The following is a 67,803-nucleotide window of genomic DNA, read 5'->3' as shown; positions in this document are numbered from 1 at the left end:
AACATATCCATTTTTTCGTTGGACATGCGCATGTACCATCTGTGTAAATTGAACATCTGTGTGCCTAGTTTGATCTCGTCCTCCTCAGTGACAAGAGGTTTTCCAAGCTTGAATGGAATGGCAACAACTTCAGCAATTAGGATATCTGCCGTCCCTATTGCCTGATCAAGCGTGAATCCAGTTTCGCGAAGAAATTCCGCCTCTTGTTCATTTGGTTGCTTCCCCACCGGGAGGGGCTCTAGTTGCTTGTGTACTGAGCCTAGCTGAGGAACAGTCTTTCCACATTTCTTTTTTTTCTCTGCTGCTGTGCCTTTATCAGCGTGCGATCAAAGTCCGAGGGTAGTTGTTTCTGTCCTGGTGGGTTGTTCAAGCATGAGTAGACCTTGACTGCTATTTCTCGATCTACCGGTACCCTCTTCTCTTGGACTTTAGATTTGAAATGTTCTTTGACCTCGCGATCCACTTCCTCGTCAAGTTCCTCTTGGGTCAGCTCATAAGCTAATTTCTTCTTAGGGCCTATCTTCTTTTAAACCCTTTTCTGCTTCTTGTTTGTGGGTCCAGGCAGTGGGAGGGATGTTGTCTTTTTCTTTCCTTTTCCTTCCGGTGGCGGAGGAGTTGGAGTACTACCAGCCCTCTGCTCAGGTGAGGGAGTTGGATCGCGATCAACATTACCATAGTCAAGCGGAGATGGTGCTGAGGGAGGCAGATCCACGGGAGCCTTGTTGTTCGCAGTCAGTTTGATGTCGGCCTTGCGCCATAGAACAATCCCTTGTAGTGTGTCTGCCAACGTATTCTCTCCATCACCTCCAACAAAATCGAGCTCGAGATTCTCATTAATATGGGTCGGTTCAACTATCTGCTCAACTGTGACGGAGGCGTAGCCAGGGGGTATCGGCATTCCTTGAATTGTACTAGCAGGATTCAGGGGTAGGGCAGACCCGTGTGCTACCTGAATAGATATATTCTTTACTCGCACATGGAGCTCGCATGTTGTTGGGATGGTGATATCATCGACTGGGTACCTCTGCTGCTCTGGTGGTGGTGCCTCAGCTTGTACATTGGGCACCGCTGTGGATGCACAACTGATGCGTCGCTGGTCGGCCAGGCTTATCACGACATCCTGCGCCTGTGGGGCACCGATGGTCCTTTGGCTCAGAGCATGCTGCACTGCCTCATTGACCTTTGCGTCCGTCTGAGATTCCAGTGACGCAACTTTTTTTTATTCATCTCTTCTTGTATAGCACGGATTTTTCGTCCTGTTCAACCTTGCTCCTTCGATGAGTCTTATATGAGCTATCTCAGGCCCAAGCAACTTTCCATGGGACCACGCCGATGCCGCGGGCTCATCCAGGGTGTTCAGGATTCTTTAACGCCCTGGTCAGCTCATCGTTCTCTCTTTGAGGCTGGAATGTTCCTTGTTTTGCCTCATCTATTGCTATGACCAGATCGCGGGCCACTTCTTCCATATTCCCAGGGACGACCAAAGTTCCATCCGTTGGGTTAAGTGACACACCGTTAGAAAATAACCACCACTTCGATCTATCCGGCCATTCCCAAGTCGCCAGCCGGATGCCTCTATCCATAAGGTCTTGCTCCGTCTTCTGCTATTTCTTTACCGCCTTCCTGTACCCATCTGCCCCAAGGTGGTGGCTGTACTTTTTGTTTCTCGCATTCCTTTTGGCTTGTGCATATTTTTCTTGTGCTTCCTCAGATAGCTTATACTATTTAAAGTCCTCCCAATTAGGTTTAACTTGAGAAAAATTGTTCCAGTCCGGTTCCTTATCCTTCTTGATGTAATTGGAGAACAACTTTTTCTTGAATGTTGCTAATGCAAGGGCCATCTTCTTCAAGGCACACTGCTTCACAAGTTCTTCATTGACTCCTTCCGGGAATGTGAACATATCCTTCAGTTATGTCCACATCATTTCCTTCTGGTGTGGAGGCACGGTGTAGGAATATGGGGTAGCAAAAACAAAAATTTTCTACCGCATAAACCAGGATTACTGCAGTTATAGATCACGGGATTACCACTAGACGCGCGGTTGCGGAAATTCTGTAGCGCGTCGGCGTAGTGCAGATAGAAGCCGGCAGTGCAGTTGCGTGAACCTCCTCACGAACAGCTCATCCTTGTGAGCAAGCGCAGCACCTCCACGAAGTCCACACGTACGGGAAGAAGCTTCGCACTCCAGATTGCTAGATCCGCGAGAACGAACTAGGGCTAAATGCACGAGGAGGAGGAACAGGGAGGGGGCGCTACTATAATGCGTCGTTACTGTGCATGGTACTGTTCATCTATGTGAATAGTAGAAAGGGTTAGGGGTTTTAGGCTCCCCCTCCTCTGTTTATATAGCCCCTTAGGTGGGCTGCCTTGGGCCCCACCTTGGGTGCCCCCTTTTGTACCTAAATGGCCCATTAGTGCACCTAAGTCCAGTCTAATTCGGATCTCATCCTTATCAGGCTTCTTTCCCTTAAGTGTGTGACCCTATGGGCTCACATGCGAATAGATATGGCCCGTGTACTCTTACTCGGCCCAATAGTAGATAGTGGCCTCTACCAAGACATGTCAACTCCTATACGCACACAAAGATCATATCAGACGAGCCGCCACAATATCATATACATGTTGTTCCCTTTGGCTCATGATATTTGGTCTAGCTTAAAGCCGACCACTCTTTCTCGATCCTGTGATTCGGAATCCATGGTTAACTCTTAACCCCGGCATGGCCATGCATTTTCTGATCCGAATCACTTGAGGGGCCCAGAGATATCTCTCTCTTGTAGAGAAGGGCAAATCCCATTTTGACCGACTATGTCTCACAACATGCTTCTTGACAAATCCGAAAGCCACCTTTATGACTACCCTGTTACGGTGCAGCGTTTGATGGCTCCTAAGTAAGTTGGTTCACATCTTGAGTACATACGACGATATCAGGTCTTAGGACACAGCGTACATATTGTGTAATGAGAAGTCATCATTTCGTGTTGGGTCAGTTCAGTCTCATGTCTCACATGAGCCCACATTATTAGTTTGACATCCCCATGTCCATGACTTGTGAAATGTAGTCAATCAACTAATACATGTGCTAGTCTAATATTTATGTGTGTCCTCACATGAACTCCGACTAGGAACATTTTAGAATATTCATACAAGTATAGAGTTTCACAAATACTCCACATAAGCATTAATCAATACAAGTTGTCATCCATGAATATTCAAGGTACACTTTATTAACCAAGAATACAAGGAAACATGATTGCCTCTAGGGCATATTTACAACAGTCTCTCACTTGCACTAGAGTCAATCCAGAATGTATCTAATACCCATTGCTCTTGTGTGCCTCTCATGCTTGGGCTGTGGAAGGGGTTTTGTCAACGGATTTGAAATGTTCAGGTCCGTGTGTATTTTGCATATCTTGATCTCACCCCGATCGATGAACTCTCGAATGAGATAAAATCGCCGCATAACGTGTTTGCTCTTCTGGTGATTCCTTGGCTCCTTGGCTTGCGCAATGGCTCCACTGTTGTCACAGTAGAGACCCAGCGGGCTAGAGCCATTAGGAAACACACCAAGCTCAATAAGGAACTTCCTTATCCAAACACCTTCCTTCGCGGCTTCCGAAGCTGCGATGTACTCGGCCTCTGTCGTAGAATCGGCCACTGTCTCCTGCTTGGAACTCTTCCAGCTAACAGCACCACCATTTATTGTGAACACATAACCTGATTGGGACTTTGAATCATCTTTGTCAGTTTGGAAGCTAGCGTCGGTGTAACCCATTACAACGACCTCTTCCTGAAATCCATAGACCAAAAACGCATTCTTAGTTCTTCTTAAGTACTTAAGAATGTTCTTCACAGCTGTCCAGTGACTCTCACCCGGATCAGACTGGTATCTGCTCGTAACACTTAGAGCATAAGAAACATCTGGCGTGTACTTATCATTGCATACATGAAAGATCCAATTGCTGAGGCATATGGAACTTTGCTCATGCCCTCTCGCTCATCAGTCGTCGTAGGACACTGAGTCTTTCTAAGATGTATGCCATGTGACATAGGCAAGAACCCTTTCTTTGCCTCTTTCATGTTGAACCGCTTCAACACTTTGTCAATGTAAGTATCTTGGCTTAATCCTATAAGCCTCTTTGATCTATCTCTATAGATCTTGATGCCCAATATGTATGCTGCTTCTCCTAAATCCTTCATCAAAAAACTATTTTTCAATGAAATCTTTACGGACTCAAGCATAGGAATATTATTTCCAATAAGCAGTATGTCATCTACATACAATATTAGAAATGCAACATAGCTCCCACTTTCCTTCTTATAAACACAAGCTTCTTCTTCATTTTTAATGAAGCCAAACCCTTTGACTACTTCATCAAAACGAATATTCCAACTCCGAGATGCTTGCTTTAATCCATAAATGGATTTTTGAAGCTTGCATATCTTTACAGCATTGGTTGGATCGACAAAACCATCATTCTGCATCATATACACGTCCTCAGTCAGATTTCCATTAAGGAAAGCTGTTTTGACATCCATATGCCATATTTCATAATCGAAATATGCAACAATAGCTAGAATAATCCGAACAGATTTAAGCATCGCCACGAGCGAAAAAGTCTCATCGTAGTCAACTCCTTGAACTTGTCAAAAACCTTTTACGACAAGTCGAGCTTTATAGATGTGAACATTTCCATCTATATTTCTCTTCTTCTTATAGATCCATTTGCACTCGATGGTTCTCACACCATCAGGCGGGTCTATCAAGTTCCAAACTTGATTTTCCTTCATGGATTCTATTTTGGATTTCATGGCATCTTGCCATTTCTCAGAGTCAGGGTCTGCCATCACCTCTGCATATGTTGCAGGCTCATCATTGTGCATATGTTGCAGGCTCATCATTGTCTAACAATAATAATTCCCGCGCTGCGCGGAGCCTTGCTGACCTTCGTGGTTGCGGAGGTGCTTTTGTTGCCATAGGCATCTCAACTTGTTCAGCTACATTGGCATCACTTGTAGAGTCTTGTCCTATTGGCTCATCTCGAACTTCTTCGAGTTGCACCGTTCTTCCACTTTTCTCTCCTTTGAGAAACTCTTTCTCTAGGAAAACTCCGTTCTGAGCGACAAACACTTTGCCCTCAGATTGATTGTAGAAGTAATACCCTAAGGTCTCCTTTGGGTATCCCACGAATATGCACTTATCCGATTTGGGTGCAAGCTTGTCAGACTGGAGTCATTTGACATATGCTTCACAACTCCAAATCTTTAGAAAAGACAAACTGGGAATCTTGCCAGTCCATATCTCATATGGTGTCTTATCTACAGATTTTGATGGCACCCTATTTAATGTGAAAGCTGTTGTTTCTAGAGCGTAACCCCAAAACGATAACGGTAGGTCTGACTGGCTCATCATTAATCGAACCATGTCCAACAGAGTTCGATTACGTCGCTCAGACACACCGTTTCTCTGAGGTGTTCCAGGCGGCGTAAGTTTTGGAACAATTCCACAACTCTTTAGATGATTGCTAAACTCGTGGCTCAGATATTCACCTCCACGATCATATCGTAAAGCTTTAATTTTCTTGCCACACTAATTTTCAACTTCACTATGAAATTCTTTGAATTTTTCAAAAGTTTCAGACTTATGCTTCATCAAGTAGACATAGCCATATCTACTCAAGTCATCAGTGAAAGTTATGAAGTTGGAATCCACCTCTAGCAATCGAGCTCATTGGTCCACATACATCAGTATGTATGAGTTCCAGGAAGTCCGATGCTCTCTCTAGAAAACTTGTGAATGGCGTCTTGGTCAACTTGCCTAGCAAACAAGCTTCGCATATCTCGTATGACTCAAAATCAAACGAAGTTAGAAGTCCATCCGAATGGAGCTTCTTCATGCGTTTCTCGCTTATATGACCGAGACGACAATGCCACATGTAGGTAGGATTCAAATCAGCAAGCCGAGGCCTTTTAGCATTACTATTACAGATAGGTGAATCATCAAGATTAAAAACAAATAGCCCATTCACAATGGACGCAAAAGCCACAAACATATTATTCTTAGAGATAGCACAACCATTGTTTTCACTCGCAAAAGAATAACCATCCTTCATCAAACATGAAGGGGACAGAATGTTTCGACTCAAACTAGGAACAAAATAACAATTACTAAGCTCCAAGACAAATCCTGACGGTAGGTGAAGTTGCATCGTCCTGACGGCCACAACAGCAACTCTTGCATTATTGCCGACGCGGAAGTCAACTTCTCCTCTTTCAACGCTTCTACTCTTTGTCATTCCCTGCATCGAATTGCATATATGAGCAACCGATCCGGTATCAAATACCCAGGAATTAACATAAGAGTCGGCGAGAAATATTTCTGTAATATGAACAACAAGCGTACCCGAGGTGGAAGAACGGTTCTTCAACGAGGTGAGGTACAACTTGCAATTCCTCTTCCAGTGTCCCTTCTCATGACAATGAAAGCACTCATTATCTGTAGCTGATCCAGGTTTAGCCTTGGGTGCAGGGTTTGGCTTAGGGTTCGCAACCTTAGCCTTGCCCTTCTTCTTCCAAGAAGAACCTTTCTTCTTGAATGCAGGCTTGTTCTGGACAGCAATCACATGGCTGCCGCTTGTGCTCTTCTTGATGTCACTCTCTGCTGTCTTGAGCATTCCACAGTTCAGTCAGGCCCTTTTCAGCCCCATGCATATGGTAGTTCGAGATGAAGTTCCCATAACTTGGCGGTAAAGAGGCGAGAATGAAATCAGTGGCCAACTCTTGGCCAAGTGGGAAGCCCAGCTTCTCCAACCTCTGTGTGTAACCAACCATCTTGATTACATGCGGACCCACTGCAACTCCTTCTGCCAGCTTGCTCTCGACAAAGGCCTTGGACACATTGAACCTTTTAGTCCTGGCCTGAGTTTGAAACATGTCCTGAAGCGCCACGATCATATCATGTGCCTCATGGTTTGTCTCGAACTGCATCTGTATGTCAGGTTCCATGCAAGAGAGCATAAGGCAACTTATTTCAAGGTTGTTGTCACAAGCCTTTCTGTAAGCAATCTTTTTCTCAGCAGGTGCATCATCAGCATGCTCTTCTGATAATAGGGTATCTAGAACATCTTCCTTTTTCTCTGCCCTGAGAACAATTCTCAGGTTGCGGATCTAATCCGCATAGTTAGTCCCATTCAGTTTGTCCTTCGCAAGGACCAAATGCAATGAAAAGGATTGGGTGTTATTGCGGACCATGATCTACAACAAAATAATAATGCAAAATACTAAGACAAATGTATTCATGATGGAGTAAATGATATTAAGCAATTAACAGAATTTACTCCCACTAAAATCAATATCCCTCTATTGATTCTTAGCGATTCAAGACCCACAACTATCAAGTCAACTAGTGAGCTTTAGCATCACCGCTAGAAGACTAGATAGATCGATACGCAACTCTTTGCTAATCATATCACATATGACTCTTGTTGTTGGGTGACATCTCCATGTCTCACTCCCAACCTTTATGCCCCTAGGTCCTTAACCGTTAAGATGACCTTGTCAAGCTAACCAACCCTTTATGCGTGCATGTATCCGATACAGCCTATCTAGTTAAGGAAAACCAGTGGCGCCCTAATTTCATAGACCCACCACCAATCGTACAAGACATGTGACAGTACAAGGTTTAGTTGGTAGGGCATGATAGCTCGAAATTTGTGAGGGATCGTTCTACTTCTACTCTGACTCACGTAGTAGTAAAATGTCAAGAACGGCAAGCACATAATTGTGAATCAGTATGACCCTTGTTTTTCTGGTGATCTCCATCTCCATAGAACTTGTTCGCCATGTAGATCTCCATCTTCATAGAACTTGTTCACCATGTTGATCTCCATCTCCATCTCCATGTACATGTGCATCATCCTTCATGTGATGAAAACTCCAAGAACTAGAACTTGCTATTATACCTGATATCTAGTAAATAAAATTACATTCACGACTTGGATCATCACAGGTTGGCACGCATGCCATTACATCAAATGCAACAATTAATATGGCTCCAGCCAAATTGTCATAATCATGACACGCAGGTCATGAAACAATTACACACATGCATCACATACACATAGGGGCCATACCGATCACAAAACCTGCAAAATAGAGTTATGCGATTCCGACGTCCGAACTTAAAACGCCGAAAACTCTATCTTCTATGCCGAATTTCGCAAATCTAAATTTCGCGAAAATAGAGAGCCTGTTCTGAACCAAGTCTAACTTTTTCTATAGATACAAATCGATATAGAATTTGCCTAAATCCGAGTTCGTATGTAAAAGTTATGACTGTTTTACTGTAAAACACGCTTTTGCAACAAAACGGAATTCACAGAAGATCCAATCTACTGCCCTATGCATCTCATGCATCTGGCTTATGCCCTAAGTTTCGATTCGACCAATCACATTGATTTCCAACCGCAGCGACCGGGTTTATGTGCATCACTTAACTCTGATGGCAGAAAACCGACCGGTAGGAGTATGTCGTTGCACAACCTTCGCAGCTAGTTTACAAAACTAGGTCATAGATCGATCTGAACTACGCATATCTCCATATGCACATATCCGAATCTATAATGAGACAGCACTGGCTTTGATACCATTGTAGGAATATGGGGTAGCAAAAACAAAAATTTTCTACCGCATAAACCAGGATTACTGTAGTTATAGATCACGGGATTACCACTAGACGCGCGGTTGCGGAACTTCTGTAGCGCGTCGGCGTAGTGCAGATGGAAGCCGGCAGTGCAGTTGCGTGAACCTCCTCACGAACGGCTCGTCCTTGTGTAGCAAGCGCAGCACTTCCACGAAGTCCACACATACGGGAAGAAGCTTCGCACTCCAGATTACTAGATCCGCGAGAACGAACTAGGGCTAGATGCACGAGGAGGAGGAATAGGGAGGGGGCACTGTTCACGACACTGTTCATCCGTGTGAATATTAGAAAGGTTTAGGTGTTTTAGGCGCCCCCTACTCTATTTATATAGCCCCTTAGGTGGGCTGCCTTGGGCCCCACCTTGGGTGCCCCCTTTTGAGCCTAAATGGCCCATTAGTGCACCTAAGCCCAGTCTAATTCGGATCTCATCCTTATCAGGCTTCTTTCCCTTAAGTGTGTGACCCTATGGGCTCACATGCGAATAGATATGGCCCGAGTACTCTTGCTCGGCCCAATAGTAGACAGTGGCCTCTAGCAAGACATGTCAACTCCTATACGCACACAAATATCATATCAGACGAGCCGCCACAATATCATATACATGCTGTTCCCTTTGCCTCACGATATTTGGTCTAGCTTAAAGCCGACCACTCTTTCTCGATCCTGTGATTCGGAATCCTTGGTTAACTCTTAACCCCAGCATGGCCATGCATTTTCTGATCCGAATCACTCGATGGGCCCAGAGATATCTCTCTCTTGTAGAGAGGGGCAAATCCAATCTTGACCAACTATGTCTCACAGCATGCTTCTTGACAGACCTGAAAGCCACCTTTAAGACTACCCTGTTACGGTGCAGCGTTTGATGGCTCCTAAGTAAGTCGGTTCACATCTTGAGTACATACGACGATCTCAGGTCTTAGGACACAGCGTACATATTGTGTAATGAGAAGTCATCATCTCGTGTTGGGTCAGTTCAGTCTCATGTCTCACATGAGCCCACATTATTAGTTTGACATCCTCATGTCCATGACTTGTGAAACGTAGTCAATCAACTAATACATGTGCTAGTCTAATATTCATGTGTGTCCTCACATGAACTCCGACTAGGAACATTTTAGAATATTCATGCAAGTATAGAGTTTCACAAATACTTCACATAAGCATTAATCAATACAAGTTGTCATCCATGAATATTCAAGGTAGACTTTATTAACCATGAATACAAGAAAATATGATTGCCTCTAGGGCATATTTCCAACACACAGCGTGTTGTTGTTCTTCTGGATTGCTAGATTTCCAGAGTCTTGTGGTGATCGGAATTCTCGTCCGGACAACAACCCCACATTGTGCGACAAACTTTGTGCTAGCAATCTCTGGAGCACATGGACAGCCCTCTACGTCCATTTCTATGACAACCTGTCTTCCCTCAAGTTTTTTGGTCGAACGGTGTCTCCCTTTCGACTTCGATGTAGAGCACAACTAAATGTAACAAAAGATATATTAATCTCAAATCTAATATAGTTGATTCACCATGCATAATTAAGATACGTACTGCAACGGGCTGCTGAGGGGGCATCGGGGTAAAGTCATCATCCCCGTCACTGCCATCTCCGGACATATTCAGGAACGAATCGGCTGTGCGGGCCTCTTCGGGACCGAATTGTTCAGTGGCGTTGACCCTAGTATCTTCGTTTATTGCATCCATCATGTATCTTGCGGCGGCCTCCTCATCGTAGTGGTCCATCCTTAACTGAAACTAACCCTAAGTGTTAGTGTTAGTGTTAGTGTGTTAGTGTGTGTGTGTGTGTGTGTGTGTGTGTGGGTGAGTGTTACCAACTCAATTGAAAAAATAAAATTATATGAAATTTAATAGTACAAAATATTTCAAATTTAATAGTACAAAGTATTTTTACATGTAATTCTTGAGGACAATTAAAATACACTTACAAAATGATAACGAGCTAAGGAATAATTAACTCAACTAGAAATGGTAATTTATAATCTAGAAATACACTTACAAAAGTATTTGTACATGTAATTTTTTAGGACAATTAAAATACACTTACAAAATGATAATGTGCTTAGGAATAATTAACTCAACTACAAATGATAATTTATAATCTAGAAATACACTTACAAAAGAATTGTAATATATCTAGAAATACACTTACAAAAGAATTGTAATATATCTAGAAATACACTTACAAAAGAATTCTTGAGGACAATTAAAACAAACTAAATATCTAGTTTAAATATCTAAAAATGGTAATTTATAATCTAGTTTATCTAAAAATTATATTAAATTTACTAAACCCTAAAGAATTGTAATATTTCTAAAATACTAAAAAAGTAAATAAACTAAATTCTAGATAATATATCAAAAAGTAACTAAAAACAATTGGCTAAGTAAATTCACAATTCACTATTTAAAAAAGAATTGAAACAAAAAAAAGGCTCGGGGTACGCCGGCGGCCAAGCAGGGGGCGGCCGGCGGCGACGCACCACGTTGCGGAGGCGTTGAGGCGGAGGTGGTGGCCCGGTGGCGCGCAGAGAAGGGGGAGACGGTGCGTGTATGTCGAGGCGGAGGCGGTGTGGCACGGTGGCCGTGCGGCGGCGCGCAGGGGAGGAGGCGGCGGCGTCAAGGCAGGTGGTGGCGCGGGGGAAGGGCGGCGGCGGGCCGGGGGCGCGCTCGAGGTCGGCGCGGCGTGGAGGCGGCCGGGGCACTCGAGGTCGGCGCGGCGTGGAGGCCCATGCCGGGGGCGCGGGGGCGTCGAGGCGGGGCCGGCGTCGACGGCGGGGGCGTCGAGGGTAGCGGCGTCGAGACGGCGCAGCGGTGGACGACCAGGCGCGGAGGGGGCGGCGGAAGATCGGGCGTGGAGGGCGCGGGGTGCGTCGCGGAGGTCGACGATCGGGCACTGGAGAGGAAGCAGAGTGGGAGGAAGAAGAATAGGGCTATATACCCTGACCCTTAGGTACCAGGTGAAAACATCACCCGGTACCTTTGCGGACCCTAAGGCACCGGTTGTAAACACAACCGGTACCTTAGGCTCTGCAACGGTACCGGTTAGGTATACGCCCGGTACCTTTGCGGACCCTAAGGCACCGGTTGTAAACACAACCGGTACCTTTGGCTCTGCAAAGGTACCGGTTAGGTATACGCCCGGTACCCTAGGTCCCCAACGGGCGGAAAACTAAAAGGCCTAAGGTACCGGTTAAAGAACACCAACCGGTACCTAAGGCCGAAAAATCTGTTGTCTTTAGATCTTTTGGCGCCCGTTTTATCGGATTCACATAGTAGCTCAATGGTAACACTACACACTTTGCAAGCCGCGGCCAGGGTTCGAATCCTGCCGCGCAACCTTTTTTTGCGAAAAGGACCCTTTGGTACCAGGTGAAGGTTTCAACCAGTACCTTAGGCCTCCTTTTCTTAATAGTTCACTAATAAATCAGTTAATTGTTTAGAAAATCATTTAGTTGCCCAATAAATATATTAACTGCGTAGTAAACCATTTAATCATCTAATAAATTAGATAATTGAGTAATAAATCTGATAATTGCCTAGTAAATCATTTAATCGTCTAATAAATTAGATAATTCATAATAAATCTGATAATTGCATAATTAATTATTTAATCATCTAATAAATTAGATAATTCATAATAAATCTGATAATTATCTAGAAAATTATTTAATGGCCTAATAAATTAGATAATTCAATAATACATCTGATTAATGCCTAATAAATTTGTTAATTGCTCAATAAACCTATTAAATATCTAATAAATCATTTAATTGCCTAATAAATCTGATAATGGCTAGAAAATTATTTAATTTCCCAATAATTATATTATTTGGCGTATTTATCATTTGATCATCTAATAAATTAGTTAATTTGATAATAAATCTGATAAATTTCTACAAAATTATTTAATTGCCCAATAAATCTGATAATGTTCATGGAAACTATTACCAGAGATAATCATTCAACTAATGGAATATTAACGATGGTTCGCTTTACAATTGTTCCTTCATTGTGATCATGACGTGCGTAGGGAGCCTCCTCTTGGGCTAAAAGAATACTTGTGTCAACCTCCACTGCGAACGGAGTCATGTCTTCGACCTTGTTGTATTCTTCTTCATCTGTGACATCGTCGACTCCCACAATTTTTCTTTTGCCTGCCAGAACTATGTGGCGCTTTGGCTCATCTCCCGCACCTACAAAACTTGATTTACTTCTAGACTTGTTCTTTTTTGGTTTGCTAGACATGTCCTGCACATAGAAAACTTGGGTGACATCCTTAGCTAGGACGAATGGTTCGTCTCGATAGCTAAGCGCTTTGAGGTCTACTATTGTCATTCCGTACTCATCGATATTAACACATTTTCCTGCCAGCTTAACCCATTGGCACTGAAATAGAGGGATCTTCAGCGGTCCATAGTCGAGTTCCCAGATCTCCTCAATGTAACCAAAATATGAGTTTGTTTGTCCACTAGAGTCTGTGGCATCTATACGGACACCCCTATTTTGATTGGTGCTCTTGTCATCTTGGGCTCTTGTGTAAAATGTGTATCCATTAATTTCATATCCTTGGTACATCAAGATTGAATTTGACGGACCCCTAGCCAGCCAAGTTAGCTGCTCATGAATTTCATCGTTGGCCATGACTTCCTTCTGCAACCAGGTGGCGAACGTATCGTTATGATGGTTTGTAATCCATGTCTCAGACTTCGAAGGGTACATGCTTCAGACCATTTGCATGTGCTCCTCCATGTACGGAGCCACCAAGGCTAATTGTTGCAGAACTGTGAGATGTGTTTTGCTCAACATGGCATGATTGGTGGCATTTACTGATTTTCTTCCAAGTGTGCCCTTTTCAATCAGTCGACACTCGTGCCGTGATACTAGAACCCCAATTGGGCAGAGTTCATCCACATAGTCAACACAAAACTCAATGACCTCCTCTGTGACATAACCCTTCGCAATGCTTCCTTTGGGACGAGTCCGATTACGAACGTATTTCTTTAGGACTGCAAAATATCATTCAAAATGGAACACATTATGAAGGAAAACAGGACCAAAAATACCAATCTCCTTGACCAGGTGAACTAGAAGATGTGTCATAATATTAAAGAATGATGGAGAAAATATCATCTCAAGACTAACTAAATTTTAGACAACATCCTCTTGTAGCCTGATTAGACTCGATGGATCTATTGCCTTCTGAGAAATTGCATTGAGAAACATGCAAAACTTTATGATAGTTGCTCGAACATTAGCTGGTAGAATACCTCTTAGTGCAACTGGAATTAATTGTGTCATCAACACGTGACAGTCATGGGATTTTACGTGAGTGAATTTCTTCTCCTCCAGGTTTAGTAGCCTCTTTATGTTCGAAGAGTAGCCTGATAGAACCTTGATACTGTTTAAACAATCGAACATACTTTGCTTCTCTTCCTTGCTAAGAGTGTAGCACGCAGGACCGAGGTAATGACGTCCTTTATCCCTTTTTTTCTGGATGTAGGGCGGCCCGTTGTTTCAATCGTTGAAGATCTTGCTGCGCTTCGAGTGTATCCTTAGGCTTACCGTAGACACCAAGAAAGCCTAAAAGGTTCACACAAAGATTTTTTGTTAGGTGCATCACATCAATTGCGTGGCGGACCTCTAAGACTTCCCAATAAGGTAAATCCCAAAAAATACTCTTCTTTTTCCACATAGGTGCGCGTCCGTCATCACTCTGCACTGATCTGCTGCCAAGTCCTTTTCCAAATACTACTTTTACATCTTTAATCATTTAAAACACTATTTTCTCACAACGGTGCCTAGGCGTATGATGATCTACCTTTCCACCGTAGTGATCATGCCTCCTCCTTAATGGGTGCTTGATTGGAAGAAATCGATGATGACCCATATAGACTATCTTCCTACAGTGCTTCAGATACATGCTGTCAGTTTCTTCTAAACAATGGGCGCATGTCCTATAACCCTTATTAGACTGTCCGGACAGGTTGCTTAGTGCGGGCCAATCATTGGTTGTTATGAAAAGCAATGCACATAGGTTAAAATGTTCCTCTGCGTGCGCATCACACATAGCAACCCCCTCATCTTTCCACAACAATAGAAGATCGTCAACCAGTGGTTTCAGATACACATCAATATCATTACCAGGTTGCTTGGGGCCGTGAATAAGCACCGGCATCATAATGAACTTCCTCTTCATACACAACTAAGGAGGAAGGTTGTATATACAGAGTGTCACAGGCCAGGTACTATGGCCACTGCTCTGCTCACCGAAAGGATTCATGCCATCCGCATTTAAGCCAAATATTATATTCCTTACATCATTTGCAAATATTGGGAATGTTCTGTCCACCTTTCTTCACGGCGACCCATCAGCGGGGTGTCTCAACATATTGTATTGCTTACGTTCTTCTTTGTGCCATCGCATCAATTTTGCATTTGTTTTGTTCATGAACAAATGTTTTAGATGTGGTATTGGAGGGAAATACCACATCACCTTTGCAGGCACCCTCTTCTTGATACGTATCCCGTCAATGTCGCCTGGATCATCTCGAGGGATCTTATACCGACATGTGTTGCATGCAGGGCACGAATCCAAATTTTCATATTCACCACGATATGAGATGCAGTCATTAGGACAAGTATATATCTTATGTGCTTCTAATCCTAAAGGACAAACAACTTTTTTGCCTCGTATGTTGTTTCGGACAAGGTGTTACCCACAGGGAGTAAGTATTTTATAAGTTTCAGCAACTCCTCGAATCCCTTGTCAGACAAACTATTTGATGCCTTCCATTGCAACAATTCCAGTGTGGTACCCAACTTTTTGTGGCCTTGTTTGCAATCTGGGTACAATAATGTTCTGTAGTCCTCCAACATACGCTTTCGATCTCTCGATTCCTTTTCTGTTTCGCAAACTTCCTCAGCTTCACACAACATCTGACCCAGATCATCTTCTACAATGTGTCCTTCAGTAACTTCTTCAGGCTCACCCATTGCAGTGTCATCAAAAAGGCACCGTAATTGGCTGCAAAGTCCGGAATCCTGTCCTCTTCTTCTTCATTATTATCCAGCATAATTCCTCTTTCTCCATGCTTGGTCCAAACATAGTAGTTCGGCATGAAACCACTCTTGATGATGAGTAATCCCTCTCATTCTTACAGAATTTGCATGGGCAACGAACGAAACCGCCATACTTGTGTTTCTCGGCCGCTTCTATGAACTCATGCACGCCATCCATGAACTCCTTTGAACGCAGGTCGACCATGTACATCCATTGCCGACTTATCTGGGTTCACAATTCATTTATATACATCATAGATTGCCATAATAATTCATTCATAATATCAAATTTATTAGTCAATTTTTATAAATAGATTTATTGAGCAATTAACAAATTTATTAGGCATTAATCAGATTTATTATTGAATTAACTAATTTATTAGGAAATTAACTGATTTATTAGTCAATTATTTAAATTTATTAGACAATTATTTTAATTATTAGGCTATTAACTAATTTTCTAGGCAAATATCAGATTTATTATGAATTATCAGCCAATTAATAGATTTATAAGAGAACAAAAAATATTATTACAACATGTACAACTATAAACTAAATAACTACATCTAAATAGAACTATAAACTAATTTCAAGAATAATTAATATAACAACTATAAACTAAATAACTACATCTAACAATTAATTTCTAAATCATGGAGGAAAAAATACTAACCTTTTAAAAAATTGCAAAAATTCCCCTCCCCTCCCCTCACTTGGCTGCCATGAACAGTGAGTTCACAGCAGTTTGGAGGGGGGAGGGGGGCTATTTATAGGCACGGATAAAGGCACCGGTTGGTGCTAATGACCCTGTGCCAAATCTAGCGCATGGGCACCGGGTCATACTATCAACCGGTGTCTAAAGAAGGAGCAACTTCCGGCACCGGTCGTGGCATCATCCGGTGCCTTTACCTGCACCATAGGCACCGGGTGATGCCAAGAGCCGGTGCTTTCGACGCCGTCGTTATTTGGTACCGGTTGGGGGCACCACCCGGTGCCTATGCTCTAGTATTGCCACCGGGTCGTGTCATGACATGGTACCAATATCCCTCCTTTGCGCCCAGTCCAGGCCAAAGGTACCAACTGTTGTTGCAGCCGGTCGGCCCGTTTTCCGGTAGTGTTTGTTTAAGGATCAAAGCATGCATTATTAATTGATTATTCGATCGTGCTCTTGCAAAGCTAGCTTGCTTAGTGCTACTACTTGGAAATAATCAGATGAAGAAGCCGGTCTGGCCGACTGCATGCAGGGATGAAGGTTCGGCGCCACGAACGATGGACGACGACCCAGAAAGGCGCGCGAGCATGCGCCATGGAATCCGTCGGAGCTGCTAGCTCCAGTCAGTCATGTCATGCTGTCGCCAACAAGCTACTATACACCGTACGTCTCGATGACTCGATCGACTTGCTCCCCAAACGTGCGCCACGCGAACTCTGGTTATTAGGCGCGCATGCAGAGCCCACCAGCGCGTCATGGCTATTGGCTGATGACCGTCCGGCACGTTCGTACAACTAACTCTTCCATTCGCGGATTCACCCACCGTGTCTATCCATCGGCCGGCCATCGCCTTGGAAAAGTTGGGGGAAAGTAGGTACAGGTACAGGCATTAGGTATCCGTCTTGAAATTGAAATCCCCCACATTGGTACAATCGACGAGCTCAGAATCCACAAGACAATTTTTTCACAGATGACGAAAGGGCCCATTCAATTCTGATGTGCATGCAAAGCTCTCGGGGGGTCCTGACAGAGAAAATTCGTTCGTTCACTTAAATTTTTTGTTTACTTTGAATTCAATCCGACACCGTGGGTGCGTAGTACTTATTAATTGTCCGGAAAGCTACTAGTGCCCGCGCAGTCCGTCAACACAGAAAATTCCTGCGTTGGAATGTTCCTCGATCCATCGACGACTGGAAAAGTGATCGAGCCGGTCTGAAGACGGTTAAGCTCCATGTAATGGATCCACGTCGTTGGTCATTTAGTGTGCATAAACACGCTGCATGCATGTGGACTTCTGAACGGTTAAGTAGGAGTTAGCGAAATTGCCCCGGGCGCGCGCGGTTGAAAGTCTCGGCGGCAAATCGAACGGTATATGTACTGTATGTGTCTTCAAATCCCCATCGATAATCGAGCTCAGAATAATCAACGGCTGTGTTTAGTTGCAAAAATATGTGAAAAGTATTTGCGACTACCTGTCCCGTCTTCCAAGGCTCGCGTCTCACTGGCTTTCCGCTTGGCATCCCCCCGATCCGACGCCCTATATAAAGGGATCCCCGCCCTCCATGGATGGAGCACAGGATCTGGCTGCTGGCGAGGTGTGTGACGACTATACTCCGCAGCAGATCTCTGATCAGCTTGTGCTAGCCAAAGGCACCAAGTTTCTTCACAAGTAGTGTGCTCGATCTCTTCCAGTTCCTGCTGTCTTCTTCTTCATCTCCCCAAGCGCGGCGCCCAGGCAAGGTATAACTAACTATGCTTACTACTACTAGCATATACTGTATATATATGATATAAATACCATGCCGCATGCATATATGATAATACTTAATAATTTGAGCTCGACCATAGTCCATGCTCGGTCTTTCCGTTGCTTCTTCCAGCACGGCCGTCTGCCTTTGATCTTGCGTGTTGACGTGGATGAGTAGTCAACAGCGATGGCGATCGTCCAAGTCTTTCTTTACTCCTCAAAATCCTCATCAGGAACAACACAAACCGAAACAGCATGCTCTTTCCATACGTACCTAGTGACCGTGTTTTGCCTTTAGATCCGTTTCTGGTGCGATGCAGGGGAAGTATGCACACGCTAATTTTGTGGCGTATTGGGATTTTAAAATCCTCCAAAAGTAGCTAGACACGATGTTGGTTGAACTTTGGTACATGAAATATACGATTTGACTAATTGGTGGTCAAAAGTTATAAACTTTGCACAAATCTGATCGGAAGCACGATGTACTGTATATATAAAATACAAAGAAACAAAATGAAATTAACCACTGATGACGTGTGCAAACATATACCTCCGAACAGATGCATTGCACAAATATGCATCTCTGAAACTGAAACGATCCATGCATATATAATTTTTCCTTTATAGCTGCTGAAGCACTGCATATATCTTTTGGACAACTAACAGAGCTGTCCCTTCACGAGCAGACACCATTTCACAAATACTCCATCCTAACCATCAAAAAACAAATATATCCAACCTTTCACAAATAGACACCCCTCCCCTCCCATAATTTGCAAACCGCCCTCTCAAAAACTAATGTCATTTTCGTGAACATGCGTCCCCACAGAAATAGATATGGCCGCACATGCCATGCATGCAGCTTTTTTAAAATTAAAGGGGGAGAAGTTAAACCCAATAAATTCGAATATCTTAACCTGCTAGCCACCATGCATCACTCGTGTATATGTATATATGCTGAATTTGACCTGGCCCCTATCGAGTTGTACTAAACTACTCACTCCGTTCCAAATTATAAGTCATTCTAAGAATCTTGGAGAGTCAAAATTTTTCAAGTTTGACCAAATTTATATGACAAGATAATGATATTTATGATACCAATTAAGTATCATTAGATTCTTTGTTAGCTATATTTTTATAGTGCACCTATTTGATGTCATAATTTTTTATATTTCTCTATAATTTTGGTCAAATTTTGAGATGGTTTGACTCTCCAAGATTTTTAGAATAACTTATAATTTGGAACGGAGCGAGTAGCAATCAATCGGAATTTGGAACGAAGAAAAAAAAAGTAGTAGGCTGACGGCTCTCGTCCTACCGGAGTCCGTGCTGAAGACCCCTTCGCCCTTGTCCCGTTTCCGTTCGTCACCGCGGCCGCCCCACGGCCCACGGGGGGATCATCCAGGTCAACAAAGAGTTTACATGCGCCGCGCCGCCACGGCCGCGCAGCCTCCCCGCGAGCTTTTCCGCCGGCAACCATCAACGGTTTCAGGGCGCAGTTCAAAGCCCTGCCCGCACTTTCGGCGGTCATCATGGCGGTCGCGGTCGCGGTCGCGTCCGTCCCTTTCCGCGGTCATCAGCGATCTGCAGCCATGGCCAGGGCCAGAGGGCACCGCCGCACCGGCACCTGAACTGGATGCCCCTCCCCAAGCTAACCGTGCGCCGGCCTGCAGAATTCAACTGCGAGCACGGACACGAAAACGCCAATCATTTTCAATAGCCTTAAAAAACAGAGGAACTTCGTACTCACACTACCAAAGGATTTTTTTTTATGTGTGGTGTTTCCAACTACTATTGATTTTCCCTTGAATAATAATAATAATAAATAAATAAATAAGAAAAGGAAAGGAAAGCATGTTTTGTGATACCGGCCGCCGGCGCCACACACTGCTCCACTTGCACGCACCTACAGTTGCAAGCGAGCATCTTCCTCCCCGAACTCCCCATGCCTTCCCAGTTCCCACCGTGTCGTCGACCTCTGGTCCCTCTATATATTCAGAGACGGGGAGCGAGCCGAGCTGCAGACACTCACGCGCTGCAGCTGCTTGCTCCTGTTTGGTGTAGGCAGGCGGCGGCACTCCCAGCAGCCAAGCGCGAGCGAGCGATCCTGAGGTGCCATGGCGACCAGCGAGGGCGTCCAGATGGCGGCGGAGCTGGACGGCGCCGCCAGGGGGCGCCCGTCGCCGGAGACGCTCCGGGTCACTGTGCCGTCGGCGGTGATCGCGGGCTTCGCCGGCAAGGAGGCGGTTCCAGCGGCCGCTTCTCCAGCGGCGGCGCGCGGTGATCGCGCTGGAGCGCCGGGGACCGAGGCCGCGTACTCCGTCTCGCTCAGCGTGCCGGCGTCGCCGTCGGGCCTGCACCTGGCGCAGCTCGGCGCGTGCGCGTCCGTCCGCAGCGACGGCGGCGACGCCGTGCGCGTGGCGCCGTCGCCGGCCGAGGCGACGCCAGGGCCAGACGCGGGCCACCACACGGCTGAGGCGGCGGCGCCGCAGCTGCTGAAGCAGGCGCGGTTCCACTCGCAGCCGACGCTGACCATCAGGACCGAGGAGCCGCCGCTGCAGCGCATGCGCAGCGTGTCGCGCAGCGACAGCACGCGGGACCGCCGCTTCGACCAATTCAAGACCTTCTCCGGCCGCCTCGAGCGCCAGCTCTCCAACCTCCGCGGGGTGCCGCTGCCGCAAGACCCGGCCGAGGTTGAGCCCGCCGACTCCAAGATCTCCGAGGAGGAGACCGACGACGACGAGGTGCCCACCGCCGACCGCTACTTCGCGGCGCTCGAGGGGCCCGAGCTCGAGACGCTCCGGCCGACGGAGGTGTCCGCGCTGCCCGAGGACGAGGCGTGGCCGTTCCTGCTGCGGTTCCCGATCAGCGCGTTCGGGATGTGCCTGGGCGTGAGCAGCCAGGCGATGCTGTGGAAGGCGCTGCAGACGGAGCCCGCGACGGCGTTCCTCCGCGTGAGCCCGGGCGTGAACCACGCGCTCTGGTGGGCCTCCGTCGCGCTCATGGGCCTCGTCTCCGCCATCTACCTGCTCAAGGTGGTGTTCTACTTCGAGGCGGTCCGCCGCGAGTTCCACCACCCCATCCGCGTCAACTTCTTCTTCGCGCCGTGGATCGCCTGCCTCTTCCTCGTCAAGGGCCTGCCGCGGCCGGAATGGACGATCCACCACTTCGTCTGGTACGTGCTCATGGCGCCCATCTTCTGCCTGGACCTCAAGATCTACGGCCAGTGGATGTCCGGCGGCGACCGGCGGCTGTCCAAGGTGGCCAACCCGACGAACCACCTCGCCGTCGTCGGCAACTTCGTGGGCGCGCTGCTGGGCGCCCGGATGGGGCTCCGCGAGGCCCCCATCTTCTTCTTCGCCGTCGGGCTGGCGCACTACGTGGTGCTGTTCGTGACGCTGTACCAGCGGCTCCCCACCAACGTGCAGCTCCCCAAGGACCTCCACCCGGTGTTCTTCCTCTTCGTTGCGGCGCCCAGCGTGGCGTCCATGGCCTGGGCCAGGCTCTGCGGCGAGTTCAACTACGGCGCCAAGATCGCCTACTTCATCTCGCTCTTCCTCTACATGTCGCTGGTACGTGTCCGTGCAGCAGCACTTGCTGACACATCGTTCTTCTTATATATTTGTAAATTTAGTCTCTGAGCTGACGATGGAAGCATGTACAGGTGGTGCGGATCAACTTCTTCAGGGGCGTCCGGTTCTCGCTGGCGTGGTGGGCGTACACGTTCCCGATGACGAGCGCGGCCATCGCGACGACGCTGTACGCGTCGGCGGTGACCACCGTGCTCACCCGGGCGCTGGCGGTGGGGCTCTCCGGGATCGCGTCCGTGACTGTCACCGGCGTGCTGGTGGCCACCATGTACCACGCGTTCGTCCGCCGGGACCTGTTCCCCAACGACGTGTCCATCGCCATCACGCAGCGGCCCAAGGCCAAGTTCAGCAAGATCCTGGCGCACCTCCGCTCCTCCGGCACCGACGTCAAGGAGCTCGTCTTCTCCGTCTCCAGGCACGCCGGCTCCGACGCCAGCAGCGAGTCGCCATCCCCGATGGCGCGCGGCCGCTGCGGGGCAGAGCCGTAGGCGCGGCGACCATGGAGGAGCAGACGGCAGTGTCGATTTGTAGTTGAGATATTACTTCACTCCCGATTAGGAACCTGTACAGGCTTCAGAGAAGTTCCTTTATTTTGTTTTCATCCGTGCAGATGCCCAGCACGCACGTGGCACGCTAGCCGACAGGGCAGCTAGAGATATGTGTCCTTTGAGCGATTGCCATGACAAGGATGCAATCACGGGAATGGCACTAGTTCAATTGAGTTTCTTGTACCTTTGGTTTTTACTTGTTTTACATAATTTTAATTGCAGGTATATGACGCTAGCTCATGAACCTATTCTTCATCTTCTTGTAAGCAGACTTTCCTCTGAAACCCTTATTCAAAGAAACCTTTTCTCTGAATGTCTGAAACTCTGAAACCAACTTAGGATGACGGCTGGGCTCCCAAATCAAAATGCATATGGGCCTTTTTTTTTGAGAGGATACAGGCCTTTTTTTTTGCGCACCACAAATTCAAACACCCGTTTGGTTGCTTCTGTTCCCCTCCGTACAGTAACTAGGGCGACTTGAAGGGGATCTTCGGTTCCGGCGCCGGATCCCCTCCTTCTTGGGGATCCTCGACGGCCATGGAGGATGGGGGATCTTCAGAATCGGTATCCGGTTTATATACCCTTCTCTTCCTAGATTTAGATAGTTTCAGAGCATCTCCAACAGGTTAGCAGCAGAGGGCCTTTCGTGCCTTATAAACTCAAGAGTTCAGTCTTCGCAGCTCACTGGTATCAAAGTGGCTCCATCGTCCCCGCCGGTGAGTCACCTGCTCTTTGCGGATGACAGCCTGCTGTTTTTCAAAGCTGACAGGGTGAGTGCAGAGGAAGTGAAAGACATTCTACAGGTTTACTGCGAGGCATCAGGACAACAAGTCAACATGGACAAGTCGTCCATTCACTTTGCAAAGGGATGCCCAGGCAGTTTAAGAGAGGAAATCAAAGGAATTTTGGGGGTGGCCAATGAGGATCCACTATTAGTTGCTTTCCAGCAAAATAATCCCCAGAGCCAAAAGCCTTGCATACTAGGAGTCGGCTAAGTATATAACATAGTCGGGTAAGTCTTGCTGAGTATTAGTATACTCAGGGTTTGTTGTCACCTTATTTTCAGGTAACTACTGCTGATGGGAACTAACCAGGAATCACATCGGTGGGCTCGATGTGACGTCCTCACGTCATCATAGTTATCGTTGTTTTTCTAAACTAAACTTCTATTTAAATTCTGCTGCATGTTGAACTCTGATAATTTGTTTAAAACTTATTTGGTAAAGCTCTGCTTGTAAGTTAAACTTGAGAATTGTTGTCTGCTTGTAATCATCTGTGCTCGTCTTCGTGCGAGACTTCCAGTGTTTTTCGATCCTTAACCCAACAGGCGACCGGATTACACCGTTTTAAGTGCGTGGTAATTTGATTAACCATTAAGATGATAGCGCACTTAAGCCGGTTTAATTTGGGTGGTTCTGTTACAACTGGTGTTTGCGCTTTCCATCGGCGAGTGTATCCCACCTTACCGCGGCATCATCAGACCATGGACCCATTGTTTTACAGTGGGGAGAGAACTTGGATCACCTTCGAAAACGGAAGAGAAAGGTGTTCAAGTATGAGCTAATGTGGGAATCTCATGAGGATTTCTTCCCAATGCTAGCACAGATGTGGCAGGATGAAGGAAAGGCGAGCAAGATGGAGGAGCTACTCTCAAAACTCACGACTGTGTCAAGACGTCTAGGAGAGTGGGAATCTGATACTTTCGGAAATGTACGGAAGGAGCTTCGACACCTTAACGCGCGACTGGAGCAGCTACGGTCTGCACCGGCTCGCACGGCACCCTCACATGAGGAAATAAAGGTGGTGGATAGAATTGTTGAGTTGCAGCATAGAGAAGAAATAATGTGGCAGCAACGATCGAGAGTAATGTGGCAGCAACGATCGAGAGTAATGTGGCTGACGGCGGGTGATAAGAACACAAAGTTCTTCCATTTAAGGGCCAGCCAACGTAAGAGGAGAAATAAGATTACAAAATTAAAGAAAGCTGATGGTCAGTTCACAGAAGTTGAGAGGGAGATGAGTGAAATGGCAATGCTTTTTTACCAAAAGCTTTACACAACAGAGGGCACAATAGGTATGGAGCGGGTTCTTGATACTATTCCATCCAAAGTTACAACAGAGATGAATTCTCAACTGTTGCGCCCGTATACAAAGGAAGAAGTGAAGGCAGCACTTTTTCAAATGTTCCCAACTAAGGCACCGGGTCCGGATGGCTTTCCAGCTCACTTCTTTCAGTGACACTGGGAGTTTTGTGGAGATGAAGTAACAGGGGTGGTACTGCGGTTACTGCAGGGAGAGGATGACCCATCGGCTATCAACAACACATGCATTGTGTTAATCCCCAAAGTGGAGCGACCGGAGGAGCTTGGCCAGTTCAGGCCAATAAGCCTCTGTAATGTGATATATAAGATTGAAGCTTATACTACCCGAAATTATAGCTGAGGAGCAATCTGCCTTTGTGCCGGGTCGCTTGATTACGGATAATATTATTACAGCTTACGAGTGTATGCATTTTATGAAGAAGAAGAGGGGACTCAATAACATATTTTGTGCTCTCAAGCTGGACATGAGGAATGCCTATGATCGAGACGAGTGTACATATTTGGAAGCGGTAATGAATTGGCTTGGTTTTCACAGGATGTGGGTGCAGGCTGTCATGCGTCTTGCATCCATAGTCTCTTTTTCGGTGCTTTTTAATGGCGAGCGTACAGAACCTTTCAAACCATCAAGAGGTATTCGCCAGGGAGATCCTATCTCACCCTATCTTTTTTGTTAGCAGCAGAGGGCCTTTCGTGCCTTATAAACTCAAGAGTTCAGTCTTCGCAGCTCAATGGTATCAAAGTGGCTCCATCGTCCCCGCCGGTGAGTCACCTGCTCTTTGCGGATGACAGCCTGCTGTTTTTCAAAGCTGACAGGGTGAGTGCAGAGGAAGTGAAAGACATTCTACAGGTTTACTGCGAGGCATCAGGACAACAAGTCAACATGGACAAGTCGTCCATTCACTTTGCAAAGGGATGCCCAGGCAGTTTAAGAGAGGAAATCAAAGGAATTCTGGGGGTGGCCAATGAGGATCCACTATTAGTCGCTTTCCAGCAAAATAAACCCCAGAGCCAAAAGCCTTGCATACTAGGAGTCGGCTAAGTATATAACATAGTCGGGTAAGTCTTATTGAGTATTAGTATACTCAGGGTTTGTTGTCACCTTATTTTCAGGTAACTACTGCTGATGGGAACTAACCAGGAATCACATCGGTGGGCTCGATGTGACGTCCTCACGTCATCATAGTTATCGTTGTTTTTCTAAACTAAACTTCTATTTAAATTCTGCTGCATGTTGAACTCTGATAATTTGTTTAAAACTTATTTGGTAAAGCTCTGCTTGTAAGTTAAACTTGAGAATTGTTGTCTGCTTGTAATCATCTGTGCTCGTCTTCGTGCGAGACTTCCAGTGTTTTTCGATCCTTAACCCAACAGGCGACCGGATTACACCGTTTTAAGTGCGTGGTAATTTGATTAACCATTAAGATGATAGCACACTTAAGCCGGTTTAATTTGGGTGGTTCTGTTACAACTGGTGTTTGCGCTTTCCATCGGCGAGTGTATCCCACCTTACCGCGGCATCATCAGACCATGGACCCATTGTTTTACAGTGGGGAGAGAACTTGGATCACCTTCGAAAACGGAAGAGAAAGGTGTTCAAGTATGAGCTAATGTGGGAATCTCATGAGGATTTCTTCCCAATGCTAGCACAGATGTGGCAGGATGAAGGAAAGGCGAGCAAGATGGAGGAGCTACTCTCAAAACTCACGACTGTGTCAAGACGTCTAGGAGAGTGGGAATCTGATACTTTCGGAAATGTACGGAAGGAGCTTCGACACCTTAACGCGCGACTGGAGCAGCTACGGTCTGCACCGGCTCGCACGGCACCCTCACATGAGGAAATAAAGGTGGTGGATAGAATTGTTGAGTTGCAGCATAGAGAAGAAATAATGTGGCAGCAACGATCGAGAGTAATGTGGCAGCAACGATCGAGAGTAATGTGGCTGACGGCGGGTGATAAGAACACAAAGTTCTTCCATTTAAGGGCCAGCCAACGTAAGAGGAGAAATAAGATTACAAAATTAAAGAAAGCTGATGGTCAGTTCACAGAAGTTGAGAGGGAGATGAGTGAAATGGCAATGCTTTTTTACCAAAAGCTTTACACAACAGAGGGCACAATAGGTATGGAGCGGGTTCTTGATACTATTCCATCCAAAGTTACAACAGAGATGAATTCTCAACTGTTGCGCCCGTATACAAAGGAAGAAGTGAAGGCAGCACTTTTTCAAATGTTCCCAACTAAGGCACCGGGTCCGGATGGCTTTCCAGCTCACTTCTTTCAGTGACACTGGGAGTTTTGTGGAGATGAAGTAACAGGGGTGGTACTGCGGTTACTGCAGGGAGAGGATGACCCATCGGCTATCAACAACACATGCATTGTGTTAATCCCCAAAGTGGAGCGACCGGAGGAGCTTGGCCAGTTCAGGCCAATAAGCCTCTGTAATGTGATATATAAGATTGAAGCTTATACTACCCGAAATTATAGCTGAGGAGCAATCTGCCTTTGTGCCGGGTCGCTTGATTACGGATAATATTATTACAGCTTACGAGTGTATGCATTTTATGAAGAAGAAGAGGGGACTCAATAACATATTTTGTGCTCTCAAGCTGGACATGAGGAAAGCCTATGATCGAGACGAGTGGACATATTTGGAAGCGGTAATGAATTGGCTTGGTTTTCACAGGATGTGGGTGCAGGCTGTCATGCGTCTTGCATCCATAGTCTCTTTTTCGGTGCTTTTTAATGGCGAGCGTACAGAACCTTTCAAACCATCAAGAGGTATTCGCCAGGGAGATCCTATCTCACCCAATCTTTTTTGTTAGCAGCAGAGGGCCTTTCGTGCCTTATAAACTCAAGAGTTCAGTCTTCGCAGCTCAATGGTATCAAAGTGGCTCCATCGTCCCCGCCGGTGAGTCACCTGCTCTTTGCGGATGACAGCCTGCTGTTTTTCAAAGCTGACAGGGTGAGTGCAGAGGAAGTGAAAGACATTCTACAGGTTTACTGCGAGGCATCAGGACAACAAGTCAACATGGACAAGTCGTCCATTCACTTTGCAAAGGGATGCCCAGGCAGTTTAAGAGAGGAAATCAAAGGAATTTTGGGGGTGGCCAATGAGGATCCACTATTAGTCGCTTTCCAGCAAAATAAACCCCAGAGCCAAAAGCCTTGCATACTAGGAGTCGGCTAAGTATATAACATAGTCGGGTAAGTCTTGCTGAGTATTAGTATACTCAGGGTTTGTTGTCACCTTATTTTCAGGTAACTACTGCTGATGGGAACTAACCAGGAATCACATCGGTGGGCTCGATGTGACGTCCTCACGTCATCATAGTTATCGTTGTTTTTCTAAACTAAACTTCTATTTAAATTCTGCTGCATGTTGAACTCTGATAATTTGTTTAAAACTTATTTGGTAAAGCTCTGCTTGTAAGTTAAACTTGAGAATTGTTGTCTGCTTGTAATCATCTGTGCTCGTCTTCGTGCGAGACTTCCAGTGTTTTTCGATCCTTAACCCAACAGGCGACCGGATTACACCGTTTTAAGTGCGTGGTAATTTGATTAACCATTAAGATGATAGCGCACTTAAGCCGGTTTAATTTGGGTGGTTCTGTTACAACTGGTGTTTGCGCTTTCCATCGGCGAGTGTATCCCACCTTACCGCGGCATCATCAGACCATGGACCCATTGTTTTACAGTGGGGAGAGAACTTGGATCACCTTCGAAAACGGAAGAGAAAGGTGTTCAAGTATGAGCTAATGTGGGAATCTCATGAGGATTTCTTCCCAATGCTAGCACAGATGTGGCAGGATGAAGGAAAGGCGAGCAAGATGGAGGAGCTACTCTCAAAACTCACGACTGTGTCAAGACGTCTAGGAGAGTGGGAATCTGATACTTTCGGAAATGTACGGAAGGAGCTTCGACACCTTAACGCGCGACTGGAGCAGCTACGGTCTGCACCGACTCGCACGGCACCCTCACATGAGGAAATAAAGGTGGTGGATAGAATTGTTGAGTTGCAGCATAGAGAAGAAATAATGTGGCAGCAACGATCGAGAGTAATGTGGCAGCAACGATCGAGAGTAATGTGGCTGACGGCGGGTGATAAGAACACAAAGTTCTTCCATTTAAGGGCCAGCCAACGTAAGAGGAGAAATAAGATTACAAAATTAAAGAAAGCTGATGGTCAGTTCACAGAAGTTGAGAGGGAGATGAGTGAAATGGCAATGCTTTTTTACCAAAAGCTTTACACAACAGAGGGCACAATAGGTATGGAGCGGGTTCTTGATACTATTCCATCCAAAGTTACAACAGGGATGAATTCTCAACTGTTGCGCCCGTATACAAAGGAAGAAGTGAAGGCAGCACTTTTTCAAATGTTCCCAACTAAGGCACCGGGTCCGGATGGCTTTCCAGCTCACTTCTTTCAGTGACACTGGGAGTTTTGTGGAGATGAAGTAACAGGGGTGGTACTGCGGTTACTGCAGGGAGAGGATGACCCATCGGCTATCAACAACACATGCATTGTGTTAATCCCCAAAGTGGAGCGACCGGAGGAGCTTGGCCAGTTCAGGCCAATAAGCCTCTGTAATGTGATATATAAGATTGAAGCTTATACTACCCGAAATTATAGCTGAGGAGCAATCTGCCTTTGTGCCGGGTCGCTTGATTACGGATAATATTATTACAGCTTACGAGTGTATGCATTTTATGAAGAAGAAGAGGGGACTCAATAACATATTTTGTGCTCTCAAGCTGGACATGAGGAATGCCTATGATCGAGACGAGTGGACATATTTGGAAGCGGTAATGAATTGGCTTGGTTTTCACAGGATGTGGGTGCAGGCTGTCATGCGTCTTGCATCCATAGTCTCTTTTTCGGTGCTTTTTAATGGCGAGCGTACAGAACCTTTCAAACCATCAAGAGGTATTCGCCAGGGAGATCCTATCTCACCCTATCTTTTTTGTTAGCAGCAGAGGGCCTTTCGTGCCTTATAAACTCAAGAGTTCAGTCTTCGCAGCTCAATGGTATCAAAGTGGCTCCATCGTCCCCGCCGGTGAGTCACCTGCTCTTTGCGGATGACAGCCTGCTGTTTTTCAAAGCTGACAGGGTGAGTGCAGAGGAAGTGAAAGACATTCTACAGGTTTACTGCGAGGCATCAGGACAACAAGTCAACATGGACAAGTCGTCCATTCACTTTGCAAAGGGATGCCCAGGCAGTTTAAGAGAGGAAATCAAAGGAATTCTGGGGGTGGACAATGAGGCCTTGAGCGAGAAATACCTAGGCATGCCCACTGATGTCGGGAGCTCATCAAATGGGGCTTTCAAGTATTTAAAGGACCGGGTGTGGGCTAGAGTTCAAGGATGGATGGAGAAAACACTTTCAGCAGGAGGAAAAGAGGTACTCATCAAGGCGGTAGGCCAGGCTATCCCAACTTATTCGATGTCATGTTTCAAGCTCCCGCATGGGCTTTGCAAACATATAGACAGCCTACTCAGGAACTTTTGGTGGGGGAGCAAAGAAGGGAAGCGTAAGACATGCTGGGTAGCATGGGATGATATGACAAAGCCAAAATATGCTGGAGGTTTGGGGTTCAGAGACATTGAGATGTTTAATCTTGCCCTTCTAGCAGGACAGGCATGGCGAGTAATGCAAGAGCCGAACTCATTCAGCGCGCGCATCCTCGGCAAGATGGTAGGCGACCTTATTGATTCTACATCGGCAAGATGGAATATGCAGCTTCTGAAGCGCTTTTTTACCCCATTGGACATTGAGGCTATTGCTAATATACCCCTTTGCACCGATGGGAAGGAGGACTTTTGGGCCTGGCAGTACGAATGGACGGGCGTATTCTCAGTCAGGTCGGCATATAGAATGCTAGTATTAAGGAAGGAAGTAAATACAGCCTGGCTAGAGAGCAAGGCTGGTCGTTCAGATACCATTTCAGTTAAGAAGGAATGGACTAATTTGTGGAGGGTGAAAGTGCCCTCGAAGGTACGAATGTTTTTGTGGAGGTTGGCCCGTCAGTCAATCCCAACTGGAGAAGTCCGATGCCGCAGGAACATGGCTCCCAACAGTAGTTGTAGTTTCTGCGGGGCTGAGGACTCATGGAGGCATGCGCTCCTTGAGTGCAATATGGCACGGTGTTTCTGGGCGCTAGAAAAGGAAGAGGTTTCTGAGTTCCTGGTGCAAACACAGACCCAAGACGCCCATAGCTGGCTGGTGGCAGTGATAGATCGCTTACCACATGAAGAGCTGACCCGAGTGGTAGTCTCATTGTGGGCATTATGGCATGCACGGAGGAAGGCAATACACGAAAATATTTTCCAAAGTCCGTTATCCACTCACTGCTTTGTTGATAGATTTGTGGCAGAATTGGAGATGACAGGACCAAAGCCAATAACGAAGCAGTTGGGCAACACCACTATGCCGGCGTGGCTTCCTCCTCCGATGGGAGTATGAAAAATAAATGTTGACGCGGCATTATCGAAGAACTCGAATACTGCAGCCGTGGCTGCGGTGGCCCGTGATGCCAGCGGTTTGTTCATGGGAGCTTCGGCAGTGGTTTTAGAAGGAATCACAAACACAGAGACGGCCGAGGCCCTGGCATGCAGAGAAGGTCTGGCATTAGCATCCGATCTTCTGATTCAGAACCTCAGGTTGGCTAGCGACTGTACTGTGGTCATCAAAAACCTGAAGGGCGGGGCAGCTATGGGCGTCTATGGCCCAGTGATACGGGAGATCAGGACAGGGAAAGAAGCGTTTGAAAGTGTTGAGTACTCCTGCTAATGGGGCGGGGTTTGACGGATTTTTTGGGTGGGTTTTAATATGGGTACTATTGGATGGGTGGAAACGAGTGACACTATAAAACGGGTTGGGGCGGGTTGGGTTGACGACACAGACGGGTTGGGATGGGTTGGGGCGCTATGGTAGTAGATCGGCGCGTAAGTCGCATATCATCTTTTGTCGTGACTTCGGGTTGGGGCGGGTTGGGGCATTGGGCCGACGGGGTGGGTCGGGCCGAGTGGTAGTTAGAGCTCTTGAAATATGGGTAGGGGCGGATTTGGGGCGGGTTCAACCCCATTAGCAGGCGTAGTGTTGAGTTCGTCCATGAGAATCGCAGGTTCAATGGAGAAGCTCATATTCTTGCTAGGAGCTCCCTGTATAATTCCTTTGGTAGGCATGTTTGGCTGCTGTCTCCACCGGACAGTATTTGTAACTCCCTTTTGCCTAGCTAATTAAAGTATGGTGTGCTCAAAAAAAAAAATTCGTCCGTGTTGGGCTAGAATGTAACTTCAACCGCAGTCGCGCGGTCTCCGAATGACCGCAGCAATAAAGAAGAGAAAACTTTGCTTTCAGTTTTCGTAGAGATCCAACACTAGAAACTGCATTCAAGTTTTGAATCCAAACACGAAGACGATAACATCCTTTTGGTGTCCTAGTAGACAACAATACAGATAATACAGTGCAACGCTACGTATCAAGTTAATGTTCTTAAGTGATATACTGTGATTTGGATGGATTATTAGTCCCATCATCAGAGACTTGGTTTTCTTGCATTGTGATGAAACAAGGACACCAACCAACCAAAGACCCTAATGGAATGGACCGCAAGATTCGAAGTAGGGTAGATAGCTATACTTCCGGGAAGCTTGGTGACAGCGAACTGGAGCGTACAAATACACCGTACCATTAAGGCATTAAACCTACATCACACCGTACAGTCTCTAGAACCTGCATTGAACGCTGATGGTGTGAACGCTGGACCACAGGAGGCCTCGGCCTCAGGCTCGCTCCTCGGTCTTCCTTGGCCGCACGCGCGAGACCATCTGCGGTTCCTGGCAGCCCAACGATCATGGCACGCAACAGAGCGACCGCGCCGCCGCCCGCCCGGCCGGCGGGCCATCTCTTTTTTCTTAGCTCTTGAAAGCGTCCAGGCTGAGGAGGTGAGGCGGCTGCCGCCTGCCGGGGCTCATCTAGACGCGAAGAATGTGCGCGGGGCCGGCGGGGCAGTGGGGCACCAGCACCTGTACGGCTGTACGGCCTCCGGCGGCGGCGGCGGCGGCAGCGAGGCAATGCGTGGAAGAAAATCGAGGGGGGTGGGGCTCGGAGACGGCGAAATTCGACCCGCGTGCGCGATCCGAGCTGTTGCAGACAGGGAATTCCTCGACGCAGCACTGGCCCAGTGGCCCCTGGCCTGGTGGGCGCGCGCGGCGCGCCGCGGGTGCGTTGATGCATACTCCAGTCGTCGCCGGTGTAGGCTAGTCGTCGCCGGTCAAGTCGCCCGGCGCGCACTGTCATGGCATGTGGCATGGTTGTCCATGGATCGACCTGAAACGTGCTGGTCGTCTTAGGTTAAGGTCATGTTTAGTTCCCACCCTGTAAACGCAAAACGTAAAATTTTATAAAGGAATCTTGCTAATTTGAAGTACTAAATGAAATCTATTTACAAAATTTTTTACATGGATGGGCTGTAAATCACGAGACGAATCTAATGAACCTACTTAATCCATGTTTTGCAACAGTGATGTTACCGTAACCATCTGCTAATTATTGATTAATCATGGACAAATTAGCATCATTAGATTCGTCTCGCGATTTACAACCCATCTGTGCAAAAAAATTTGTAAATAGACTTCATTTAGTACTTCAAATTGGTAAGATTCCATCGAAATTTTTTGTGTGTTTACACTCCGACGAGCTAAACACGGCCTAAGTAGCCCCCGAGCGGCTGACGATGCTAACTAGCCTGGGTGCAAAGCATTATGCATGCCAATGCCATCGAGTGCCCCCATCTATAGCATGCTGACGACTACCACTTCTGATCTGTCGGTCGCAGGCGCGCGCGCGCGCCCACACACACTAATAATACACGCTCGCGCGCACACTTTTTGACAGAGTATAAATTCCATGCTTTTGTTTATGGATCAAAGCATGCATTATTAATTGATTATTCGATCTGTGCTCTTGCAAAGCTAGCTAGCTTAGTGCTACTACTTGGAAATAATCAGATGAAGAAGCCGGTCTGGCCGACTGCATGCAGGGATGAAGGTTCGGCGCCACGAACGATGGACGACGACCCAGAAAGGTGCGCGAGCATGCGCCATGGAATCCGTCGGACCTGCTAGCTCCAGTCAGTCATGGCATGCTGTCGCCAACAAGCTACTATACACCGTACGTCTCGATGACTCGATCGACTTGCTCCCCAAACGTGCGCCACGCGAATTGTGGTTATTAGGCGCGCATGCAGAGCCCACCAGCGCGTCATGGCTATTGGCTGATGACCGTCCGGCACGTTCGTACAACTAACTCTTCCATTCACGGACACCCACCGTGTCTATCCATCGGCCGGCCATCGCCTTGGAAAAGTTGGGGGAAAGTAGGTACAGGTACAGGCATTAGGTATCCGTCTTGAAATTGAAATCCCCCACATTGGTACAATCGACGAGCTCAGAATCCACAGGACAAATTTTTCACAGACGACGAAAGAGCCCATTCAATTCTGATGTGCATGCAAAGCTCTCGGGGGGTCCTGACAGAGAAAATTCGTTCGTTCACTTAACCTTTTTGTTTACTTTGAATTCAATCCGACACCGTGGGTGCGTAGTACTTATTAATTGTCCGGAAAGCTACTAGTGCCCGCGCAGTCCGTCAACACAGGAAATTCCTGCGTTGGAATGTTCCTCGATCCATCTCTTGACGACTGGAAAAGTGATCGAGCTGGTCTGAAGACGGTTAAGCTCCATGTAATGGATCCACGTCGTTGGTCATTTAGTGTGCATAAACACGCTGCATGCATGTGGACTTCTGAACGGTTAAGTAGGAGTTAGCGAAATTGCCCCGGGCGCGCGCGGTTGAAAGTCTCGGCGGCAAATCGAACGGTATAGGTACTGTATGTGTCTTCAAATCCCCATCGATAATCGAGCTCAGAATAATCCACATTGTTTTTGGACAGCAAGGCAGGTTTTCACAGACGACGGTGCAAATTAAAGACGTACGGCTTCAGAATTCAGATCATTCCATTCAATTCAGATGTGGGTGGCAGTGCAAGTAATACTAGTGATCAAGAGTTGACGTACTTGTTGCCCATTATTTAGCGCTGGCCTGGTGACCGACCTGCGACCACACCGACGTATACGTACATTACGTACTGCGTCCATGTACGGGCGTAATCTCCCTTCGATCTGCAGCCGCATTTCCAGTAATAACCAACATATGCAACATATAGCAGTCGGTTAAAAGAACTAGAGTACATATACTGCACATGCGCATCCACGTCAGCCTCTGCCCTAAATTACTCCGCTGGCACTGTGATCTACACACTACGCATATCAACACAAGATCTGTTTTTTTAGTACAATAGTATATACAAGGATGACCAGGAGCGGATCTACAGGGTATGCCAGTTGGGCCACAGCATACCCTGCAATCCGGCCAATCCAGCAGGTTATTAGCCCATATGTACTCACCGCCGATCAGCGTCCGTGCCCAAATTTTTTTTTGCTTTTGAGTGCATGCTGGATTAGAACCCACACGCTACCTCAACTAGTAAAACGTGAACGCGTCTGTTGGTTTGCATGCTTCCGCTGACGGGATCGGAATCGATCAGTGACCACCACCGATTGAATTGCATATGTTCTATCAGTTTCCAGTCTTCTTCTGACAACGTACAACTCGCAATCTCGCATATTACTATGGTTGTATTGTTTCAAAAAACTATGGTTGTAAAGTTTGCTAGATTTCTGATTTGGAGAAACAGCTGGTCACTGGAGAGTACTTATTCAATTCAATGTGGTTATGGCAACCTAGCAGCCATGCCAGCCTGATTCTCCTCTTGTTCGTTGTGCAATTTTAGATGTTAAGATACCATGAAAATCTGTTACCATGCTTTTTGTTATTTACGCTTGTGTACCAAATTGCTTGGAAAATTTTATTTTTTTATAAAATTGTTCATTACTATATTTTATCAAATTATATATTGAAGTATTGATTTGGCATACCCTAAGCTCAAATTCTAGATCCGCCACTGACGTGCTACGTCAACGTGACTAGTACTCAACTCACAGGATTGTTTTTTTCTCCAATCGTATGAGACTGTGAGTGAGTGCGTCCGTAGCACATGACGCTTACAAGAAGCCTAGTAAGCAAGCACATGCTAAGATACGTTACGACTTACTTCTTCTGAGAGTTTAATATATCTTTTGGTGAACGAATGAACGATCCTCGGAATAGAGAGGTAGCAGGAAAAACGAAGAAGCTAGCAGCCTAGGCGGCACCCGGTACCGTGTTCTTGACACATGCACCTGTGTTGAACACGCGAGCCGTTGAAGAATTGAAGTTCGAAGCAGCCGCGCGCCTCCCCGTCCGCCGTCAAACCGTCACGGCGCGCTTTGGGATGTAGCGGCGGCCGGCGACGGCAAGGCACCAGAAATCTGGGCCAACCACCCAACCGGACACAGGCCGGAATTCTCGATCAACGTCGGCTTGCGCCTCACGCTTTGGGCCTTCTCACTCCGTAAACGCAAAAAAACTGTAAACGCATTAAAGTGAAAAAGAATCTTACTAATTTGAAGTACTAAATGAAGTCTATTTACAAAACTTTTTGCATGGTTGGGCTGTAAATCGCGAGACGAATCTAATGAGCCTACTTAATCTATGATTTGCAACATTGATGCTACAATAACCATCTGTTAATTATTGCTTAATCATGGATTAATTAGCATCATTAGATTTGTCTCGCGATTTACAACCCATCTGTATAAAAATTTTTGTAAATAGACTTCATTTAGTACTTCAAATTGGTAAGATTCCCACACAAAATTTTTTGCGTTTACAGGTAAAACGAACTAAACAGGGCCTTTGCTTGCTTCGATCAGTTGACGACGGCCACCTGCTTTCCATTTTGTCAGTATTCATTTTTGCCCCTTGAACTTTATGTTCCTTGCATTCCTTTATCTCCCTCTCTCCCTCAAAAAAAAAATCTTTCTTGCAGTGGCGGTATGCGTGAGTGTAATGACTTAATCCTTTGATTATTGTAAAGTTGTCACCTGGCTGTATCGTCTCGTTTGATTCGTTGTCATTTTGTTGGATGAGTATCCGCCGAGATCTTGTTTATGTCACACAGATCATATAGAGATGGACAATGCAAAGTCACGACGCGCGATGTCCATGGATGAGGAGCTGCTCCAGACCCAAGCAAGTGTCATCTAGAGCACGTGCCGGATCGGATGTGTTAGTAGCTTCGATTCAGTTTGTCGTACTAAGGGTTTCCCTTACCGGTGGGAACCGGTCCGGTCAAACCGGTCTGGTCCGGTTCCGATTTGGGCCGGTATCAAACTGGTTCAAATTCAAAAGTCAAATTTGAATTTAAAAAAATGAAAATTTCCCAAAAAGTCCTAATAATACTTCAAGGTGGGACGAATCTAATGGTGTCAAATTTTTCCAAAAATTCGTTTGTTTAACATACTTTTCGGGCATTTAAAGTTAAAACAAAAAAAAGAAAAGAAAAAAAATGAGACTACCCATTAAGGCCCACTTGATAAACCAGTCAAACCGGCCGGTATACCGGTCCAAACCGGTTGCACATGCGATTTTAAATTTGGATTTGAATTCAAACCGGTCAAACCGGCCGGTAAACCGGTCTAACCGGTCGGTATACCGGTACGAACCGGTTGAACTGAGTTTTTTGAATTCAAATTTGAATTTGACCGGTTTCTACCGGTAACAGGTCAAACCGGTCCGGTTTACCGGAACCGGAGTGCTCCGATTTGGGGTGTCCGGTTGGGAAAAAAACACTGGTCGTACTACGTGTGGTACCGCATTTGCTTTTTCTTTTGTTCGGCGGTGCATGTTAAGTGTGATGTACTGCGTTGCTGGGTTGTCTAGTGCTATCTATATTGTTTGTTCCGGCTGGTCGCTGTTATTAATAACACACTCTAACTTCTTTTTTTAGATCACACAGTACAACTCCAACACTTACAACGCACGCATACTCACACTCCTATGGACACACGCACGCAAATCCTACCTCTATGAGCATCTTTGAAGACTGAGCCGGCAAATAATCTTCTACCAAAGAGTTTCTAAAAAATGTCGGCCGAGCACATTTCGTTTGATTAATTCCGTTCTTCTGATCTTATTATCTACTCCAGATTTCGGGGAGTAGTTATCTTTATTTTTCATTTTTTCGAGTTAAGCTAAGGTAGCTGCCTGTATTAGCCAAATCTGTACCTAACTCTACGCATAAGCCAGATGGTCTGAAGTGTATCACAAGACAAGGGCTGTGTTTAGTTAAAAAAAATGCGAAAAGTGTTTGCGAAAAGTATTGTAGCACTTTTTTATGTGGTAAATATTGTCCTACCATATGCTAACTAGGCTCAAAAGGTTAATCTCGCAATGTACATCAAAACTATGCAATTAGTTTTTTTATTTACCTATATTTAGTACTCCATGCATAGGTCATTTATTATATTTAATGTTTCGATGTGATTTTGATGTGATGGAAAGTTTGAAAAATTTGGAAGAGTTGGGAGAACTAAACACAGCCAAGATTAGCCATACATGCGTAAAGGTCAAATCTTAGCTGGCCAACAGCTGCTGTCTGATAAGTACTCCGTACACTGCCACTGCCTGCCAGTTGTATGAACACTACTTTGGCTGTGTTCACTTCCCCAAACTCTTCCAAACTTTCCATCACATCGAAACATTAAATATAGCAAATGACACATGTATGGAGTACTAAATGTAGGTAAATAAAAAAATAATTGTTTAATTTTGATGTACGTTGCGAGACGAATCTTTTGAGTCTAGTTAGCCTATAATAGGACAATATTTACCACAAACAAACAAAAAATGCTACAATATGCTACAGTGTCCGATGTGACCTTTTCTACTAGATTTTCGCGAATCTAAACACACCCTTTGTCCTGTGCGTTGACAAAAGATTGGAGAAAAAATGAAGAAAAGATCGACAACACTTGTCTTGTGCGTTGACCAGAGCGACAATTTACCGTCAGGTGATTTGATTAGTATAGGGAGCAGAGATGAACCTGCTGCTAGCTTTGGTTCGCTTCAACAATAGTTAAACAATCAGATGAGATCCAGTGCCGTACTTAGCCAGGACAGCTGATTAATGAGCAGCTGTTTATGCTGCGGTTATCTTAATTCACCAGGGAATTATGCTTCGGATCTCTCTGTGTGTTGTGCATGCATGTAAGCCTTGACTTCCGGACCAAGATAAGTATAACAAGTATGCCTGCAATAGATGATCGATATAGATAGGAGTACACAATTTGAAGCCTCTAAAGTACTGATGCATCAACTAGCAGTACTGCCTAAACAACTTCTGAATGACGCCTGCCTGGACAAGTTTAAGATAAAAATGGCGCCTGCCTAAACAACTTGGAGGGACAAACAAGTTTGATGCCTTTTTATGTGTCACTGACACTAGCTAGCTAGGTGCACACTAGGCTTTTTTCGCCAACCACTAAAAGAATAATACCAATCTTGGAATAAATCCCTGAGTCGAGGATTCGAACTCTGGTGTACATGTTTCATCATAAGAAACTTTACCAGCTAAGCTACGCTTTGTTCGCTTTTTTTATTAAAATAAATATATCCATACATTCCTCTTGTCACAAATAAGTCATGTTTTTTTAATTAAATATGGTCTTCAAAACACAAATTTGTATGACACTTTTTGTTCCTCTCTCTCTCTCTTAAAAATATAGATTTATGAAGCTACATTTTGAAACAAATATATTCGTATCATCTTCAAATATCAAAATTCGACACATCGCGAACACAATGACTTATATGTGATTGGAGGGAGTAGAACTCTTCCCTTCAGTAGTTTACACAGAGAGCCATGCGATCAACGATTGATTTGCATCCGAAACGGCAGGGGGAGTAGTTATCAGCGGGAAGAGGGTGAGAAAGGAAAGGTTGTGACGACGGGAAGAAGATGCCTGCTCAGATTCGCTGAACCCGGACAAGGTTTCGCGCCAAACTATAGCCAGGCAGAGGGTTCTCGACTTCTCGTTGCCACAACTAGGCAAACAAATGTATTTTAGGCAAAATTAACAGAGACAGGAGGCTGGGACAGCCGGGGGAACAAAAGCATGGGAAACGAGACCAGCAGAACGTGGTTACGATTAATGAGGTAGCCGCCTAATTAACCTTTGCTTCCTTTAGCTGATGGTCAATCGTATCGCAGAAAGGCTAGCTAGATCTCTGGCCCCATGGGTCCGGCACGGGAACAGAGGGTAGCTGCCTTCCCGGTCCCGGCTGCCCCCAACTTTTGACTCCACTTGTTCAGTTGTTCTGCTAATCTCGTCTCTGATCTTGTACAGCGTTGGGGTTCGACTACCTGTCCCGTCTTCCAAGGCTCGCGTCTCACTGGCTTTCCGCTTGGCATCCCCCCGATCCGACGCCCTATATAAAGGGATCCCCGCCCTCCATGGATGGAGCACAGGATCTGGCTGCTGGCGAGGTGTGTGACGACTATACTCCGCAGCAGATCTCTGATCAGCTTGTGCTAGCCAAAGCCACCAAGTTTCTTCACAAGTAGTGTGCTCGATCTCTTCCAGTTCCTGCTGCCTTCTTCTTCATCTCCCCAAGCGCGGCGCCCAGGCAAGGTATAACTAACTATGCTTACTACTACTAGCATATACTGTATATATATGCATATATATGATATAAATACCATGCCTCATGCATATATGATAATACTTAATAATTTGAGCTCGACCATAGTCCATGCGTCTTTCCGTTGCTTCTTCCAGCACGGCCGTCTGTCTTTGATCTTGCGTGTTGACGTGGATGAGTAGTCAACAGCGATGGCGATCGTCCAAGTCTTTCTTTCTTTACTCCTCAAAATCCTCATCAGGAACAACACAAACCGAAACAGCATGCTCTTTCCATACGTACCTAGTGACCGTGTTTTGCCTTTAGATCCGTTTCTGGTGCGATGCAGGGGAAGTATGCACACGCTAATTTTGTGGCGTATTGGGATTTTAAAATCCTCCAAAAGTAGCTAGACACGATGTTGGTTGAACTTTGATACATGAAATATACGATTTGACTAATTGGTGGTCAAAAGTTATAAACTTTGCACAAATCTGATCGGAAGCACGATGTACTGTATATATAAAATACAAAGAAACAAACTGAAATTAACCACTGACGACGTGTGCAAACATATACCTCCGAACAGATGCATTGCACAAATATGCATCTCTGAAACTGAAACGATCCATGCATATATAATTTTTCCTTTATAGCTGCTGAAGCACTGCATATATCTTTTGGACTACTAACAGAGCTGTCCCTTCACGAGCAGACACCATTTCACAAATACTCCATCCCAACCATCAAAAAACAAATATATCCAACCTTTCACAAATAGACACCCCTCCCCTCCCATAATTTGCAAACCACCCTCTCAAAAACTAATGTCATTTTCGTGAACATGCGTCCCCTCAGAAATAGATATGGCCGCACATGCCATGCATGCAGCTTCTAATTAAAGGGGGAGAAGTTAAACCCAATAAATTCGAATATCTTAACCTGCTAGCCACCGTGCATCACTCGTGTATATGTATATATGCCGAATTTGACCCGGCTCCGATCGAGTTGTACTAAACTACTCCCTCCGTTCTAAATTATAAGTCATTCCAAGAATCTTGGAGAGTCAAAGTTTTTCAAGTTTTACCAAATTTATATGATAAGATAATGACATTTATGATACCAATTAAGTATCATTAGATTTTTTGTTAGTTATATTTTCATAGTGTACATATTTGATGTCATAAATTTTTATATTTCTCTCTATAATTTTGGTCAAACCTTGAGATGGTTTGACTCTCCAAAATTTTTGAAATGACTTATAATTTGGAACGGAGAAAATAACAATCAATCGGAATTCGGAACGAAGAAAAAAAAAGTAGTAGGCTGACGGCTCTCGTCCTACCGGAGTCCGTGCTGAAGACCCCTTCGCCCTTGTCCCGTTCCCGTTCGTCACCGCGGCCGCGCCCACGGCCCACGGAGGGGGCATCCAGGTCAACGAAGAGTTTACATGCGCCGCGCCGCCGCGGCCGCGCAGCCTTCCCCCGCGAGTTTTTCCGCCGGCAACCATCACGGTTTCACGGCGCAGTTCAAAGCCCTACCCGCACTTTCCGCGGTATCATGTTTATTCGAATGTTAGATTTTTGATCATTTTTCTTCGATAATGGACAAATAAAATATAGAATTTACTATGTAAATTCATAGCCTTGTATTTAACATTGATCTTGTAAAGATTCATAAAAACTAAACCTCAAATTTATCATATATATATTCTCAAATAATAGATATAAAAATTCGAATACGATCGGATACGGATTTGAATCTTTTTTTCATCTTTTTAATTGTAGGGAGCAAATAATACATAAAAAAATATATACAAAATTTTATTCTCATGTGTAATAATATGCTTGATAATATTAAAAAAATTAACAAAAAATTTTAAACATATCTATTTTAAAATATCAAATTTATTATAAGAATTCGGATGTCCACATCCATCCTTACGCGCAGCCTCCCCGCGAGCTTTTCCGCTGGCAACCATCACGGTTTCAGGGCGCAGTTCAAAGCCCTGCCCGCACTTTCGGCGGTCATCATGGCGGTCGCAGTCGCGGTCGCGGTCGCGTCCCGTCCCTTTCCGCGGTCATCAGCGATCTGCAGCCATGGCCAGGGCCAGAGGGCACCGCCGCACCGGCACCTGAACTGGATGCCCCTCCCCAAGCTAACCGTGCGCCGGCCTGCAGAATTCAACTGCGAGCACGGAAACGAAAACGCCAATCATTTTCAATAGCCTTAAAAAACAGAGGAACTTCGTACTCACACTACCAAAGGATTTTTTTATGTGTGGTGTTTCCAACTACTATTGATTTTCCCTTGAATAATAATAATAATAAATAAATAAATAAGAAAAGGAAAGGAAAGCATGTTTTGTGATACGTGCCCCGAACCTTCCGGACGTGGCCACGTGCGTGCGTCCGCGTCACCGGCCGCCGGCGCCGCACACTGCTCCACTTGCACGCACCTACAGTTGCAAGCGAGCATCTTCCTCCCCGAACTCCCCATGCCTTCCCAGTTCCCACCGTGTCGTCGACCTCTGGTCCCTCTATATATTCAGAGACGGGGAGCGAGCCGAGCTGCAGACACTCACGCGCTGCAGCTGCTTGCTCCTGTTTGGTGTAGGCAGGCGGCGGCACTCCCAGCAGCCAAGCGCGAGCGAGCGATCCTGAGGTGCCATGGCGACCAGCGAGGGCGTCCAGATGGCGGCGGAGCTGGACGGCGCCGCCAGGGGGCGCCCGTCGCCGGAGGCGCTCCGGGTCACTGTGCCGTCGGCGGTGATCGCGGGCTTCGCCGGCAAGGAGGCGGTTCCGGCGGCCGCTTCTCCAGCGGCGGCGCGCGGTGATCGCGCTGGAGCGCCGGGGACCGAGGCCGCGTACTCCGTCTCGCTCAGCGTGCCGGCGTCGCCGTCGGGCCTGCACCTGGCGCAGCTCGGCGCGTGCGCGTCCGTCCGCAGCGACGGCGGCGACGCCGTGCGCGTGGCGCCGTCGCCGGCCGAGGCGACGCCAGGGCCAGACGCGGGCCACCACACGGCTGAGGCGGCGGCGCCGCAGCTGCTGAAGCAGGCGCGGTTCCACTCGCAGCCGACGCTGACCATCAGGACCGAGGAGCCGCCGCTGCAGCGCATGCGCAGCGTGTCGCGCAGCGACAGCACGCGGGACCGCCGCTTCGACCAATTCAAGACCTTCTCCGGCCGCCTCGAGCGCCAGCTCTCCAACCTCCGCGGGGTGCCGCTGCCGCAAGACCCGGCCGAGGTTGAGCCCGCCGACTCCAAGATCTCCGAGGAGGAGACCGACGACGACGAGGTGCCCACCGCCGACCGCTACTTCGCGGCGCTCGAGGGGCCCGAGCTCGAGACGCTCCGGCCGACGGAGGTGTCCGCGCTGCCCGAGGACGAGGCGTGGCCGTTCCTGCTGCGGTTCCCGATCAGCGCGTTCGGGATGTGCCTGGGCGTGAGCAGCCAGGCGATGCTGTGGAAGGCGCTGCAGACGGAGCCCGCGACGGCGTTCCTCCGCGTGAGCCCGGGCGTGAACCACGCGCTCTGGTGGGCCTCCGTCGCGCTCATGGGCCTCGTCTCCGCCATCTACCTGCTCAAGGTGGTGTTCTACTTCGAGGCGGTCCGCCGCGAGTTCCACCACCCCATCCGCGTCAACTTCTTCTTCGCGCCGTGGATCGCCTGCCTCTTCCTCGTCAAGGGCCTGCCGCGGCCGGTATGGACGATCCACCACGTCGTCTGGTACGTGCTCATGGCGCCCATCTTCTGCCTGGACCTCAAGATCTACGGCCAGTGGATGTCCGGCGGCGACCGGCGGCTGTCCAAGGTGGCCAACCCGACGAACCACCTCGCCGTCGTCGGCAACTTCGTGGGCGCGCTGCTGGGCACCCGGATGGGGCTCCGCGAGGCCCCCATCTTCTTCTTCGCCGTCGGGCTGGCGCACTACGTGGTGCTGTTCGTGACGCTGTACCAGCGGCTCCCCACCAACGTGCAGCTCCCCAAGGACCTCCACCCGGTGTTCTTCCTCTTCGTTGCGGCGCCCAGCGTGGCGTCCATGGCCTGGGCCAGGCTCTGCGGCGAGTTCAACTACGGCGCCAAGATCGCCTACTTCATCTCGCTCTTCCTCTACATGTCGCTGGTACGTGTCCGTGCAGCAGCACTTGCTGACACATCGTTCTTCTTATATATTTGTAAATTTAGCCTCTGAGCTGACGATGGAAGCATGTACAGGTGGTGCGGATCAACTTCTTCAGGGGCGTCCGGTTCTCGCTGGCGTGGTGGGCGTACACGTTCCCGATGACGAGCGCGGCCATCGCGACGACGCTGTACGCGTCGGCGGTGACCACCGTGCTCACCCGGGCGCTGGCGGTGGGGCTCTCCGGGATCGCGTCCGTGACGGTCACCGGCGTGCTGGTGGCCACCATGTACCACGCGTTCGTCCGCCGGGACCTGTTCCCCAACGACGTGTCCATCGCCATCACGCAGCGGCCCAAGGCCAAGTTCAGCAAGATCCTGGCGCACCTCCGCTCCTCCGGCACCGACGTCAAGGAGCTCGTCTTCTCCGTCTCCAGGCACGCCGGCTCCGACGCCAGCAGCGAGTCGCCATCCCCGATGGCGCGCGGCCGCTGCGGGGCAGAGCCGTAGGCGCGGCGACCATGGAGGAGCAGACGGCAGTGTCGATTTGTAGTTGAGATATTACTTCACTCCCGATTAGGAACCTGTACAGGCTTCAGAGAAGTTCCTTTATTTTGTTTTCATCCGTGCAGATGCCCAGCACGCACGTGGCACGCTAGCCGACAGGGCAGCTAGAGATATGTGTCCTTTGAGCGATTGCCATGACAAGGATGCAATCACGGGAATGGCACTAGTTCAATTGAGTTTCTTGTACCTTTGGTTTTTACTTGTTTTACATAATTTTAATTGCAGGTATATGACGCTAGCTCATGAACCTATTCTTCATAAGCAGACTTTCCTCTGAAACCCTTATTCAAAGAAACATTTTCTCTGAATGTCTGAAACTCTGAAACCAACTTAGGCCCTGTTTGTTTCCGCTTTTTTGATCTCGCTTTTCTGAGAATCAGGATTCTGAGATAAGCCAGCTGCCTGAAGAATCGGCTGTCTGAATAAGCAGGGTGTTTGGCAATTCTGATTATTTTGACCCGATTCTCTGAGTTGAGTGGTAAAATGTCTGAAATACCCTTGAGACCGATACATCTCATTTTTTTTTTGCTGAATACGAGCAGAATTCAATAATTCTTATATTTTTTGAGTATCTTGACTAGATAATTATATTACAATAATATCAAATATATTTTAAATTTTTTGAAACCAAAATATACTTTAAAGTTAAATATACTTTTCCAATCTTTTTTTCTACTAATCTTTATCAATTCTCTTCCTACTTTCTTTTTCTACTCTATCATCCTTATCTCTTCTTCAACCTTCCTCCCCTGGCTCATCCGCGACGCGGCGATAGCAGGGGAGGGCGGCGGCGCGGCAGCAGCGCGCTCGTGGTTCGTGGCCGCAGGCTCCTCCGCCGCGTTCGCTCGGTGCCCCCTCCGCAGCGGGGCCCGCCTCCGGGGTCGGAAAGAAGGCGCGCGTCTGGGGGTGGCACTTCCCCAGCCCGCTCAAGGCGTTCCGGCGCCGGAGGTCGTCGGCGAGCGTGGCCGGGCGGGCGTGAGCCAGCGGTGCAGCAGTAGGGGAGGCGGGCGGCGGCGTGACAGCAGGGTGCAGCAGCAGGGAGGGCAGCAGCGCGGCAGCAGGGGCGGCCGGGCGGCGCGGCAGCAGCAGGGAGGGAGGGCGGGGCGGCAGCAGCAGGGAGGGAGGGCGGCGCAGCAGCACGAGGAGCGGGCGGCGGTGCAGGGGTGCCACGGCGCCGGCGTGTTGCTCCCGCGGGTCGCTCGATAGGGGAGGGGCCGCTCGGGACCGAAGGGGTATCGGGGGTAGGGGAAGGAAAATCGCCTCGCTTCTGGGATGCGCGACTCGCACGACGCGGTGGGGAGAATCCTCTCTCACGTTGTATTCTCGATTCCGGGAGAAGCCGTGGCACTCATAATCGAGAAATAAGCAGGGCGTTTTGGTGGGATTTTGGATTGTTTCCATCCAGAATCGAGAAATAAGCAGAAACAAACACAGCCTTAAGATGACGGCTGGGCTCCCAAATCAAAATGCAGAAACAAACACCCGTTTGGTTGCTTCTGTCCCCTCCGTACAGTAACCAGGGCGACTTGAAGGGGATCTTCGGTTCCGGCGCCGGATCCCCTCCTTCTTGGGGATTCTCGACGGCCATGGACGATGGGGGATCCTCAGAATCGGTATCCTGTATATATACCTTTCTCTTCCTAGATTTAGATAGTTTAAGAGCATGTTAAACAGGTTCTTTAAATCTGTAAAAAATAAGAAAGAGCTCTAAATCTTGTTTCCAACAGAGCAGCTAAACTGGTGGCCTCGCTTTCTCCGTCGGCATCCCGCAAAACACGGTAGGCATCTTTGCCGACGCCTCGCCGCTTGCTATCCTCCCGTTTCCTGCGCGGTCGTCGCCTCCCGCGCGCCCGTCGCCCTCCCACGCCTCCCTCCCGCGTGCTGAAGGCGAGCGGCGGCGAGCTCGACACAGACCCCGATGGCCGCGCGCTCGGGGCGGAGGCGCTAGACGCTTGGCGCGGAGGCCGCGCCGAGCCCGTCGGAGTCCGGCGGAGGGCGGCCGGGGCGGCGAGCGGAGGCCGACGCGCGCGCATCGGCCCAGGACGGCGAGCGGCCCGTCGGAGCCGGCGTGGGGGCAGCAAGCAGTGGGTCGAGGTGGGGCCGTGGGGGAGGGGGGGGGGGGCGAGATGCGGGGAGCTCGCGCGCGCCGGCGGCGGGAGCTCGGCCCCGGACCGGCGGCGGGAGCTCGACGCGGGCCGCAGCACTGGCGGGATCTCGGCGAGAGGGAGGGGACGGGAGGGAACTCACGCCTGCGGCGGGTCAGCTCGAGCGCGGTGGCGGAAATCGTGGCGGGCGGAGCTCGAGAGGCGTGCGGCGGGAGGAGCTCGGGAGGCGCGCGGCGGCGGACCTTGCGGCGGGCGGCAGCGGAGCTTGCGGCAGACAGAGCTCGCGCGGAGTCGGGCAGCGGGCGGAGCTCGCGCGGCGAGGGACGAACGGGAGGGAGGTGATTTGGAGAAGCTGTTGGATCTCCTACACTTTTGAGAAGCTTTAATTTTTTTAGCTAGTTTTTTAGCTCTCCATTTAGCTAGACTTTTTAGCTTGGCCGCGTTTGGTTAAGGCGGTAAAAAATTTCGCGAAAACTTTTTACATTTTTAACCACTAATTTAGAGTATCAAATAAAGTCTAATTATAAAACCACTTCTACAATCCCGTGTAAATCGCGAGACAAATCTAGTGAGGTCTTTGGCCGCGTGATTAAAGGATGGTACTGTAGCATCACTGTAGTAAATAATTAATTAATTACCGTCATTATATTCGTCTCGAAAAATTACACCTATCTCTGAAATTTTTTTGCAAATAGATTTTATTTATTACTCTATGCATGCGAGATTCTCTTCTCACAAAACGTGCCCGAAAAATTTCGGGTAGAAACCAAACACGACCCTTATCTGTTGGAGATGGTTAGGTTTGGCATGCCTGTGAATGCGTGTGGTCCCATCGACCTGGGCTTTTGCGCCTCCTGCGTGAGATGACGACGTCGATGTGACGAAAGCAGATCGAGTATTGGCGCGACCTCCTTCGACATCCCTGGCGGTTTGCCTATCTCTGCGAGCGGCAGTGGCGGCTTAACCGTGTGTTTGGTTGGGAGAAGAAGTCCAACCCGGATGGATCGGACCTCTTTTTGGAGTGTTTGGATGTAGACAACAGGGGACGGAGCGGACCCAGAGAGGTATATTCGGTAGAGATGCAGGTTGGCTCTACCCCACAAAATCTGACGCACGAGTTGGCTCCGCTCCGCTCTGACGCGGCGTCTCTCTCCCGTCACTGCCCCATCTCTCTCCCGTCTCTCCTATGCTGCCCCATGCCCCATCTCTCTCCCCATCTGTCTGCTCGCCCAGCGCCGCCCCCGGCCCGCCGCGGTACGCACGCCCGCCGTGCCCGCCGTGCACGGACCACGCTACGCCGTGCCGCGCTCGCCGGCAGTGGATCGGCCCCGCCACGCCGCGCTCGCGCCTGCGCCGTGGGGGAGAAGGGCGAGGCCGAGCCTCTGCGCCGCCGGGGGAGGAGGGCGCCGCTGCCGGGGAGGGCCGAGGCCGCGCCCCCTCCACGACGAGGGCCAAGGCCGGCAGCGCCCCGCCCCGGCGCCCCGCCGTGCTGCCTCCACGCCAAGGCTCGGGGCAACGCCGAGAAGGCCGCCTGCGGCGGATCCGGCCCCGCCCCGGCGCCCCTCCTCCACGCCGAGGCCCGCGGCCGCGCCGGAGGAGGCCGCCGGCGGCTCAGGCCATGCCGCGGATCGGGCCGGCGGGCCGAGCGCGCGGCGGCCGGCGGCAAGGCAGGGCCGGCAGGCGAGGTGGGGGCGGCAAACCGTGCGCTCGGGCTCGGGCTCGGGCTGAGGAAGAAGGTAAGGGAGAGAAAAAAAAAGAAAAAGAAAAGGGTGAGAGAAAAAAAATAAAAAGAAAAAGATGAGAGCTTGACAGGTGGGGTCCATTGGTTGCAAGTGGGACCCTCACTAACGGTGTTATCATGCCATCCAACCCGTATTCCCAATTCTTTCAACCAAACATGGAATGGGTTCACTCTGTCCTCAAAATCAGAAGTGCAACCAAACAATGGATGGGTTGGCTCCGTCCCCAAAATCCGGGTTAGATCCAATCCAACCCAGTGATCCCGCATCCAAACACACGCTTAAGGTTCATTGTCCCTCAGTTAGGCTTCCTCATGCCAGTGAGGCATGGGTTATTCTTCCAGGGCGACGTCTCCAGAAGGAGACGAGGTGGGTGTGTGGAGAGCAGCTTCCACATCCATGGCAGCTTCCCCCAACTTCGTTGGAGGCAACGGCATGAGTGAAGATCCCTCCCTCTTCTTCTTTCTCCGGTGATGCTGATGAGACTGGCTTCTCCAGTGAGGATTTTGGGAGATACTCCCTCCATCCAGTGAGGATAGATATGTTTCAAAAACTCAAATGTTTAAAAATAATAGATATATTTGCTATTGGGATGAGATGTGGCAATAAATAGCACTAGTAATGAGGAGTTTCCAATTAAAATATTGGAGGATCAACAAAAATTATGTGTTGCATTTATTAGATTGATAAGCACACCTGATGCTCTTAGTCATTGTGCCATATAGAAATATATCTATCAAAACTGGATGGAGGGAGTACATCTCCTGACTTGCTGTGAAATCGGGTTGGTTTTTATCTTCCACTACTTTTGATGGTTTCCTTCCCCTTCTGGGGACTCGTCGTCCTGCGAGCCGGGGCTGTTTGGTGATTGCTCTCCATCGATGTGAGGGCCTCTGACCACCTTAATTGGCTTGTACCTTCAGTGTTCGCAAAGCATGTTGGTGTAGCTGATGTGCTGCTCATGATGCCTCTGGAAATTTCTATTGTCTTTCGTCGGGAAGGTGGTCGACTTCATGTGCGGCACGCTCGATGGCTGACAACGGGGCGATCGGGAGGAATTTGCAAGGACTTGATATAATTTATTTTACTTTCGGTGTTATCTTTGTAAGTTATGAGTTGTAAACTATGGTAAATTTAAGTGAATCCCCCCTAAAAAAGGGTTTATGTGACATATAATTCCGGTTTCTAAAAAAAACTTACTAGTCCAGCCCAATACGTTTTGTACTCCTATGCTGAGATATATAACATCATACTGATGAATGATTTTTTGGACAGCATAAGTGGACATTTGCAATTTTGCGCGCTGTATAAAACAAAAAAAAGAAGGTAATCGGACAAAAAGAAAATCAATCAAGTAATATTTCTGGCAGCCAATTAAAGGGATGAATAAGCTATATTTACAATCATGCACACATACTCACTCCTATAAATTACGTAACTCTATCCTATTAGGACTTTCGAGAAATTGCACCAGTCAAATTCTAAGATAAATATCTTTACCGGTTGGCTACGTTCAGTTCCCATTGTCCATTCTGATGTGACGTTTGTTTGGTTGTTGACAAATGTTGTGCCATGTTTAGTTTCAACCTCATAAACCCATAAACAAAAAAACATTACATCGAATGTTTCGACACATGTATGAAGTATTAAATGAAGTCTATTTACAAAATTTTTTGCATAGATGGGCTGTAAATCGCGAAACGAATCTAATGAGTCTACTTAATCTATGATTGCAACAGTAATGCTACAGTAACCACCAGTTAATTATGGATTAATCATGAATTAATTAGCATCATTAGATTCGTCTCGCGATTTACAAACCATCTGTGCAAAAAAATTTGTAAATAGATTTCATTTAGTATTTCAAATTAGCAAGATTCTTTCGAATTTTTTTTTGCTTTTCAACTGGCCCAAACCGCGACTTTAACGCATCGTGACTTCGTATACGAGCGAGTCTTCCAAACCGTAATTAAAGCTTTGGTTGACTAATCATGCGGTTCACCAGCAACAAGATGCAGCCATGATTAAAAAGACTTGTGCCGCTAAAGCTTGCTTCATCAGCAACAGGACGCCGGAGTTGCCCGACAGCAATGGAGGACTCCACCAGGTCGCCGCTGGTGCTCCTCTTGGCCCTCCTCTCACTTGTTGCCGCCATCCTCTTGTTGCTTCACCATCGCCATGCCCGCAAGATGAAGATGCCTCCGGGGCCGCCGGCGCTGGTCTTCCTCGCCAAGTTCCTGGCCCTCCGGCGATCCATCTTTGACCTTGCCCCACTCCTCCGGGACCTGCACGCGCGCCACGGCCCCGTCATCTCCGTCCGCCTCTTCCGCACGCTCGTCTTCGTCGCCGACCGCCGCCTAGCGCACCGCGCCCTGGTGCAGAGCGGGGCCACCTTCGCCGACCGCCCGTGGCTCGTCGAGCCCGGCCGCCTCTTCACCGCCGGGGCGCGCGACATCAGCACCTCCCCGTATGGGCCCTACTGGCGTCTCGTCCGCCGCAACCTCGCCGCCGAGGCGCTGCACCCCGCCCGCGTCGGCCTCTACGCGCCGGCGAGGCGGCGGGCAAGGGACGCGATCGTGCGCGACCTCCTCGCCGCGCGCGGCGGCGACGGGTCGAGGGCCGTGGAGGCGAGGCCGGTGTTCCGGCGCGCGCTGTTCGAGCTGCTCGTGTACATGAGCCTCGGCGCCAGGCTGGGCGCGGAGGTGCTGGACGAGGTCCAGAAGATGCAGCTGCAGATCCTGCGCTCCATCACCAGCTTCCCCGTCTTCTCCTTCTTCCCGGCCGTCACCAAGAGGCTCTTCCCCGGCCGCTGGGAGGCCTACGCGGCCGTGCGCCGGAGGCAGGACCAGATCTTCCTCCCGCTCATCCGCGCCAGGCGCACCGCCGAGGCCGCCGGTCCGCCGTGCTACGCGGACTCCCTCCTCGCGCTGCGCGTCGCCGACGAGGGCGACCGCGCGCTCACGGACGCCGAGCTGGTCAGCCTCTGTTCCGAATTCCTCAGCGGCGGAACGGACTCGACGGTGACCCTGCTGGAGTGGATCATGGCCGAGCTGGTCAACCACCCAGACGCGCAGGCCAAGGTGTACGAGGAGGTCAGGTCCAAGCCGGAGCTCAACGAAGGCGACCTCCAGGAGATGCCGTACCTCAAGGCCGTCGTGCTGGAGGGCCTGCGGCTACACCCGCCGGGCCACTTCCTCCTCCCGCACGGCGTGCGGAGCGACGCCGACATCGGCGGCTACCGGGTGCCCAGGGGCGCGGAGGTCAACTTCCTGGTCGCCGAGTTCGGCCGCGACGGGGCGGCGTGGACGGCACCGCTGGAGTTCCGGCCGGAGCGGTTCCTGGACGGCGGCGAGGGCTGCGACGTGGACATCACCGGGAGCAGGGAGATCAAGATGATGCCTTTCGGCGCCGGGCGGCGGATGTGCCCCGGCCACACGCTGGGTCTGCTGCACCTCGAGTTCTTCGTGGGGAGCCTGGTGAGGGAGCTGGAGTGGCTGCCGCCGGCGGAGGGGGAGGCCCTCGACATGACCGAGGTGCTGGATTTCACCACGGTTATGAAGCATCCGCTCCGAGCTCGCATCAGACCCAGGATTTCATGATGGATGCTTTTTTTTTTTGACGGTCAACGGGGGAGGAGAACTCCCCACCTGAATTCTATTATATTGATAAAGGTGTTAGCCCTAGAATGACCCACAATACAGGAAAAATTACAACACGAGTTTGATAACAACAAACAGCACTGACATGACACAAAGACAACAACAGCACAACACGACAACGAACACAGACCCTCTAAGTGAGAACACAAGCTGTAACCATCCCAAATCGTTAGAGAGCCATCACAATCGAGCAGCGTGCTTACCTTCACCACAATGGTTGTTGCGCCACCACACCACCTATCGTAGCCGTCCCGCTGCCACTCTCCACCTTCCAATAGGGAGAGCCACCCAGTAGGTCCTACTGTCACCCTCCACCTTCCAATAGGGAGGGCCGCTCAGCAGGATGGGGACTAAAAGTGGTGGGGGCGCGCCGACCACTGTGAGCCGGAAAGCTTGTTCCCATTCCTTCATGATGGATCCTTCATGATGGATGCTTGTTCGTCTCCTCCTCAAAAATCAGAAGAAATAATGTGTATTATGTTTTCGATCATATAATTCCCATTCCGATACTTCAGTAAAGGCGTCATCAAGCTTGCCTGCCTTGAACCGAATAAAGTTCTTGAAAGTTGAAACCATCTAGTATGAACAAACAATCTAAATGAACAAAAAAACAAGCACAATAACATCCGTTGCACTCATGTTGGCTCCGACCGAACCACTGCCCACCGAAGAAGCTCGCTGCTGTTAGAAGAGAAGGTACACTAGTGATTAGTGAATTTGAGAATCAAATGGCAAACATTGCCTGGATCAATTTGAGATTCGTCAAAGGGGAGTAGTAAGTTGCGACGTTGCCCGGCCTCATTGTCGGTGAAAACAACCCAGTAAATCATCCCGGTTATCGGTGAAATAGGAACATGAAACTCTGAATCCTTCACATGGCTTTCGTGAATACTCAATGTGCAAATGATATTTCCGGGAAAAATGATACTATTTGAACAGCCTCGTCAACAGATGCGTGATGTCATCTTTCTCTCAGCCTCACATACGTCGAGATGCAATCATAAGTTGTCAAGGGAAGTGCACAAGCGCTCCTCACGTAGTCCCCCCCCCCCCCCCCTCTTTTGCTGTTCCACGAGATGCTTCAAACGAAAACAAACTACCCTTCCGACAAGAAAATATATCACTACCACGCAGCAAATAGGCAAATATAATAGATTGAAGACGAGGGCTGGTGACCATACATGGTGGTTCTGACTTGGAACAAACAAAAAATAACCCAACATATGTCACAAGCCAAAGATCATGACTAGACACGAACTGGATCATAGAAGCAAATCTACCAAGTGAGAATAGACCACCGCGAAGACCATAAGCGAGTGAGCTGTCACATTATTCGATCTTGTTCTTCATGCTTCATCACCTTCATGAAGATGATTGCCTTAACTCCCCAGTTGTAGTACATCACTCGGCATCTAGGTTTACAAGTGAAAACATCAGTTAAAAAGCTTAAACATTTGATGGATGTGGCAGCAATGTAAAGTTCTCTCAACTGTTACAAGGAAAAGATCTTCCCCCGAGCCAAACAAACATCATCATAGAATTAAGGTTGATACAAAAATTAATTGTACAACATTAATAACAATAGCAAGAAACAGGTGATCACCTATCTATAACCTTTTGTTGCTTGTGTACCTATGCTTAGGGCATGTACAACGGCAATTATTATGCTGTCTATTAGCGGTTAATTGGGATTATCGAGGACAAATCGGGAGGCGACGGCCTCGGTCGTCCTCTCGCGAGGCGACGACCTCGGCCTGTTGCCCGAGCGAAAACGACGGCTCGGCGCTCCCGCTGTAGCAGCAGCTGCGAGTCGACGGCGGCGGCGACGGATAACCTGGGGAGTGCTCGCGTCTGCTCGCCGGAGGTGGCCGGCGCTGCCGCTCGCGCCTACCCTCGCCGCTCGCCGGAGGTGGCCCGCACCTGCTCGCCGGATCTTTTTTCTTTTTCATGTATTTAGTAAAATTTTAATTTATGCTCCACATGTAAAAATTTGCACAAACAAATCAAACAATATACATCATTTCATTCTCTCAATCAAGCAACAATAGAGGATGCAAAGATCAAAGTTACACTTATCACCAAAGATTTATGTGCAAATACATGTATTAAATAGTAAAGAGACAGCCTAATAGACAGACCATTGTGTGAGTTGTCTATTTTATTATCTGGCTGCAGTGTTCTAGACACTATAGACAACAAGCCGTCTGTGGGTTGTACATGCCCTTAGTAATCATAATAGATAGCCAACAGCCAAGCACATACAAAAGTATATACCGATATAAACTAGAGATGCAATTGACTGAAAAAAATAAATCATGATTGAATTCGGTTGGTCAAATGTTACTAAATTGTTCATATGAGCTATTAACCCAACTTCGCTCGCTCCCTTATTTAGGAAAAAAAAATGGACGCAATTGAGAGTAGGCGCATGGAGTATAACAAAATTACATACCTGGAGAAGCCTCCGGGTTGATATAACTGGATATAGAACTAGGGCAATATGTGACAGGTTCGCCAAGTTGCCTTTCAATGCCAAACTCAGCTGCGCTTAACAGCTTACTATTCTTCATGTCAATAGCAAGAACCCATGACTTGGGGTGCAAGAATTTGACCCTAGCCATCAAGTAAACAACATCTTCATGGGCTGCATCAATGCCAGGAGTGGGATGGGAAACCAAGACGTTCGATAAGGCACGCTCTTCTTTGAGAAGAGCACTGTCTTGTGGTTTCCACAGCAATCCAGTTTGCAGCAACTGTGAATTGAGTTGGTTGTCAATTGTTATATCAGAGGATTGGACCCTATTGTCCTGGTTTCAATCCTTCCAAGAAGTGCTCATCTCGGTGTTGCTCCACGTTGTGAGAGTCCAGCCACGCACTATGGCGTTGGGCAGCATTGTTTCCTCATCAATATCAGGGGGCTCAATTGTTGAGAGTTCCAAGTGAGCTAGTTTGAGGCAGAGAGTTCCATTCGATCTCTTTATCAAGGCAATGCCACGAAGGGACTTTGGACACCCTAGCTCAACCCCCTGCCCATTGTTGCATGTCATCAGTTCCCATGGAACCGGCAGAGGCACACCACGAAGAACGAGCTTGTCACAGAGCACATCGCAGAGCAGGATCCCAGCCCAGAGGTCGATCCAGCCCATGGTACCATATTCGCCTCCTATGCTGACCACAGTGCTTGTGTTATGGTCCAGGAGGCGTGATGATCTCCTAGGGATCTTTACAGGGAGACGTATCTGCTGCTCCACCACCAAAACCTTCTCATGTAACCATATTCCGGTAGAGGAGTTGAAGCGGTGGAGGTCGTACACCTCAGGTGCGGATGTGGCGACCAATGCGGCGACAGTGTAGCTGCCTTGGCTGCCGCTAAGGAGGCCGACGTCGTTGTTGCTGCAGAACAGATATGGGCCCGGGAGCCGCCTAAGCGACGGACTTTTAGTGCCGGACCTGGGGGAATTTAATTTTTTACCATTATAACGAAGGCCACCTCCTGAGATAGCACTCTTGTTTTTGGCACTACGGAATTAGCACGGGAGAGAGAAAATGCTTACAGATTTACCACTTTGTTCGCCGTGGACGTCAGCGTGACTGTCCAGCTAGGCGCCACGTCACTTCCCCCCCACCCTCGCGCGCCCGACCCAAGCCTTTGTCCAGCCCAAGGGCCCGTCTCCAGCCCAATCCACTCCCATTCCGCCCTCCCGTCCTCCTCTGCTCGCGACAGGCCCCTGGCCCCGCCTTCCTCCCCTCCCGCCACCGCCGCGGTAACGCCGCCCATGCCACGCCAAGCCACGCCGCCATGTCGCACTACGCCGAGTAAAGGTTAGTGCCACCGCCGTTCTCGTCGCCGCTTTCACTCTCTGCTCTCTGCATTGTGGTGTGATTGGTCCCCATTCGTTAGGGTTAGGGTTAGGAATCGGTGATCTGATTTCTGTTTCTCTTCTTCTATGATTCGTAGACTGGTGATTCCCTAATTTTGTGTTGCAATGGATAGTAGCGGTTGCCCCCCCCATTTGGTAAGTTCAGTTATGAATAGCATTCCAAATTGTTTGCCCTAAGTCGTAGCCCCATTTTTTTTCTAACTTTGTGCTTGTGTTTGTTGTTCAATGATTCTGTCAAGATTGATCCTGGCAACGTGTTTAGATTAGTTGTTAAGGTTGGTAAGTTTGTCGCGGATAGGGAGTATGGTCTAGTAGAAATGGCCGAGCAAGAGCATGAGATTTGGTTTGATAGAATAGTGGACTATACTCTCTCAAAATTTCATGATGATATGGCCACAAAGATCATCTGGGGGCCTTCCCAAACTCTTTCAGTCTGGGCAGTTGACAGTGATAGTGATTCTGAATGGAAGATCAGAAGGGATAAACACTTTGAGGAGTTGATTAAAGATAGGTGGGCTGATAGAACTGTTGTTCTTGTGGTTGATGTGGTTAGTAAAAATGGGCAAGGCTCTGGTACTGCAAGCTCTTTTGGTCGTTCTGCTTCTGGTGTTATGTTGACATTTTTTAGTGCAATCACTAGGAATGGTTAATCCTTAGCAACAGCGCCAGAAATGCCTGTTGGCAGTCCTTAGTGCAATCACTAGAAATGAGGGTGCCGAACCCATCCTAGCAACTGCACCCAAGGGGTGCCACTCTCGTGGTATAATGTGACACCCCGGCCTACAGATAGTACGGGAGAATTTGAAAATCTCTCGGACGAGGCAGAAGAGTTATGTTATAGCTCCCTTTTTCGAAGTTATGTAACAACTATCTGGAGTTAGTAGCAGTGATGCATGGGCAGTGTTGTCTAAATAAGATAGAACCTTACATAGTGGGGTTTTCTCTCTTCTTTGACCTTACCAATCTATGCTTCCTTTTATCCCAGCTCAGATGTCGGCAGAACAAAAAGGCCTTGGAGACAGTGCAATGGGTGATAGTGTTCACACAATAGTTTCTGTGGAGCAACCGATAACGGTATAAGATCAGTCTTCGCAAACAACTGTTTGGAAAGAAAATTCGCAAATGATTTTCTCTGCGCAGAAAATAAAGAAGCAGGCGTGCCAGTGTATATAGAAATACACAAAAGGAATAAAAATGCGGGAACACAAACTTTACTCATATTTTATAAAATACAAATAAGGTTCCCAATACAAATGTGCTCCGCAGACAGCCTGCTGGCGGTGATCTGACTCAGGCGACATGGTCTTCTAGTTCCCGAGGCCTCGGAAAGCTCCCGGTTAATTACCTCCGCAAGTCTAGCTTGCTGGAGTACCTCCGATTCTGCTACTATGGTCGTCATCATCAATCTTCGCTCGTATTCTCCATGCATGTGTGGTGGTGGTAGTGGTGTAGATGGCGTCGGCGTCATCCACGGCCTCGTCGGTCCATGAGCCGGTGCAACTTCGCTGGGACATCAGCGGCGCCCGCCTGAGTCGTCCGGCCTCGTCGGTCTCGAACGGCATCGTAGCCGTAGTAGAGGTGGGTAGTCGATGCAGAGTCGGCGAGTTGGACGGAGTTGACGAAGTGTCGTGGCAGCAGATCGTAGGCAAAGTAGTTCTGCGGGAAAATTCCCATCCGCAGGGCACTTGAATCTTGCAATGCAGCTTGTTTTTTGCCTTTTTGGTGGAGCACGTACTTGCATGGCACTGTATCTTGCTTGCTTCTCTACAGGTGCACTTGCACGGTGACGGCGCGTGCCTGGGCTTGCATGTGGGCATCGGCTTCTCGGCTCCACGCGTGGCCTTCAACATGACACGGCAGCCTGACGTCAACATCACCGGCGCCGTCGTCGCCACGGCTTGCCATGGCGTCCTTGCGGCGATGTCGGTGGCGGCTCCGTGCCGGCCTCGTGGCGCAGCACCGGCTTCATCGCTCGGCGCTTCAGTGTCCTCACGGTGCCATCGGAGGCGGCGGCAACTCGACCCCGTCATCGGCCGGCAGCCGGGCTCGGAGTCGTATATACCGGGGTGTCGTCGCCAGTAGCTGGGCTCGGAGTCGTACCGAGGTGTCGTCGTCGTCGCCGGCCATCTCAGTGTACTCGCGGCGCCGTCGTCGTTGGTCGGCAGCCGGGCTTGACGATGCTGGGTGGTGTCATCGCCGGTAGTGGCGCCAGCGTCGGCTGGCGGCCGGGCTCGGTGTGGTGTCGTCGCCGGCCGGACCTTCATCATCTGCTCGGCGTCTCCATCACGTGCTCGTACAACACTTCTTCGGCGACATGGATGGATGACGACCCGGCGAACACCAGTGGACGTGTGTGTGCATGCAAAACTGTAGAAGAATTGGGAGAGGATAGAAGATTAACCTGCGGCGCTTCCGAAGACGAAGCGAGGCGCCATGGCTTCTTCCCCGGCTCCCTTGACTCGCTTCTCGGCCTCTGTTTGGCGTCGGCGAGGTTGACGAGGTCGCCGCCGGCGTGGTGTGGATGAAGGCGACGGCGGCGAGGAAGATGAAGACACAGGCGGACGTGATCTCCTTGGCTTCCCTCGCGCCTGCCTTCTTGACTCCCTCCCCCAATCGAACCCGGAGCACGGAGGGGTAGGTGCCTTTATATAGGCTGGGTTCAGGTGATGGGTTCACTAGGTTTTTCCACCCGGCGCCGCCTCTCTTCTGTTGAGAAAAAAGCGTGCAGGCTTGCTTATCCGCTGGCCCCTCGCGTGTTGAACGGAACAACGAGTAGATAAGCATCCTGGGCTCCTGGCCATTCTACCTCTCTGCATCGTGGGCCTGACCAAGGAAGCCTTTCAACACACGTGCGTGAGAAGCTAAACGGATGGGGTGACGCGCGCGGACTACGCTGGGTTGTTACTGCGGCGAGGGAACTGATGCTACGCTGGCGCTGCACTCGTATAGCCGCATGGACTTCTCACACATGCACGTGCATGCATGGACTTGTTCTTTTATTTGCTTGGGGCTTCACATGCTAAACTCCCATTACGTGATGTTCATATATATGATTTATGACACATATTTTAGATTGGTTGCACAAAATCTCATCAAACAAATGCCCCTCACCAATTTGGGATTGGATGCGTAGCCAATCCAAACTCAAATTGGTGGAAAGAGTCCGTATATTAACCGACGCGGCCAGATACACGCAGCCGGAGTTGTTATCAAATCTTTTTCGGGGAACAGGGGCTCTCGGATCACCCCTATATATACAGGGTCTCGTGGCGTTCACCATCCTATTGAATCTCCATCATCAAGGCAATTTGGTTAAGCTTCTCGCCGACCTCTAGTCAACAGGCAAGTCAATCAGAACCCTTGAGTCTCAACGCTCTGGTGACAAGCTAATGCATCTCGTTTCCTTCTTTTTCTTTTGCTGATCAACTGGTTTCTTTCTTGTTCGCTCTCGCAAGGCTTGCATCACGATGGCTCGTGGCAACAACGACCGTGAGATGGATTGGCGTGATAGGAGGCCTCTCTCGGGAAGGTCGCATGGTGACCGTGAAGACCAAGGCTCTTCAAGCCGGCGCCGTCGTGATGCTGCGCCGCGCGACGAGGAGCCTCTCAGAGTTGATGTTGGACCTCCCCATCGGCAGCGCGCCCTAGAGGTTCCGGCGAGGAGGACGCGCATGCGCCTCGCCGCGAGCAGTGACGAGGATGAACCTGCTGCTCTGGTCCATCACGCAAGCCGGAGGAGGGCGCGTGACGGAGGAAGCGCTTCTGGCGGCCGGCGCAATGGCGATCTACCTGGCGTCATAACAATAGAAGATGAGGAGATTGTCAACTACGAGTCCTCTGACCCATCATCCCCCGCGGAAGCTCCTGCAAGGAAGAAGGGGAAGAACGCGAGCAGCGGTGGAGGCGCTCGCGGCAATGAGTCTACCGGCCTGTCGCCGGAAGGTTCGTCCAAGCTGGCGCACCCTACCAAAGCTCGGAAGGACGAGTCGGTTGTACTCATGCCTCGACCTCTATCGGGCATATCTATCAAGCCAAACTCTTCAGCAACCTCCGAGGGAGGCACATCTACACGAGCGCAGGTGGCCGTTGGTGAGGTAATTGTACTTCCGAATTAATACGATCTAAATAGAGGAGCACATCATCCTTGCATCCTTCACAATCGCTTCTTTTTTTTAGGATAAGAATACTCAGCCGACGCAGACGAGCGGGTTGCCTAGCTTGGCCCATCTTCCGCTCTGCACGGACGTAAGTATTTTTCTCATAATTTCTCTTCTTTGCTTGGTTTTGGGAGTAACTTCCTTCTATGTACTCTCGAAGTGGCCTGAGGGCGTGACCGTGGACAGCCTCATGTCCCTTCTTGAGCTACCTGAGTATTTATTTACAGATGATGGTTCATTGGATGACTTACTATTGTACCAGGACGCGGCCCGAGATGCACAACAAGCTCCCGATGGCACAGGCACGATTCAGATTCCGGCTCCATCTTCGGCCGCAACAGTGGCGCCTTTGGCGGCGGCCAGCATGTCATTAGCCCCAGCTCACGTCCCTAAGGCCCCTGCTCCTCCTGCTAGTGTGGCGAGCCTGCCTGGAACAGATCAAGCGTCCGCTCCAACTGCCGAGCTTCACGGAAGGAAAATGCCTGCACAGCTAGATGGTGAAGCTGGAAATAGCAAAGGTTAGCAAGCGTTCAGAATCCACTTGTTTCTAGCTATTCCATAAAATTTAGCTTGCTTATGCTTTTATTAATTCTGCAGCTAACAAAGGCATCGATGGCTGGCCGGCATCTCTCTCGAAGCTCGAGAAAGCAAGGGAGGATGAGGTGCAAACACTCTTGGAGCAAGCCCAGGAGTTCAAGGCCAAGTCAGATGCACGCACCTCGGAGCTAGTCCTCAAGCGTCCGCAGTGCCTTGTTGACCTCGTTCATTCCCAAGCTGAAGCTAATGAGGATCTCCTTCTTGACCTCCCAGTAGAGTCGGAGCGTGAACTCTCCAACACGTCCGGCATTCACTATGATCTGAAGGACATCCAACGCCTCTTGCAGGAGGATCCCATTGACAAGGAGAATGCTGCACGACGTATCCACATGTGTACCCAATATTGGACACTCAGCTGCAAAGGAGCGTGTCCAGAGAGTTTGGGCAAGCTCATCTCATGTCTAGGGGTTCTAGCGACGCACCTGGAGGGCGCTTCGATCACGGAGAGTCCCATCCATCCAGCTGAAGAGGAGGCGCGCTCGTATTTGGGGAAGCTGGACGCCGCCTTCACTGAAGCCAACGCTGAGATAGAGCATGGGCTGTCGGGACGCGAAGCCCTAGATTCTGCGCGTTTGCGGATCGCTTCCAAGTTGCAGGAAGTTTCGGCGCAGGCTATGGAGTATGAACGGCTGGCGAGATCCGCAAGGCTGCATGAGGCGAAGCTCCGGGAACAAGAGGATACTTACGCCCAGCATCATTTGAACACCTGCAACAACACCGTCAAATCGCAACGTGAAAACACCGACATGCTAGCGAAGCACATAGCAGAAGTGAAAGCCCTGGTAGAGCAGTCTGCAGAGCGGAGGAGGGACCAGGAGGGCGCATTCCAGTCAGCTCTTGCCATGATCTTGACATACCCCGTCAAGGGTCTCCCATCCAAGAAAGCATCTCCCGTAGAGTAGAACAGGGCCATGTTGCATTGGCTCCAAACAGTTTTTTATATTATTTTTTATGGTCTTGGTCATGTGAACATCTTCGTGGTAGGGAATCCCGGTTTGAGCGGAGCGGGCGACTGGGCGGCGATCGCTCGGCGACGCCGGCGATCTGACCTCCTTCCCGTCGCTACTCCGGGACGTCGCTGGGCGATCTGATCTTGCTGAGGGACGGCGGGCAGGTGAGTCTGTTTTTAGTTGCAGGTGGAAGGTCGGTGGCGGCATCGGCGATCAGACGTCGATCTCACTGCCGAGCCGGCAATGGAGGTCTGAGGCCATTGGAGATACCTCCGGCCCGCCGGCGGCCAGCGTGATCTGCCGCGACTTTAGGCACCGGACGCGGGCACAAGTCTGGTGCCGGGACAACGGCGCTGCTACTCCGGCAACTCGGGACTCGTCATCGACTGCACTCTCCCACCTCCGATCGATGCCCGCCAGATGCGACATATCCAAGTCGTTAAAGGCGGCTCTTCCACGACGCACAGCGAAGGAGCCGCCGACCCTCGATCCCGATGCTGAGGAGCTCCGGCTGCTCCGGGCGCGCCAGGAAGTCTTCTTCAGCGCCGGAGCAGGGAAAATTTGGGTGGCCTCAGAATCCGAGGACGAGGAAGATCTAGGCGACGCCGACTTGCTGGCTAGTCGGGACACCACCGCCACCGTTGCCATTGCAGAGGTGACGGGGGCTTCTCCCAGCCAGCCGGATTTCAACACGACGTCGGAATTCAACACGAAGTCAGTGCACAAAGCGCATAGCAGGCGCCAACCGAAGCTGCACCGATCTTCGCCGAACATGACCCGACCACCTTGGAGGAAGATGTGGAAAGGCCCGCCGCCGCCGCCACGCCAATCGCCCAAACGTACGGTCGGGGACGTTCTCCTGCCGGCGTTGCGGACCACCGGAACGCGGCGAGAGGATGCCCGCGATCTTTCCGGGGGGATCCAAAATCCAACCGATGCTAAGCGGTCAGATGTGGGACCGGGAAGCCAGCGCAACAAACAGGCCGGATTTTCGCCCGCGGACTCCTTCGCCAAACCTAATCGCCGCCTGGTCTCCCCGATTGTCGTCCACCTTCCGCCCACCACATTGATCTCCTACGCCGCGGTTGTCATGGCCGGCGGACATGGTGGATGCCGCGGAGCGCCGGCGGGACAACGGGCGCACCGTGGGAGGGGGGGGGGGCGCATCCAGGGCGCCACCCACATGGGCAAGGGGCGGCGGGAAGGGAAGATGAACTGCCAGCCGAGGTCCACGCTCCCCTGCCCAACCGGGGCGGCGGCCGCGGTTCCGGGCGGGGGGGGGGGGGGGGGGGGGTCCTCGCGGCTGAGCAGGCGCCGCCACAGGGCAACCTCCAAAGGCGGCCCCGGCTGGGCGCCAGTTTGGCCGCCCAAACGATGGCGCCGGGCCGAGCGGAGATGCCAATAGAGTGGAGCCATCCCCACAGACTGCAGACGGCGCTGATCAGGGCAAGCAGAAGCGAAAGCGCAAGGCAGAACCGCACGTGAAATTGGAATGCACAATTTGTTTGGAAGATCATTATACCAACAGGTGCCCTCTTCTCAGAGGACCAAAACCGACAGTCGCCTACTGTGCTGCTGCTGAAGACGGTATGGGCTTCTTTATGATTCAGCAAGCTAGACCGAATCAGATCATCACGTTTGAAGATTCAGATTTTGCCGCTCTAGTCACTGTTGAAAAGGGGAACATCTCTGCCGAGCTGGTGCAGTCAGAGTTGGCAAGAATCCTCCCTGTACAGTGGACCTGGTCAGCACGGGTGAATGGAGACAAATCTTATATTGTTCCTTTCCCCTGCAAGGAAGAATTGGATAGGATGGTTGCTATTCGCAACATTACCACCAAAAACCAGGAGGGAACACTTCGTTTCGAGGAGCTAGAGGCATATGTCCAACCCATCAGGGTGCTTGATCAGGTCTGGGTGACGGTGACCAATGTTCCTAGGATTCTCAAGTCTTATTTGCCGCTTTGGGCAGTGGGCTCATGCATAGGAGCAACCCAGAAGGTGGATATGGTTCATCTTCGGAAGACAGGTGAAGTCCGCATTTTAGTGGCAGCTTTCGATGTCAAGGCGATCGCAAAGCAAGTGGATATCTGCGTGAACAGGAGTATTTACCGAGTATACTTCACGGCAGATGCAGAGATGACCGATGACTCTTTCAACCCGGATGAGGATGACTTGTTAGAAGATGATTCCAACAAGGGTCTGGATGGCAATGGTGATCATCATATGAACGATGCTACGGATGACAATAACAAGAACCAGCGGTCATCTGATGCCAGCAACCAGTCATCGGGGAAACAACTTGGTGGTGCAGCACCCCCACTCCAACATCATGCCGCTATGGTTGAGGATGCAGGTATGCAGGACAACACATCACATTTTTCTCTAGATGTCACAGTGCAGGATCTCGTGGTGGCTGCAACAGAGATGGGAACGGAGAGTACGCCGACGGTGACTTTGCCAAGCACCCAGGAGGCGCCCTGGAGTGCGGCCTCGAGGGACGGCGTCTCCTCGCCGGCAGCACCGCTGGGTCCCTACTCAGCGGGTGGCTCGGCACCGCCAACAAAGTCTCCGCCGGCAGGGATATTCGCCCACTCGGGTGGTGCGGCGTGTGACTCGCCGACGGTATTTCCACCGGCGGGGGTCTACCTGTCGACCGATGCGGCGGCCGGCACTCCACGGCAGTCACCGCGACCTGGGACTTGTGCTGGCTCGGGCGGAGCAGCGCGATGCCTTGCTGAGGTGGAGATGCCGCTACCCAGTGACGGGAACCGGCCGGCGTCGGAGCCAGAGCGTTCACCGACGCCGAGGAGCGCTGACTCTGGCGGAGGCGCTGCCGCGGTGGCCTGGCAACACGCCTCGCCGGTGGATCCCAGCGCGGGCGAGCTGGAGCGGCCGACCAAGCTCGGGGAGGATGCAGCGCTGACTGGCATGGTGAGCGACCAGGCTGGGGCGACCCTTGTGGCACAACCCGGGCTGCCGCTGCATGGTCCTGTGCAGCCCGTGCATGGACCTGTGCAGCCCGAACATGAAATGGGCGACTGGCAAATGGTGGCCGGGCTGGCGCCTTTCTGGGAGCCGACCGAGGCACCATTGGGCACCAAAGTGGCACTAACCGCTAAGGTCCCTGCAGCAAATCAGCAAGCCAAGGGTCCGAACTTGGTGGAGGAGCCCACAGTGCGCAGGAGCGCCAGAAACAAAGCCACGGCAGATGAACATACCTTGAAGAAGACTGCGAGAATGGCGGCACAAAAGAACCTCGAATCTACAGGTTCGTCTTTTACTAGCTTTTTAGATAATCGCATTTCTTCGAACCTTAATAATATAGGCATCAACCTAGGTTCTACTGCCTCGGCTATTAAATCCTCTACTATTGCTATCAAAAATCTAGAAATTGATAGATTAGCGCTTCAGGCTAGCAAAAAATTAGATAAATCAAAATCTAAATTTAGTCATGCCGAGAGTGATGAGGAGAAGGAAGATAGACTAGAAGCCGTTCTCAGCCATGTGAGTGGTAATCTAATTGAGAACATGCAAGATACGGAGGTGGATCACATTATCGATCTATCTCCTGTCCGTAGAAAGAAAAAGTCTACTGCTGCCAAAAAACCCAAAAACGGCAGACTCCCGAAAAAGCCAAAAACTCCTTCAAAAATTAAACTAAAATGAAAGGAGTATTCTGGAATAGCAGAGGTCTTGGAGACTTGGCTAAACATAGATTTTTGGCGGACTTAGTAAAAGAGGAGCAAATAAATTTTATTGCTCTCTCTGAAACCGGGAGGGATGTGTTTCCTGATCATTTATTAAAAAAGTTGTGCGCTGGCCGGGAATTCATCTGGCACAGTATGGCACCTCACGGTAGATCAGGAGGCATCCTCCTTGGGGTAGATTTGGAGGTTTTTGATATTGGAGCCATCACAGAGGGAGATTTCTATGTGAAATTTACCCTACGATCCAAACACGATGACTTCAAATTTGTGCTATATACGGTGTACGGCCCAGCACAACAGCTAAACAAACAAGCCTTTTTGGCAGAAATGGTTAACACGTGCTCGAAAGAATCGCTCCCTTATCTAATTGGGGGGGGGGGATTTCAATATTATGAGAGGGCCGGAGGATAAAAGCTCCGGAGAGTTTGATTTCAAGTGGCCTAACTTGTTTAACGCTGTTATTGAATCTCTTGATCTCAAAGAGATTGTCATGTCTGGTCGCCAATTCACATGGGCGGGTTCGGGTGACGATCCAACCTTTGAGAAGCTTGATAGAGTCCTCGTTAGTACTGAGTGTGAAATCGGATATCCCCTCTCAACGGTAGAACCAAGAGATAGAAATATTTCGGACCATACTCCTCTTATCCTGAATACGAGGGCATCCACCCACCACACCGATCAACGTCCCTTTAAATTTGAGAGGGGTTGGTTGATTAGGGACGGGTTCTACGACATGGTTGCCAATATATGGCAATCTGAGAACTCAGGGTGTTCGCCTCTAGAGCGGTGGCAGAATAAAATACGAAGACTCAGACAACATCTCAGAGGATGGGCCAAACACACTGCTGGAACTTATAGAAAAGAGAAGAAAAGACTTCTCGCTATTCTTGAGAAAATGGATAAGAAAGCGGAGGCGATTCCCCTATCCGCTCAGGAGTTGGATCTGAAACAATACCTAAAAGAGAGTCTAGTGTCTCTCTTAAGAGAAGAAGAGATAAAATGGTACGAAAGGGCAAAGGTCAAAACGCTACTAGAAGGAGACAATAATACTAGGTTCTTCCATCTAGTAGCTAATGCCAAACACAGAAAACAACATATCTTCAAACTTGAGAATGATCAAGGAAGGGTTATCGGTGTCGACCAACTTAAGAGCCATATCACCCATTATTATAAGAATCTCTTTGGACAGCCGGATGTATCGGAAATTTCTCTACGGGAGGAACAAATCGGGGATATTTCCCAAGTCTCCCTAGAGGAAAATCAGGCACTCACTAGTCTATTCGATGAGGCCGAAGTGCGAAATGCGGTGTTTCAGATGGAGCATAATAAGGCTCCGGGACCTGACGGTTTCCCGTAGAATTTTATCAGGTTTTCTGGAATGTGATCAAGGATGACCTGATGGCTCTCTTTTCGGACTTCCACCGGGAGGATCTAAACCTCTTCAGTCTAAATTTTGGGATCATCACCCTTATCCCGAAAGTGGCTGACGCTACTAGGATTCAACAATATAGACCCATTTGTGTCCTTAATGTCAGATTTAAAATATTCACTAAAGTTGCCACAAACAGGTTGAACAATGTAGCTAAGACGGTGGTTAGCCCCACACAAACAACTTTTATGCCTGGCAGGAATATAATGGAAGGAGTGGTCATCCTACACGAAACTATCCATGAACTACATACCAAAAATCGAGATGGGATCATTCTTAAGATCGATTTCGAAAAGGCGTATGATAAGGTCAAATAGCCATTCCTGCAGCAAACCCTACGCATGAAAGGGTTCTCCTCCAAGTGGTGTAGGTGGATTGAAAGTATGGTGACAGGAGGAAGTGTGGGAATCAAGATTAACGATGATGTCAGCCCATACTTCCAAACTAAGAGGGGACTCCGTCAAGGGGACCCTATGTCACCTATCTTATTTAACATCGTGGCTGATATGCTGACTCTCCTGATTAAGAGAGCAAAAGTCGATGATCAAATAAGAGGTTTCATTCCTCATCTTGTAGAGGATGGTTTATCAATACTACAATATGTAGATGACACTATCATTTTTATTGACCATGACCTAGAACAAGCAAAAAATCTCAAACTTTTGCTATGTGCTTTCGAGCAATTATCAGGTCTCATGATCAACTTCCACAAGAGCGAAATATTCTGTTTTGGTGCCGCCAAAGAGATGAAAGATACCTACACTAATCTCTTTGGCTGTAATGCTGG

The 67,803-nt window shown here is 49.0% G+C and overlaps 3 protein-coding genes and 1 pseudogene across 3 annotated transcripts; all 4 read left to right on the top strand.

The window, feature by feature from the left end:
- The first annotated feature begins 20,189 nt into the window (after positions 1-20,189).
- On the top strand, positions 20,190-22,693 carry LOC120697710 (S-type anion channel SLAH2-like). The gene is made up of 2 exons (XM_039981011.1): positions 20,190-21,814; positions 21,907-22,693. Exons 1-2 carry the CDS (start codon positions 20,360-20,362, stop codon positions 22,318-22,320), a joined length of 1,869 nt encoding a protein of 622 aa, XP_039836945.1. The 5' UTR covers positions 20,190-20,359; the 3' UTR covers positions 22,321-22,693.
- Positions 22,694-42,442: 19,749 nt separating this feature from the next.
- LOC120697708 (S-type anion channel SLAH2-like) lies at positions 42,443-45,014 on the top strand. The gene is made up of 2 exons (XM_039981010.1): positions 42,443-44,227; positions 44,320-45,014. The coding sequence occupies exons 1-2, from the start codon at positions 42,773-42,775 to the stop codon at positions 44,731-44,733; spliced, it is 1,869 nt and encodes a 622-aa protein (XP_039836944.1). The 5' UTR covers positions 42,443-42,772; the 3' UTR covers positions 44,734-45,014.
- A 5,579-nt stretch (positions 45,015-50,593) lies between these two features.
- On the top strand, positions 50,594-52,320 carry LOC120697707 (cytochrome P450 89A9-like). Its single transcript, XM_039981009.1, has one exon. The coding sequence runs from the start codon at positions 50,725-50,727 to the stop codon at positions 52,231-52,233; it is 1,509 nt and encodes a 502-aa protein (XP_039836943.1). The 5' UTR covers positions 50,594-50,724; the 3' UTR covers positions 52,234-52,320.
- Positions 52,321-62,287: 9,967 nt separating this feature from the next.
- The window catches only part of LOC120700618, a 7,017-nt pseudogene continuing 1,501 nt past the window's right edge, over positions 62,288-67,803 (top strand).

The sequence above is a fragment of the Panicum virgatum genome, chromosome 3K (genome assembly GCF_016808335.1).
Source record: "Panicum virgatum strain AP13 chromosome 3K, P.virgatum_v5, whole genome shotgun sequence".
Classification (NCBI taxonomy): domain Eukaryota; kingdom Viridiplantae; phylum Streptophyta; class Magnoliopsida; order Poales; family Poaceae; genus Panicum; species Panicum virgatum.
This window is presented reverse-complemented; position numbering and strand designations above follow the sequence as displayed.

Bases quoted from the DNA above. Each gene is read 5' to 3' on its own strand.
- LOC120697708 (XM_039981010.1), top strand. From the start codon at position 42,773: ATGGCGACCAGCGAGGGCGTCCAGATGGCGGCGGAGCTGGACGGCGCC. The intron at 44,228-44,319 runs GTACGTGTCCGT...AAGCATGTACAG, and splicing joins TCTTCCTCTACATGTCGCTG to GTGGTGCGGATCAACTTCTT.
- LOC120697707 (XM_039981009.1), top strand. From the start codon at position 50,725: ATGGAGGACTCCACCAGGTCGCCGCTGGTGCTCCTCTTGGCCCTCCTC.
- LOC120697710 (XM_039981011.1), top strand. From the start codon at position 20,360: ATGGCGACCAGCGAGGGCGTCCAGATGGCGGCGGAGCTGGACGGCGCC. The intron at 21,815-21,906 runs GTACGTGTCCGT...AAGCATGTACAG, and splicing joins TCTTCCTCTACATGTCGCTG to GTGGTGCGGATCAACTTCTT.